Below are 60,948 nucleotides of genomic sequence, written 5' to 3'. Positions count from 1 at the left end.
GGATAATAACACAAATATATTGTGAAGTCTCATTAGTTTTCCAAGGAAACTAACAGTTCTCAGTAGAAGGAGCTTCTGATTGAAGTGTTCCTAATATCTGTCTTAAAGGCTCAGAAAAGGAAAGCTAAACTCAAACCTGTCGCCTCACTTTCCATATATAGGACAAATGGACAAGGAGCACAGCTCACTAGTCCTACAACTGGATGGTATACAGAACATGGGTTACACTGATTGAATCATGCTTAAAAGCCTCCAAGCTAAACGCTATATAGTTTTGAGGAGAGTGTGGGAAGCTGGGAAGCTACTGTGGTTTCCCCAGTGAGATAAGTGTTTTTTTCCATTTTTATTGGAACACTCAAAAGTGTTTGATCTCTGATGTATGTGTGTGTGATTCCAGTTGTAAGTGCTTAATGCATGCATAAATAATTTCTTTATCTCACCAGTGGAGAGCAAGAGGTGCCTTTAATGGCTCTGAGAGTTACCTTTTTGCCTGCCAGAGTGCAGGTATTTATACTCTGCCAGCTGGATTCCACCCACAGTTACTTGCCTAGCTTGCACTCTTGGGTGGATACTAATAAGGCTGAGCAGAAAAGTGCTACTAATCTGGAAAATATGTAACGAGCATCTTTGCACCTTGGAATTCCCTGGTGTATTTTTACCCGTAATGGTTGTACTGCAGTCATAAACCACACAAGCAGTACATACTGTATGCACCACTGATCTGCTCCCCAGAAAAGTGAGAATTTCCCTAGACTTTTCCTCATCTAGTATATGGTAGAGAAACAGAAGGACAATTTGCTTGAAGTTGGAGCTTACTAAACTTAATGGAAGCTGCATTCACCATCACTGTTATTTATTTATTTATTTTTAAGTAATATATAATCTAGACTTCTAAGTTTGGCTACTGGTGAGTTGCTTTACCGGATAAATGGAAGCACAGCAGAGAGGAAACAGTGTTAGGTGTGTGTGTATACATCAGTAATTTTCTGCTACCTGTCATACATAGCTACAGTTTACTTATATTTGATTTTGATATGTGATTTCTGCTCATAGCTGGAATGGGAGGCCAAACCTAACAGTGACAAAGGCTTCCAGGAGGTGTTACGAATACCAGACTTGCTCTCCAGCTAATTGCCTTTTCAGAGTGTGAACACCTTGGGACTCTGGGGGGCTCTTGTGATATTTATACAGTTACTTTTAAAGCCCTTTTTCTTGGTGGCAGTTTTCTTTCCATGGCACTTGCATATCCATTGCTCTTCTCACCGATATCCTGAGTGGTCTGGGACAAGCTGTTTGGAGCTGGATTTTTAAGGGATTAGCACAAGTTTACGCAGTTCTTATGGCAGATGCTGTAATGTGACTATCTGTTTCTTTGTGTTGTAGTCTTTCCATCTGTAAGCTTGTCTATCTCCATTTTTATCCCATCCCTTCCTTTCTTTGTCTTGTGCATTAAACAATCAGTTCATTGTGACCAGGCTGTGCTTGCTATGTATTTGTACAAAGCTTAGCAGAGGGATGCTATTCCAGCAAGTTCTACCAGGATAGAAATGAAAAGGAAACCCTGGTTTGGGTCCCAGAGAATATAAACATTAGTTTTGGGTTTCAAAATTGGATTTTTTTTAATTAAAAATTCAATAAAAATTATTAAACTTGGCATAATAACAGGTAGATGAAAGCTCTGGGCTTCATTCTGCATAGGAAGAATAAAGATAATTGTTTTGTTTCTTTGGGCTTGAAATCTGTGAATAAGTCATATTTAGTGATTCTTAAACAGTCTAGCAATTATAGGACCTGCCAGGTTTTGAGCTTCTATCCCTGTGGTGCTAAAATCTGACTGTCTTGAGCCCTGTTCCTCTTGGGACAGATAGATCTGGGAAGCTGAAAAACCAACGTGTTTCTTAGGAGGCAAATAACCTCTCTCCTAATACTGAGCAAGTGGAGTGAAAGCTCACCCTATTTCCCTCCAGACAAAAAGTTCACAAATGGATTATGGGTTAAGCCTTAGGTTTTTGTAACACTAATCTCCAAAGAACTTTAAAATGAAATTACATGTGTGGACGCTAGTGATTCAGCATCCTGAATGATGATGACAGACATCAACTTACTATTGTGAAATCTTGCTAAAATCAGCAATGTGTGATGAATTTGCAATGTAAAATAAAATTGTCTGAACTGACTTTCACAACAGAACAAACTGCTTGGCTACATTTGTCAAGACTGTCTGGGCATATGGTCATTTCTGCCGGGTGTGAAGTTGAGCGAAATCTGAAGTTGTGAAGATTAGAACTTGCACCAAATTAGACAAATATCTTTACATGGCCTTACTGATGATTTGCTAACTGATACATAGCTACGCAATAGCTAACAGAAAAACACTACATTATAGAAGTTTTTTAGATCAGGATTATTCAAGAGTTGCTGAGGTGAGTAGCTCGAGAGAAGACACCTTCAACACCGGAGTGGGGGGAGATCAGCGTCCAGGGGTCTCAAACTCAGACCCCAAAGAGCCACCGAGGGAGCCTCAAGCCCTCGCCAGGCCCTGCCCAGGAGCCGGCAGCTCAGTGACGAGAGCGAGCAGCTGACTCACACGGGGCGGAGCCAGGAGCAGCGGCACAGGCCTGACTGGGTAAAAACCTGCCCCAGGGAGCGCGGCGAACAGAGCGGGTTGAGGCGGTTGTTGCGGGCAGGTGAGCGGGATGGTGAGCACTCGTCGTATGACCAGGGCCCGGTCCGGGAGCTCTGCTCTGCTCTGGCTGCCCCGGTGGTGGCAGCGTAGGCACCCAGACAGAGGCGGGAGTGTTCGGACTGTGGAGAGTGCCTGCACTGGTCTTGTGAGGGAAGGGTGCACAACGGGCAGGGCTGCACTCGGTACTCCCTGGTGGAGGTCTTCCTGCAGCAGGGGTTGAGCTGCGGGATGCTGTTAATAGGCTGCGAGATGTCGGGGAAGCTGAGAGGAAGCAGGACTACGTGCTTCAGGCCGAAACTGTGCAGAGGCCTCGAGCGTCCCCTGTAGTTCATGGATGAAAGAAGGAGGCCGTTAAACCAGGAAGCTGGGAAATACAACAACAAAAAAAAAAACACCAAAAAACAAAACAAAACAAACAAAAAACAAACAAAAAAACCAAAAAAAAAAAAAAAAAAAAACAAAAAGGAGGAAGAGGACAATTAAAAGCATGAGGCTTCCTCCTAAATCTGTTGTCTCCACGCAGAACCGCTTTGCTGTCCTGCAGGGGGCTGATGAGGAGACACCATCACACCAGAAACAACCAGCTGGTGCACTGGTAAAGAAGATCTCTACTGGTGCTGCTAGGAAAAAGCGGTGGATTGTAGTAGTAGGGGACTCTACCTTGAAAGAAACAGAAGCACTCATTTGTTGGCTGGACACAGTCTCAAGGGAGGTGTGTTGCCTACCAGGGGCACGGATCAGGGATGTTGCAGAGAGGCTGTCTGCTCTAGTAAGCCCCACTGACTATTAACCACTTCTAGTGATCCATGTGGGGGCTAGTGATATAGATAGCAGTAGCCTGGAGAACATAAAGAAGGATGTTAGAGCCCTGGGAAAGGTGGTTAGGGGCTCTGGAAATCAGATTGTCTTTTTGTCAATTCTCCAGGATACAGGGAAAAACCCTAAAAAGGCTAGGAGGATTGGCCAGGTTAATAAATGGTTAGAACAGTGGTGCCATAGTCAGGGGTTTGGGTATCTAGAACATGGGACTCAATTTAGTAGGCCAGGTCTAGTGGGGGCTGGTGGTTTTGGTAGGCGGCTTGCCACACTGGTCAAGGAGGCTTTAAACTAGATGTGTTGGGGGAGGGGAGCATCATTCCATCCCAACACACCCAGTCAGTTGCCAGAACCTATAATAAATGCTTGGAGCAATGTAGAGGTATTCGAGCCGCTCCAGCCAATGAGCCACCTTCAGCTGGAGCTCTGCTCAGATGCCTCTATGCAAAAGCCCATATCATGGGGAACAAACAAGAAGAATTAGATTTGTGTGCATGTCTACGGGGCTATGATATAATAGGCATCACAGAAACATGGTGGGATGGCTCCTGTGACTGGAGTGTTGGAATGGAAGGTTACAGGCTCTTTAGAAAGGACAGGCCTGGCAGGCGGGGAGGGGAAGTTGCTATTTATGTTAGGGATAGGCTGGAGAGTATGGAACTCTGTCTGGGGACAGGTGAGCAGTCCACAGAGAGTTTGTGGGTTGTGGTTAAAGGGAGAACAGCTATGGGGGACATTATTGTGGGGATCTGTTACAGATCGCCTGACCAAGAGGAATCTATGGATGAAGCAGTCTACAGACAGATAGGAACAGCCTCAGACTTGCAGGCCCTTGTTCTCATGGGAGACTTCAACCACCCTGATACCTGTTGGAGCGAAGGTACAGCCCGGCACAAGCAATCCAGGAGGTTCTTCGATTGTGTGGAAGACAGTTTCCTTCTGCAAGTAATAGAGGAGCTGACAAGGAGAGATGCCATGCTTGACCTCGTGCTCACCAACAGGGAAGGGCTTGTTGGAAATGTGACACTCCAGGGCAGCCTTGGTTGCAGCAATCATGAGAAGGTCTGTCCTGGGTTCAGCAGTAGCAGTCATTTTTCTCCTCCTTGGTAGCTGGTGCAGTGCAGTGTTTTGACTTTCAGCTTGGGAACAGAGCTGATAGTGATGTTTAGGTTTGGCCAAGGACTTTGTGAGCCTCATGCTCTGCCAGGGAGGAGGGGAACCAGGAGGAAGTAGAGACAGGACACCTGACCCAAACTGACCAAAGAGGTATTCCATACCACAGCACGTCATGCCCAGGATGTAACTGGGAGTTAGCCGGAAGGGCTGGGAGACTGCAGGGTTGGAGGAGGTATCGGTCAGAGCTTGGTCGGGCTGGGGGGGCGAGTTATCGGTCGGCTGGTGGTGAGATGATGTATTCTCTTCCCTTGTTATTTCCTTTATCATTGTTATTACTGGTGGTAGCAGTAGTGATTTGTGTTATACCTTAGTTACTAAACTGTTCTTATCTCAACCCGTGGGAGTTGCATTCTTTTCGATTCTCCTCTCCGTCCCTCCGAGAGCAGGGGGAGGGCAAGAAAGGGGGGGGAAGTGAGCGAACGAGTTACCTGACTGGGTTTAAACCACGACAGTTCGTTTTTGGCGCCCAACGTGGGGCACGAAGGGTTGAGATAACGACAGATTTGATTGGATTAATAGTCACTCATCACAATGACGATTTATTGGCTCTCAGAGTTGTTTCTCTTGATCTCACAGCTTCAGAATGTTGTAACTTACGTAGAGCCGGTATTTGCTGTGATAGTGTTTATCAAGTATGGGGCCTGGGCTAAGGTTCTTGTCTCACTGTGCTTTATGGCAATGGCTTGTAATACGGGTGGGCTCCAGCAGCAGGGCGGGACGGATGTGGCCGTGGACTTGTACCTGGCCGTCCGGCTGCTCTTCACCGTCCTGGCCCTCACCCTACTCTCCATCTTCGTGAGGCTGCGGGGAGCTGAGGGGGAGCGGCCCCGGGAGCCGGCGGCTGCTGAAGCGGCCCGGGAGAGCGGCCCCGGGGACCAAGCGGCGGCGGGAGCGGGGCCGGAGGCCGCGAGGGGATGGCTGCCGGTGGAGGAGGTCGGGGCGGTCGAGGAGCAGGAGGAAGCGGCTGCCGAGCAGCGGGAGAAGGCGGCGGAGGAGCCGAGCCCCGCGGAGGAGCCGAGCCCCGCGGCCGAGCCGAGCCCCGCGACAGCCGAGAGCATTCCCCGGAAGCCGCCCGCCGAGCCCCAGGAGGATGCAGGAGACCACGCAGCATTTCCCAGCAAGGCAGAGGAGGAAGAGCTGGACTCAGGAAAAGAGAAGCTGGTGGTGGGAGAGCCGACAAGTACAGCAGCTACACCAGCCCCAGTGACAAGTACAGCAGCATCAACTGAGAGTTCTGAAGGTTTTGAATGGCCTTTGGGTATCCTTGGGACCTGCCTGCTGATTGTGATGGGGATCAGCATGTTGGCACACACACAGGCTGTGTTCTACCCACAACCATTTTGTCTGATCTCAAAAGTTAAGCAGAGTCAGGTTTGGGTCTTGTCTGGGGTTAGACAAGGATATAGGGGGACCAAGAGATTTTCTCCAAGGCTGGAGAGTCATGAGTGGCAGGGTGTGTGGGACAGTATGGGCAAGTATCTAGTCCACTGGGCCCCTCCAGTGCTTTGGAAGCATCGGAGATGGAAGGCAGCTGTATGGAGTCCCCAGCAACAAGCTGCAGAAACTGCTTAAGGGGACAGTGAATTATTTTGAGCCTGGTGGGCCCATGGCACTTCAGGCCATCAGAGCAGAGATGCAACACAGAGATGGACTCATGATCGAGGGGTGGACTTAGCAATGGACACTATTGCCCAGGTTATTCACGAGTGTGAACACTGCACACAGTCTCTCCTGCTCTGGAAGACTGTTACAAGAGATGGAGCCTGACATCATGGACCAGATGGACTCAGCAGCTTTATAGGGATATAGCTTTATAGTCCATGCACTTAGATAAGAGTGGAGTGATGGGTGTATTGAAAATGTGGGATCTGAGCATGACGTGAATGGTATGGAATAAGGGGTGGATAATGTCCTGGGTTCAGCAGTAGCAGTCATTTTTCTCCTCCTTGGTAGCTGGTGCAGTGCAGTGTTTTGACTTTCAGCTTGGGAACAGAGCTGATAGTGATGTTTAGGTTTGGCCAAGGACTTTGTGAGCCTCATGCTCTGCCAGGGAGGAGGGGAAGCCAGGAGGAAGTAGAGACAGGACACCTGACCCAAACTGACCAAAGAGGTATTCCATACCACAGCACGTCATGCCCAGGATGTAACTGGGAGTTAGCCGGAAGGGCTGGGAGACTGCAGGGTTGGAGGAGGTATCGGTCAGAGCTTGGTCGGGCTGGGGGGGCGAGTTATCGGTCGGCTGGTGGTGAGATGATGTATTCTCTTCCCTTGTTATTTCCTTTATCATTGTTATTACTGGTGGTAGCAGTAGTGATTTGTGTTATACCTTAGTTACTAAACTGTTCTTATCTCAACCCGTGGGAGTTGCATTCTTTTCGATTCTCCTCTCCGTCCCTCCGAGAGCAGGGGGAGGGCAAGAAAGGGGGGGAAGTGAGCGAACGAGTTACCTGACTGGGTTTAAACCACGACAAGGTCAAATTTGAGATCCTCAGGATCACTGCCCTGGATTTCAGGAGAGCAGACTTAGGCCTCTTCAGGAACCTGCTTAGTAAGGTTCTGTAGGATATAGCCTTAGAGAGCAGGGGGGCTCAACACTTGGATGGTATTCAAGGATCACCTACTGCAAGCTCAGGAGTGTTGTATCCCAACTAGAAAGAAATGCAGCAGGAGGGCTAGGAGACCTCCTTGGATGGATAAGGAGCTGCTGAGGAAAATTCAAAAGAAAAAGGAGGCTTATAAATGGTGGAAGCAAGGACAGGCAGCCTGGGAAGAATACAGGGATATTGCCTGGGAAGGTTGAGACCAGGTTAGGAAAGCTAAACTTGGCTAGGGATGTTAAGGATAACAGGAGGGGATTCTATAGGTACATAGCGAATAAAAGACAGACTAGGGGAAACGTGGGCCTCCTCCAGAAGCTATCAGGAGAACTGGCTACCCTGGATTTGGAGAAGTCTGTGGTTTTCAATGACTTCTTTGCCTTGTTCTTCACTGGCAAAGGCTCTGACCACACCACCCAAGTCTTGGAAGGCAGATGCAGGGACTGTGAGAATGAAGACTCTAGGTAGGAGAGGATCTGGTTTGAGACCATCTTAAGAACCTGAACGTACGCAAGTCCGTGGGACCTGATGAAATCCATCTGCGGGTCACAGTATCACAGTATCACAGTATGCTAGAGATTGGAAGGGACCTCGAAAGATCATCTAGTCCGATCCCCCTGCCAGAGCAGGAACACCTAGATAATGTTACACAGGAATGTGTCCAGGCGGGTTTTGAATGTCTCCAGGGAGGGAGACTCCACAACCTCCCTGGGCAGCCTGTTCCAGTGTTCCGTCACCCTCACTGAGAAGAAGTTTCTTCTCAAGTTTAAGTGGAACCTCTTGTGTTCCAGTTTGTACCCATTACCCCTTGTCCTGAAGGAGCCGGCGAATGAAGTTGCTAAGCCACTGTCCATCATATTTGAAAAATCATGGCAGTCAGGTGAAGTTCCCGATGACTGGAAAAAGGGAAATATAACCCCCATTTTCAAGAAGGGGAAAATGGATGACCCGGGGAATTATAGACTAGTCAGTCTCACCTCTGTGCCTGGCAAAATCTTGGAGTAGATTCTCCTGGAAGGCATGCTAAGGCACATGAAAAACAACAGGGTGCTTGGTGACAGCCAATGTGGCTTCACTAAGGGGAAATCCTGCCTGACCAATTTGGTGGCCTTCTACAATGGGGCTACAGAACTGATGGACAGAGGTAGAGCAGTTGATGTCATCTACCTGGACTTGTGCAAAGTGTTCAACAGTGTCCTGCACGACATCCTTGTCTCTAAATTGGAGAGACATCAATTTGATAGATGGACCACTCGTTGGATAAAGAACTGGCTGGATGGCCGCACACAAAGAGCTATAGTCAATGGCTCAAAGTTCGGCTGGAGACCAGTAACGAGTGGTGTCCCTCAGGGATGGGTGTTGGGCCCAGTCTTGTTCAACATCTTTGTCAGTGACATGGACAGTGGGATTGAGTGCACCCTCAGCAAGTTTGCTGATGTCACTAAGTTGTGTGGTTCAGTTGTTATGTTTTAGGGAAGGAATGCCATCCAGAGGGACCTTGAAATGCTTGTGAGGTGGGCTGATGCCAACCTTATGAAGTTTAACCATGCCAAGTGCAAGATCCTATGCTTGGGTCGGAGCAATCCCAGGCACAGCTACAGGCTGGGCAGGGAAGAGATTCAGAGCAACTCTGTAGAGAAGGACTTGGGGGTGTTGGTAGATGAGAAAATGAACATGAGCCGGCTTCAGTGTGTGCTCGCAGCCCAGAAAGCCAATCATATCCTGGCCTGCATCAAAAGGACCATGAGCAGCAGGTCAAAGGAGGTGATCCTGCCCCTCTACTCTGCTCTTGTGAGACCTCACTTGGAGTATTGTGTGCAGTTCTGGTGTCCTCAACATAAAAAGGACATGGAAGTGTTGGAACAAGTCCAGAGGGGGGCCACAAGGATGATCAGGGGACTGGAGCACCTCCCATATGAAGACAGGCTGAGGAAGTTGGGGCTGTTCAGCCTGGAGAAGAGAAGGCTGCATGGGGACCTTATAGCAGCCTTCCAGTATCTGAAGGGGGCCCACAAGGATGCTGGAGAGGGATTCTTCATTAGGGACTCTAGTCATAGGACAAGGGGTAATGGTTTAAAACTTAAACAGGGGAAGTTTAGATTGGATATAAGGAAGTTCTTTACTGTAAGGGTGCCCAGGGAGGTTGTGAATGCTCCATCCCTGGTGGTGTTCAAGGCCAGGTTGGACAGAGCCTTGGATGGCATGGTTTAGTGTGAGGCAGAACCTCTGACAGTGATGGCAAGGATATGTGTGTAATGGCAGGAGTGAGCTGCTTGATCTAAGCAGTCTTTCAGCTGCACTGTAAATGTGTATGTTGGTCTCTATAGAAAACCCATAAAATAACACATTTGGTTAGGAAAAAAACCCAAACAGTAGGATTTTGTGTGTATGATTCTGCAGTATTTCACATAACACAGCACACATTTTGAACTCTTATCCTGAGAATTAGGAGCTAGTTAAAGGTGCAAAAATCAAGATTTGCTGCCAAGGAGGTGAGATGGGTAGGATAATGCTTTGATCATCAGAGTCAGTGACCTTTTGGAGAAGCTGTGAATGCTTCTTCCCACATTTCAGGACAAATGGAGCAAGGACAGTAGAGTTATGAAGGTGAAACAAGAAAAAGTGTTTCTTTAGGGTTGGCATTTGGGAGGTGTTGCTGAATAGGCTGAATTCTCTGAGATAACACATGGCAGGTGCCTTCAGGTTCCTGATTAGGAAAGTCAAAGTACTTAAAAGCTGTTTTAAATGTGGACTGGAGTTCAGCTTATTTCACTTGTAACTTTGTTCCTGTTATCTTTCTGTCTGAAGCAAAGGTTACTCTACTATTATTTGTCAGACTGAAACTGGTCAGCTAGAGGAACTCCATCTTCAGAGGCCTTTCTCCCAAAAGAAATGGCCTGTTTTGGTACCTGTAGGAACTTTGCACCCTGGGCTGTTTAGTGATATTTGAAATGGTTGTCTGCTCCTTTCAATCTGCTGTAGCCAATATAGAATCATAGAATAGTTAGGGTTGGAAAGCACCTTAAGATCATCTACTTCTATATAGTATATATATAGATATATAGATATGTATACAGAACACTTAGCAGTTTCCTCCAGGAGAGAGAGGGATGAGCCTCCACTCCTGCAAGACCAGCTGTCAGAAAAGCCTCAACTCTAGGCAGTGCATGAAAACTTCCTTTCATAGTAACAGTTGGGAAATTGATGTGGTCTTGTATGATGTTTAAATATCCTAGTGGTCCCAAATAATTTTTCTGTAACTTACTTCTGTAGTCTGACAATAGCCTATGTGACATTTTCACCAGATGATTATTCTTTCTTGTGAATGGAGGATCATATGGCTGCAGATGTCTCAATCAATGAGCCTGTAAGGCAGCTAGATTTAAGAACTAAATTTAGACAAATGAGGGTACGCAATTTGTTGGGAACTTGTTGCCTCAAGTCTTGAACTTCACTGGTCCCTTAGAGTGATATCCAGTGTTATTGTAGACTGATGTCTGTTTTATTTAAGATAGAATTATCCCTATTTTTGTTATAAAACTAGCAGCGGTACTGGAAGCAGCTCTTCTTTGTTTTCATAAGCGGAATTTCCTTCTTCTTGAATACTTAGTCTTCTGTGATCAGAGATAGATTATTCAATGGGATCTGATATTGCATGGCAGTTTATCTCCCTCCAACTTCATTTGTGTTGCTGGATCATTACCATTTTAGAATCAACCTGACAATCATATTATTTCAGTAAAAGTATTCTGTTAATGATACTATTAATAAGAAGTAGTTAAGGGTACAATTCAGAGATTCAAATGTCCTTCATTAATAAACTATCCACTTAAACATTAATCCCATTTGGTAGAAATAGAGAAATTTTTGCTTGACAAGAGCATGTGTAATTTTTCTGTAAAGGGAGAGTCTGCAATATAATGAGAGGCTCTGGGTTTGGCTTTTAGAGAACAGAATACATTCTTATGAATTCACCTCCCTTCTTCCCTTCAAAATTACAGTGTCAAAAATACATTTAAAATATTTGCAGTTGCAGTTTAATGGATATCTCAGCCTATTATTAACAATGCAGGCATAAATATTTTGAATGCAATGATGTCTCAGTGCTGGAGGAAAGTTCAGACCAAACTTTGGGGCCTATAATTGCCACTAAAAAGCAACAAAGAAAAAGTGCACTTTCTGCAGTATACCTTGGAAACTGTCCCTGTGATTAAGACTCCCTCTCTGATTCTCTCTTCACTATATTCCTAAATTACCAAGGACTATTAAACAAGTTTTTCAGTCAAAACAGATCAATATACAAAAAATAGGTATCAGTCTTTCTTTGTAAATATTATCACAATTTATCAAACATACTATTTATGCTGTTACATATTCCCTGTGTCTGTTATGTGGTCAGTCAGGTAGAGCAAAATGTAATTTGTGGGTGCACTGGAGAATAATTATACTTACAGTTATTAACTCGTCAAACTAACCTCTAATGACAACCAGAGGAGTCCTTGCCAAATGGATTTACTTTCTTCTACCATACTTAATGGAATTCTTTCCCCAACACAGATAGCTCCCTGTTTCATTTTTCTCCATGTTGAGCTGCTTATGTGTCACCCTCTTCTCTCATTTTTACCCCCTCAGTATTGACCTCTCTATATTTCCTGGGATAAATGGAACAAGTGGCTGACTTCAGTCCCCTCTCCCTGCTGCCCCATTCATACCCTCCACAATTGGGATTTCTTCTTGGCTAGTACATACATCTTGAAAGAATGCATGACACAATTTAAACATTGATAGCAAACTCTGGATGTGGCTTGCCATGTTAACTTATTTTTTGGTGCTTGTGTGTTTATGGCTTTTTATTTTTTGTGTCCTTTCTCCCTCATCGCCAAATTAACCACCACCAAACCAAAGTGGTTCTATGTAAAAAGTCCACCTGACAGTGCAGGCTTTCTGATGTGTTTTTCCTTTCCACTGGAGCAGAAGTCTGTTGTGCTTGTGGATATAGCCCTTTCTCATCCCCTATCTCAACAAAAAAGCACAGCTCACTGCCATATCCACTGGTATCTTTGTCCAGGTGCTCACCCCAGTTTGCTGAAACCAGAACACTTGGAGAGTAAAGGCACCTTTTATACCTGGGTATCAGTTTCGATTGCCTCCAGGGTTCTGATTGCATGTTTTGCTAATGTATCTTCAATCTGCATCTGTCCAGAATAAAGCGTCAGTATCCAGGCAGCATGCTGACAGGCAATTTAGTTCCACAGTTGGGTGCTCAAGACTGGCTCTTGGCACAGTGCAGCTGCAATGTTTTATTATAGCATTTTTAGTCCGGAATAGCAGAAAAAGCATCCTGCATATTTGCAACCTATCCAGCTCAAACAGGCACTTAAGATCTCTTCTTAATGTTAATTACAATTACAGTTGTAAGAACTTTAAGAGCTGTAAGCAAGTAAAACACAGGCCCTTCTCTCCAGGAGGGTTATTTGGTGCATTCTGCTTTGCCCTGGTGCTGTAAAGAGAGCACAACTTTTGTACTCACATCACTGGACCAGATGAGATTTAAATGTTGACAAGTGAGAAGGAATTTTGGCTTGCCTGTGCTCAGCCTTTAAATTTAAAAGTAATTATTTCTATAAACATATGACTCCTAAATGCCTGATTGTCAGTTCCTAATGAAAAACTACTTCATTACTTGACCTGGGTTTGATTGTCTAGAAACTGGATGCTTTACTTGCTTTCTGGGCGGATAGTAGATACAGTATTTTCTATATGTAACTGGAAGAGTCAGATGTTGCCAAAATGAAGTCTTCGGGACAGAGAAAGCTTCTTTTGGGTTTTTTGGTCATGTCACTGTGACACTGAGGCATACAAAGGATTTCTGCCTCTTAAAAAAAAAGAATTTATTTTATTATCCTTGAATTTACCTCTGAGATTGTAAATCATTCAATACTGTTAAACCTACTTCTCCTTCTGTCCCATACCACTGTTTCCTGCCCTCAAAGGCCACAGTTCCTATCTGTCAGTCTGCAAAGCTGACTTTTGGCATTAACAGAGACACGAACCTTTCCTGGGGAAGAGCATAATAAAGGCTGTGCATAGTTGGGAGTAGGCTCTAAGCCAAGCTAGTGTGCAGACGTCTAAGGGCTTTATCTCCACTTGACACTAACAGCTAAACTGCTCAAAGACCCAGTGTAATTTCTGCATGCAGCTTGGTTGCAAGTAAAGTCTAATTAAATAAAGAAGAAGAAATCGGAGGCTTTTTCAAGGTAGTAAGGAGATGAGTTCATAGAAAAAAATAAGCTAATACACTTGCAGTTTTCTCTGTTCAGCAAAAAGAGGAAATATTACAATTTAACAGTATGAAGTTGGATCCTTTAATTCATATGATTTAGCATTAGGTATCCCTGCCCACGGCAGGGGGGTTGGAACTAGATGATCTTAAGGTCCTTTCCAACCCTAACGATTCTATGATTCTATGATTCTGTGATTTGTTAGTGATATCTTTACTTTCCATCTTCTGTTCTTTAAAAAGTTACTTACTAATGTAAGTAGAAGGCAACATATCTTTTTTTCTTGAGGCCAAAGAGGAAGCATGGAGTATTTCAGATTGGTAGCTGAAACCTCAAAGACATCAAGACTTAACTACACATTCTTGAGGATTCTGGAAAGCAATATTCCCAAATGTAAAGTTTGCAATTGGGGAAAAAATAAAGTTCTAGCTCTTATGCTTACAGCAAGCAGTTTTAGAAGCACAGATATTTGGAATGGAAGGAAGGATACTTGCTTTGCAGAGGGAGTGTTTATGATATAGTAATTTTTGCTTGCGTACAGGCTGTAAAACAGTCAGTTCTGGGCCACCCAGAACTGTAAAAACCTACTTGTGAACTTGTGGAAATCTACTGAGAGGATGACCCACTTCAAACCCTGTTTTTGTTGTGCTGAGACTACTAGCTCTACCTATGCTAGCTCAGATGCAGTATTACCAGAAGCAGTTCTGTCAGTAACAAGCAGCAGTGTTGGGTCTGCAGAAAGCTTACACCCTTCAGGTTCAGGAAGGAGTGTAATGGCTCTGCAGTTCCCACAGGGTGATAAATTTTCAGAACATTGAAAAAGTAGCTACCAAACTTGACAGCTATTTTAACAGCAGAGGAAACCAGCAGATGCATCAATTGAAATTATTTTCTATCATTATAGGCAAAGTTATAAGTAATAGGGACATACTAAAGCATCAAGGTTGCTGCCAAGCATTAGCAAGGTAAGGGTTGAGATCTCTCGAAGGTGAACATTAAAAGCCATTTCTGTTTCTGTTCAAAATGAGATACAGCTCCATTTCCTTGACTGCACCATGTGCACCAGGCTAAGAGAATAAGTCAAAGACTTTATCACTTTCAACTGAAGGTTTTGTTTGATATCCTGTACTGCTATTAGCTGCAGCGCCACAGTTCAGCCCTGTAACCATATTGGTAAAATCAGGTCCAAACTCTGAGCTGTATAAAGCTGTTCCAGGTCACAGGTACCAAAGGACTGTTAAAATATGACCTATTACTGTAATGTTACCTAGGAACATATTAATCTGCAGAGAAGAGGCAGTGTTTTAGATTTGATGGTGATGTGTACTGCCTTCTGAAACCGTCTCTCTTCTGTGTATTGTTTTTTCTTTAGAATTCCTTTTCTTCTGTCTATGTAATAGAATTTAAATAATTCAGTATATTCAGTATTTGGTCAGATCACCATATTTAACATTCTGGTGAGTATACCTTGTTCCTTTTTTCAGCAATAAACTTTTAAGTCTAACAACCCACACTATATAACTAGCAAGTTGTTTTTCCCTGTGACAGCTAAAAGCAAGCCTGAGGAATGAAGCATATCTGCAACACCTCCTTCTGTTGCTTGTCCTGCCTCTGTAAACACATAAGCTTCATCCTCTGGATATGAAGGCCATGAATCTTTGTGAATAATGGTATGGCTGAGTAGTACTGTTTGTGTAAGGTTCGTGTAAGAGACCATGGGAAGGCACTGCTATGGGAGAGCTCTGCTCTTAATACAACCTGCTTTTGAAGAAGGGTTAAGATTAAATCAAAGGAAAATTGCTAGTGTTTTGCTCTGGGATGCTGATATTTAAAAAACAGAGAGTAATGTGTTCTCTCTCATTTTTGAGGGCAGTGAGGGCAAAAGTGTTTGCTTTTGGGCTTTTTTTATCTTCTTCCTTACCCCTATTTTAAGCACAGCAGGACATATTTTCTTTGGTAAAGAGACTGGAAAGAAAAAAAGCAGTGCACTTGAATTTTAAAAGACCTGGAAGAGATTTCTGGAGGCATCATGCAGCACAAATTCCATTTGCAGAAATTCTGTCTCCTGACTTCTGTGAAACTGAACTTTCTACCTGAGACTTTCTTCTTCCTCTAATGCATTTTTCTTCCCCTGTAACAGTGCTGCAACATGCCTGCCAGCAGCACCCTGGGTCCTGAGTCCTGCTGTTTTATGGGTCAAGCGATGCACTCCAGCCTTGAACAGCAAAGTACACCTGGCACACTGTTTTTTGCCCTTACACATAAAACTGCCACATCTCTCAGCAGTCACTCAAGTTCACTCCCTGGTCACCTCCATAGCTGATCTCTTTCCAGTCTCTTCACTTCTCCATTCCCTGCTCACTTCACACTGTGAGCTGACATGCTGTCAGTCAAATCATCCTTTGCACCATTATGCACTTGTCAGTTTACATCTTTCTTACTCGGTAGCTATAGCAAATGAAAAGCTTAGCTCCAGATTCTTCCTATATGTAATTCTCAGATTTTTTCAGCAAAAGGGTTTCCCCTTTGCCACTGACGAGCGTGGTTTTATATCCCATATGCATTGATCTTTTTTCTATGCATGATAGTTCTTCTGGATTTGTACAGGTAGGTTCCTAATTAATAGTGTTATCCTATGAAAAATTTGAGATGCTATTTTATCACCGAATGTACTCATGGAAAAGGGGGAGCATTGGATTTTCTTGTTTTTCTAATCTCATACAAAGACACTAGGGATTTATACATTGCCAGCACTTACGCTGGAACACAGGAGAGACAGGATGTGGTGCCAGTTCATGTAAGGCACCATGTTCAGAAGGCACATTGCCTGGTAGCCGATGGTGTGTGTACAGGTTGTCCCCAGCATTTCCCACATCCCTTAACATGCTGACCAGACACAGTCATCTTTTGCCCAGAACTGATTATATCTCCCCCCCTTCTCTTGTCCTCTTCTTGGCTGGCCCGAAAATGTGCCTGAATCACAAAGGCTTCCTCATCACACTCACATACGCTTTTGGGGTGGGGAAGCATGACTTGTTTTTGAAAGCTGTTTTCCTTTCCAGTATCTGCCTCTTCTGTCCTTGTGCCAGGCTAGTGGTGAAGGTTTTAAGGAGTTCCCCGAGGGAACTTTTAGGAAATAGCTTATTCTATTTGCAGAAATTCTTAGTATTTATAAAACTTCCATATGTAATCTTGTTGTTATGTCTCTGGCAATATACTCACACTGTGTAAAGAGATTGCTTTTCTTTCCCTTTCCCTTCCCTTTGGGTTTCCTGTTTTAGCAACTGTGCATCTACTTGCACTCTTGTATACTTTCCTTATCCTTACTGCTTCCCACTTCATACAGCTACTGAAGCAATTGTGGGTCTTTTAACTGTTTAAAGAACTGTTCTTAGATTCTCATGTCAATTGATCAATAAGTTATCAGTCAGACGCTGCATCTCAAAATGTTGAAAAACTGAACACATCGTATAAACGTGCAAGATTTTTATTTTAGGCTCCTGCTTCAGGAATTGGGGAGGTTTAATTACACCTGTGTAAGGTATCTGTAGTCTAAAATCCCAATAAATGTGCAAAGAAAAATTCTACTTTTTAAAATTGCAGTGTATTTATTGCCAACACTAAAGCAAAATTTATTTCCTTTGGAGGAATTTGTACACATTATCAAAGATACTGTCTTTTATCAGAGACAGAAGGAACAGTGATATTTTTAAACAGGTATTGGATGTCAGATCTTGGAATTATGGTGTTGGGTTTAAAGAGTCATCGTCATTCCCAGTTTGGTTCAGGTGGGGGTATTAATAGCAGGAGCCTCAAAGTATTAGTCTTGGAAGCTATTTTTCACTACTGTCTGAAATCAGGAGTTCTAAAGCCAACATCTGACATTTCTGGTAACAGACGAACCTGAAAGTCCGTACAGCCTTGTGATAGCAGAGTGGCTGGGTAACAATTGGGCTGACCTCAGCCTTGCATCCTGCCTGAGTGCAAATCAGTACCTGGACGAATTGCCATTAGCTGAAGAGAGCTCTTGTGGGAAGAATAAAAAGTACCAATTTACATTTGCAGTGAAAAAAAAAGAAAAGTTGTCTTAAACCATTGTGTTTTGCAATGGAAACAGATAGCTGACTTACAGTTTCTATTCAGTAATGCTTTGATATAAGGTATGCTTCCTTTTTCCCATAACTCACCTACTAGAACTGTAACTGAAAATTCCTTTTCTTACAGTCACAGCAAGAGATCTGCTTAGGCTGCAGTTGTTACTGCAGAAGTAACCGGCTGCAATATTTCAGAGTCTTCCACAAAACTGGCTATTGTAGCCTGTGGATGGACCAAAAAAAAACATTCTGTCTTTTTTACCTTTTCTTTTTTTTTTTATTTTCCTTGTTTATTTGGGGGTTTTCTTTTCAACCACACATTTAATGTATTTATTGTGTATTAGCGTTTATACCTCACTATGTATAGGATCAATGACAGGATTCTGGGGCATTCACTAAATGGCCTCTTGGTTTATAGCACTAACTTGAGCATTCCTGCACAAAAGGATCTAGAATATTTTATTTCCCTTCTGTTTCCGGGACAGCTTCAGCATGTAGGACACTCAGTGCCCCTTTGAAGACCTGCAACTCGCTTTTCTGGGCAGCTGAAAATAGCATCAGGCAAAAGGTACCTTGCAAGGTTAACCCTCCTGTTGCCTGCCTTGGTGGGATTCCCCTTCTGCTCTGCCCTTGCAATAGTTTTGTTGTTGACTGTCTCTCAACTGCAGCATCTGTTTTACAGCTTTCATGTAGTTCAGTCCATGTGCAAACTGCATCAAAACCGAACAGAACTTCTTGTAGCCAGAACAAGGAAGAGGAGAGACCTGAATGTCCCCTCTTTGGGCTGTTGCTGTGCTGGTGTGGGCCCTAAGGAAGGGTACTTTACATCATTCATGTACAGACTAAAAAAGAATATCTGACCTGATGTTCTCTCAGGGAAGAGCAAAGGAAGAATCACAGAATCACAGAATCCTAAGGGTTGGAAGGGACCTCAAAAGATCATCTAGTCCAACCCTCCTGCAAGAGCAGGGTAACCTACAGTACATCACACAGGAGCTTGTCCAGGCAGGCCTTGAATATCTCCAACGTAGGAGACTCCACAACCCCCCTGGGCAACCTGTTCCAGTGCTCTGTCACTCTCACAGTAAAGAATTTTTTCCTGATGTTCACATGGAACCTCCTATGCTCCGGTTTACACCCATTGCCCCTTGTCCTATCACTGGATATCACTGAAAAAAACCTAGCTCCATCATCCTGACACTCACCCTTTACAAATTTGTAAACATTGATGAGGTCACCCCTCAGTCTCCTCCAAGCTAAAGAGTCCCAGCTCCCTCAGCCTCTCCTCATAAGGGAGATGCTCCATTCCCTTAATCATCTTTGTAGCTCTGCGCTGGACTCTTTCAAGCAATTCCCTGTCCTTCTTGAACTGTGGGGCCCAGAACTGGACACAATATTCCAGATGCGGCCTCACCAAGGCAGAGTAGAGGGGGAGGAGAACCTCTCTTGACCCACTAACCACACCCTTTCTAATGCACCCTAGGATGCCATTGGCCTTCTTGGCCACGAGGGCACATTGCTGGCTCATGGTCATCCTCATATCCACTAGGACCCCCAGGTCCCTTTCCCCTTCACTATTGTCCAGCAGGTCAGCCCCCAACCTGTACTGGTACATGGGGTTGTTCTTCCCCAGATGCAAGACTCTACACTTGCCCTTATTGAATTTCATCAAGTTCCTCTCCGCCCAGCTCTCCAGCCTGTCCAGGTCTCGCTGAATGGCAACACAGCCCTTTGGTATGTCAGCCACTCCTCCCAGTTTAGTATCATCAGCGAACTTGCTGAGGGTACATTCAGTTCACTCATCCAGGTCGTTGATGAAGATATTAAACAGCACTGGTCCCAGCACCGACCCCTGAGGGACTCCACTAGTCACAGACCTCCAGCTAGATTCTGCCCCATTAACCACAACTCTCTGCCTTCTTCCTTCCAACCAGTTCTTGATCCACCTCACTACCTGATCATCAAGCCCACACTTCCTTAGCTTATCTATGAGGATGCTGTAGGAGACAGTAGCAAATGCCTTACTGAAATCAAGAAAAACCACATCTACTGCTCTACCATCATCCATCCACCTAGATACTTGCTCATAGAAGGCTATAAGGTTGGTCAAACATGACTTCCCCTTGGTAAAGCCATGTTGGCTGCTCTTAATGACCCCCTCATCCTTGATTTGTCTAGAGATGGTGTCAATAAGTTGTTCCATCACCTTTCCAGGGATGGAGGTAAGGCTGACCGGTCTATAAGTACCTGGGTCCTCCTTCTTTCCCTTCTTATAGACTGGCGTGACATTTGCCATCCTCCAATCCTCAGGCACCTCTCCAGTTTCCCACGACTTACCAAAGATGATGGAGAGTGGCCCAGCAATGACCTCCGCCAGCTCCCTCAGCACCCGCGGGTGTATTCCATCTGGACCCATCAATTTATAGATGTCCAGATTACTTAACTGATCCCTAACCCAATCCTCCTCTACCAAAGCAAACTCCTCCTTTATCCTGACTTCTTCTGGGGCTATAGGAATCTGGGTCCCCTGGGGAGAGTCTGCAGGAGTAAAAACAGAGGCAAAGAGGGCATTCAGCACCTCTGCCTTCTTTATATCCTCTGTCTCCAGGGCACCCACCTCGTTCAGCAGTAGGCCTGTATTGCCTCTTGTGTTAGTTTTATCTACTATGTATTTGGAGAAGACCTTTCTATTGTCCTTAACCTGACTTGCAAGATTAAGTTCCAAGAAGGCCTTAGCTGTCCTAACTGCCTCCCTACATTCTCTGACAACTGTCCTATATTCCTCCCAAGTGGCCAGCCCCTCCTTCCATAATCCATAGATTCTCTTTTTCCGTGTGTTTGCCCAGCAGTTCCTTGTTTAACTATGCTGGTCTCCTGGCTCCCCTACTTGACTTCCTACTCATTGGGACACTCTGATCCTGAGCTTTGAAGAAGTGGTCCTTGAATGCTGACCAACTATCTTGAGCCCCTTTACCACCTAGTACCCTTTCCCATGAGACTTCCCTTAGCAATTGATTGAAGAGGCCAAAGTTGGCCCTTCGGAAATCCAGAAATGTGGCCTTGCTAGGTATTCTATTCCTCCCACATAGAATCCTAAACTCCACCATCTCATGGTCACTGCAGCCCAGGCTGCCATTGACCGTCATTACTTCAACCAGACCCTCCTTGTTGGTGAGTACCAGATCCAGCAGCGCTCCTTTCCTAGTTGGTTTGTCCACCATTTGCATTAAGAAGTTATCATCAATGCACTGGAGGAACCTCCTAGACTGTGAATGACTGGCTGTGTAAGTCTTCCAGCAAATATTGGGGTAGTTAAAATCCCCCATAAGGACCAAGGCATGTAGTCGTGAGGCTGCTTTCAATTGAAGCAGGAATAATTGGATGTCCTTTATATTAATTGGCAAAGGAAGGGACAGAGCTGTCTCTGCACCTGTCATGATTCTAGTCAAACTTATCTGAAAACAGATATTAGGATGTTTCTTTTTTAAAAAAGACCCGAACAGAAGTTAATGTACAATTGGCTCAGTTCCAATTGCAAAATGTTGAATTATGTGGGCTATTGACCTTCGCTATGGACTGGTGTACCATATTGTGCAACAGCTGTAACATCTGGCATTTTTGCTGCAAATGAGATAGTAAGACTCAGGATTGTGGTGCTCTTGGGCAGACTATAACTTCACTTTTTTTTCCATTTGTGTCACATCACAGCAGCAAAACTCAATTATTCTTCAACAGTTTCCCCTTTTTCAAATGCAAACTTGCTGATGGTTTATATGTTTAACTGTTTCCTAGGAGGTAAACACTTCCAGTAGTGGAACAGATTCCCTAACCAGCGGAGAGATTCCAAGGAGCAGGTCAGAGGGGACTTTGATTGATGTGGATGACTGGACACCTTCAGGCAGCTACAGTAAGTTTCTTCTGCTACTTTCTGTACTAAGGCTCTTGGCCTAAAGTCTTTTATTTCTGAAAAACTCTAAATAATGTCAGGAGCTTTAGGTACTCTGTAAACCACTGTACACTTCTTATTTTTTATTGCTTGTGTCTTGCACTACTCAGGCCATTGTAGATGTCGCTGAAGTCAGAACACTGGGGATTTTCACAAGGTCCCCTAGAAGAAACTTGCTGTCATATAAGAGAAGTCCTCTGTCCTCTGCCATAGCAAACATGGGTCAGACAGGTTGGCAGGAAGAGCTGGAGTCCTTAACCTTGCGCAAATAAATGTCAGGACATGGAAGAGAAGAGGGAGTTCTTAGCCAAACTACATTAATTTTGGGATTTAAGAACCAGGAAGGCAAGGTAATTTTGGAGTTAGGCCAGTTTAAAAACCAGAGTCTCATTATTCTCATTGCTGTTTTAACCCAAAAGTTAAGAAAACATTTGCCTCCACAAGGCAGGAATTCTCCTAGCTTTTTTGTCCAGCAGCAGATAGGAGTAACAGTGAACCTGGCACTTGCTGTGTGAGCTGGGGAGAAGGAATTGCTTCCTCTCTAACCTCTTGCACCCAGTAATCTGTGCTGTTACCTTGGTGTGAGAAAGTGTCTGGCCTAATGACTCAGGCTCTGCCAGAGTTTTCTGCTCAGAATATTTCTGTAGAAACATACCCTTTAGGTGTGGGAAAAAGCCGGGCTAAACCCCTCGCATTTCTTTTGGGACTAGTTAATTTAATTTTTAATAGCTGATAATGATTTGACTATAATAGCATCACAGTACTAGGAAAGCTTTTGGCCTGTGAAACAAAAGGACTTTTCAGCTGGTGCTGAGCAGCCCAGCTCTATCTGGTGGTTCTGACCATGGCTGGTGTCCTGGGCTTGCTATCCCCTGCAGCTCACCTGGAAGGCTCTTCTCAAAACAGTGCCTTGCTGATGGGCAACTGGGGAGCAGGTAAATTCCGCTTTTGTTCTTTCAAATTGGGATTATTCTAGAACTGTGGAAAAAAATTATGGTTTTGGCTTTTTGTCACAATTTATGACAGATGACATGAAAAAACATACTAACTTTTTTTTTTTTTTTTTGTGGATGAATGTGCTGTCCTTGCAATTGAGCAATAATTAGTAACCTTGCAGATAGAAGGTACTATGGAAAGTGTAATAATGAAGGATATAGATATGCTGAAAGAATAGAAATGTTGAATTAAAATTCTTTACAAGGATGTACAAAAAACACATGGATTAACCTTTATATATGTAGCAAAATAATGGAAAACTGAAGTAATAGAAACCCTTAGCACAAAAAGCTGCAGATACTCTATTAGTTGCCAGAAGTGTGAGTCTTAATCCAACCTATAAACCAACTTCTGTGAACAGTTACTAATATAAAATATAATCACACCTTGCCTTCATAAGAAACAGGCATTAATTAATAATAGGTATTTTTGTTAAAATTATATTTAAATATTGCACCCCCCCACTTGTCTATTAAAGTACAGTCTCAGAAAAGTTAGTAGCCACAAAAACGTTTCTCTCCAAACTTCAAATGGTAGAAGACCTCATAAATTATAACAATTTTTTTTAATGGAAAGCCAGTATAACAAATTCCACACACACCAAGATAAATTCTAAGAGTGCTGTTATCAATTAAATGCATGTGCACTAACACGAAAAGGAATCCTGAATAATACATTTGTCTGTACTGTGTACAGTGTTTGAAAAATGAAACAGTAGTTATTTAATCTTTGCAGAGAGACAGAAAAGAGAGACATCCATAGCATTTTGTAAGAGGCCAAAGATTACTGGAATAAAAGTATTTAAACCTCATGGGACCTTATCATACTTGATGCCAATTAATAGTCATAGTTGATAACAATCAGCACCTTGCAAAAGATGCTTTACATCCTTCACCTCTAATTTGTTAGCCATCTTTATATTAGCAAAGATTCTTAATGCTATTTAGAAACCAATATTAATACCCTTTAAAAACTTGAAGGAGAAATATATAAATTATCTATATGCATTATAGGAGGATAAATTTAGTCACTTGTTAGCTTAACAGACTATCAGTTGGAAATTAATGGAATGTCTCAAGTCTCTGTGCTTTAGAAAATGCTTCTGTTTTTTCTTTGAAACAGATGTCAGTGAAAGCAAATCAGATTTGGATATTGACTGGTCTGATGTATTCAGACAGACCAATGTTGTTTCCAAGACTAATCCCTTCTGGAATGAACTGTCAGCCTCCAATCCTTTTGTACATGACATAGCTGCTTCAAATAGAAATGAAAATAATAAATACCTTTCGATCTTAAAAGCAAAACCCTATTTATTCTCCAAAGTTTCTAACAACATGGATTCTCTGGCTTCCTCAGGCGATGAGCTAGATATTGACTGTCTTCTAAGAAAGACTTCAGCAAGAAGATCTGGACGATCCAAGAGTGTCTCTGACTTCCTGGATATTGTTGATAACAGAAGATTTAATCCTCGCAAGACAACACTTCAAAACCCTATAGCTTTGGACATGGCATGGCTTCAAAATGACCGTGAAGCCTACAAGATGGCTTGGTTGAGTCACCGACAACTCACACGGTCTTGTCTAGATTTAGAAGCCATGAGTCATAGTCCTGGATGGGCACAAACACAAGCTACAGACATCCATGTAGTTTGTAAACTGAATCATGAAGGGGGTTCAGTACAGCTACCTGACTCAGATATCAACGTTCATGTCCCTGTGGGTCATGTATTACCTGGGGAATTCCAAGAAGTCGGTTTAAAGGCTATCCTTAACCCTCCATCGTCATTTAACAATGAGATGTCTAGCACTGTAAGTCCTCTGATAGAACTTAGGCTGAGCAACCTGAACACAAGGGAAGCCATTTTCCTAGAGGTGAAAGTCGCAGCTAAAGTGAAGAATGATCCCCTCAGCCAAGTTATGAGTGACATTGTGTGCTTTCTTAGTCTCAACAAAGAGGGGCCTTTTAAGAAGCTAGACAATTGCTACACTTATCAAGATACCATACAAGTGAAGCTAACGGACCTAAGTCATGTGATGTATGCAGTGATTGCTGTACAAGCAAACAAAATCCAGCCTCCAGCAACTAATGTCTGGGACTATGTCCATAGAACAGTCTCAGTTGGAATTTATGGTCCCAAACACATTCATCCATCTTTTACAGCAGTTTTTACAGTCTTTGGTCATAACTACATTCCAGGAAAACTCACGATTTGTGATATAAAAAAGGGCGGGAAAAACATGCCTCCTGTTGTGTTTCAGCTGTGGGGAAAACATACATTTCTGCTTGAAAAGCCACAAGATCTAAACATTTCTTTGGTGTCCTGTGATCCAGATTTTGAAGTGAAGGTGGAAGAACAAAGCAAAAAAATTAAAGAGGAAGAGCTGAAAACTGGTGAAATGGTCCGCCAGCAATTCCTGTTTTCCATGCTTGGATGTAAGGAGATACATTTCTTTGTTTTCCTCGTTCAGATTAAAGTCTCAAAAAGTAGCCATATAACACAGTTCCATGTTACAACTCCTGATCCAGCTCCAAAATTAAGTGCAATTATCAATAGGCCAAAGCGCTTACAAAACTGCAAAGAAATCAAGTCTGAGCCATGGCTTTTAATACCAACAGTTAAATACCCAAAGTTCCAAGATAAAGCCTTGAGTGTTAATACTTATGGAGTCGCTTTGAAAACTGTGTTACGTCAAAATAAGATTGACTATTTGCTAGAATATTTTAAAGGGGACACAATAGCACTTCTTGGTGAAGATAAAATAAAAGCTGTGGGACAAACTAAAGTAAAAGAGTGGTATGTAGGAGTTCTCAGGAAAAAGATTGGTCTTGTACATTGCAAAAACATAAAAGTGATTTCCGAAGAACAAGCTATGGACACTGCAGATAGTGAGCTTACAACCAGGAATCTTGTTGAACAAATTGCATTGCCATTCAAAAAACTGACTTACATCTACTCAGTAGTTCTGTCTACAGTATCAGAGAGTGTTTATGACTGGAGACCTTTGGCTGAGGTGCTAGGGTATTCACATATGTCTTTGGATGACTTTAATGAGGCACATGCTGATAAAGAATCAGAGAGAGTTGCACATGTTATCAAGAGGATGAAGGAAGACTGCCATGCTAACAAAAAAAAAAGACTATTTCTTTATGAGCTCGTTGTTGTAAGTATTGCATGAATTAGTGGTTACTGGGAATGCATTGAGAAGAAACTACTCAATAGTAAGTGCGAACAAGAAAACATGGTCCTGCACCCTTGTGGGAATCTTTACAGACCTGAACATATTACTAGAAGTTGTAGACACCTATAGATGGAAAATACATCCAGACTGTCATGAAGAATAAATAATACTTTGATGAATTAATTCTAAACAGTGCTCTGTAAATGTTCCAGGAACCTTGCTCATTTAGTAGGTTGACTGAGTTGACTTTAGTGTTTTTTTTTAAATAGCCATGATTGAAATAGGTTTGTTATGGAAGTCATTATGGTAAATTCCTTTCCTGAGCAATTCTTATTCCCATTGAGAAGTTTTCAGTAACCTTATAGTGTGGAAATGCCACTATCTATATACATTTTTGTAGCCTAAGTTGCATGTCTAAGTTATCTTCTTATATTTAAAGCAAGGAAATCTTGACCCATGTGTTAAAGACAAGATTTTCTATTGACACACGATAATTCTATAGTCAATGTTGCACGTATTTCAGTATATATTTTCATGGGCCTCATTTGTAAGCCAATGAGCAACTTCTGTGTGATTCAGAACAGTTACATGTGAATCAAAAGTGGTTTTATTCTAAATGCTGCCAGGTAATAGGTTGCATTGTTCACCATCTTAATTTACTTATGGATCTGTATGCAAATTAATCTGGAATTAATGGCTACTCAACACTGTCCTTGGCTCTGACTGAAAAGTCTACCAGCCTATATAGGGACAGAAGAGAATTAAATTTCTGATATAAAACTAAAGTATTATAAAAGTGTGTGTTTAAAATTCACACTATAGCCTTTCATCTAGAGGCTTTTGACTAGCCTGAATTGTAAACCTTAACAGGACTTACTTCTCAAAACTAGACTATCCCCTTCGAAGTGCTGAAATCACTTTCAGCAGGAATCAGAATATTTTGGTAGCAGTGGCCACTTAGAACTCTTCAGACTGCATTAGACTGTGTGTAATAAAATTGAGCAAGTATGAGGTGCAGTTTAATCCACCATAACTCTGTATGAAAAGGGGAGGTTGGAGTTAAGGGTGAAAATGATCCAGACTTTTAATTGAATACAGTGAAATAGAGTTTATTATAGAATAGGCAAAAGTGGGGAATAAACAGATTAATAATATGTCCTGTTTTGTTGAAATATGTATGATTTTGAAGTGCCAATGCAGGTCCCTATCTTTATAAAGCTAGGCTTAAAACTAGATACCATCCGTGTCACTTTTGGGTAGAATTTACTGGTCATTTCTTTCAATTAATGTCGTATTATTACATTTTATAGGGTTCTTGATTATTAAGGCAAAGGCCAACTGAACAACTTTGTGTCCATTTTGCCAAAGTATAGGGGGACTTGGCACTGTACACTATAGTCTGCTTCTTGCCTACTCTGCATACCAAAATTCTATTGCTTGCAATGAGGACTTTTATGGAGAAATGTTTTACAATTAAATCACACAAATGTCTGATTTCTTCAGAAATGCTTGATGTTTTACTAAAAATCAGTATCTAAATAACAAGGAAAACTTCTGAACTTTGTTCTTGATCCTTCACTGAAAAAGTTAATATTTTGCTGTTAATTTGAAGAGAAGAAAAAAAAACCCACCACCTATTTTTCTCCTTATCCCTTATTCAAACTGATAAAGAAAGGAGAATGCAACATACTTCCATTTCAGGGTTTCACTCCTGGAATGGTTTTAATTTGTTTGTTATTAATTTCTCATTTGACATGGAGGAGGGAAGAGTTTGACGCTTTCAGTTCTGCTTAATGGTCTGCAAATTATCAGTTCTATGGAAGATGTAAATCAAAAGGTGCTGGCCAATGTAATCAGTCATTTTCCATAAAAGCAGCAGACAAAGGACCACACCTTAATGTAATGGGGTTCTAACTTAATTTTTAAGTTTATGCCATGCTTTCAAAAGCTAAATTTGATGTCCATATATTTTTGTTGGAGAAGCATATTTTTCCTCCAAGCCTGGCAGGATCCATTTGACACTGGAATGCTGAAGCAGTTGAATGCCAGCTTAATTTTTTCTTTACCTTGTGGGCAGTTTTCCTCTGAAACTGTTGGCAACACCTTTTGTAGGAAAAATAGTTACATATTTGTAAGAACACAGACAAAAAGCCCTCCTGTCTGCTTAGAAATGCAGAACAGTGTTGTTAAATTATGATGTTCTTTTTGTAATTACTGGTGAAGAAAAATTAAAGAAAATTATTGTTGCAGGCACTTTTGAAAATAGATTGCCAGGGATTAGTGGCACGTCTTACCCAGGACACAATCATTTTGACTTCAGCTGTCAAGCTTGGCAAATACTGGCGTGAGCTTGCGGAGAAGTTAGCCCAACTCACAAAGCATCAAATTGACGCTTATGAAGTACCCCACCAAGGGAAAAATGGGGCAGTAGCTCTGGAGGTAAGGCTCAGATGTAATGGTGTGTGCACACTTTCTCCTCTGAACAAACACAGCCAGAGATCTTTCTTCTTTGCTTTGTGCACTTCTTTCTTTTTGCAGTTTGGCCTCTGGATTTAATTCAATTTTAAATTTAATTTTGCAGTTTGGCCTTCTCATTTAATTTTTTTGACTTTCTCATTTAAGTCCTTCAATATGAGGAATTCTCTCCAACTTTTGCTTGCAATTGTCTAGATATTCCTTTGCAGCAGTTGTTCAGTGTTATTGTGCCAAATAAATTGGCTGTGGAGATCCTTGTCTCTTTCTTGAGCTTCAGCTTTTTATTCCCACACCAAGGGCCACATTCAGTCCCTTCTTACTGTCCTGTTCACTTGTTAATCTTACTTCACTGTTGTCATTTCAGACTCAATAAGGAAGTCCATCCAGTCCTTTCAGCAGCTGCTTCAAATCACCCTTAGTACAGTTTTTGCTCTTTCCAATGAAAGGAAGCTTATCTCCACCATTAACACTTTTCTGTCCCTGTGTCATATTTATCATCATTTAGCTTGAGTAGTATGACAAAAGGTTGGAATCTCTGACACTAATTCCACTTCTGTCCTATTATATAAACAGGGCAAATCCATGTTTTAATTTCATAGTTTGTCAGGCAGGTCATGCTATTTACTCTTCTTTGTAAAGCACCCTGCTTATACAAAAGTATGAGTTCTAAATAAAAGTCAGGTTGTCCTCGTAGATCTCTAGTGCCATTTGAGGTGCCCAGAGGTACCCATGGCATCCACGCAATGTTGGGTATGTCACAAGGCAGGGTGAGCCCTTGTCCATGCCTCTGAGCTGAGGCCCAGCCTGTGCTCCTGACACAGGTTCCCTGGGCAACCAAGTTTCTTCCTGCATTTCTCTAACACCAAAACATCCAATAGATCCACTGTTTCCCATGGAGTTATATGCCAATGACTTCTAGGTCCCAGACTGGGCATTATCCTAATATCCTCTTATATACGAGTTGCTGAATGATGCTCAGGCCGACCTGCCTCTAGTGCTTACATTCAGGCTCCACTCTCCCTCTGCCTGTACCACCTTTCTCCTGATCATTGCAGGTAATACACATGATCCAGCCTGAATTCCTTCTCTCTCACCTCTGCATTCCAAAGAAATCACTATTTCCCATTCACATTTTCACAATACTCAAGATGACTTTGTACCTCTTCCTCTGATCTTTTCTTTCAGCTATTTTGTCTATTTATTTATTTTACTTATTCTGGGTATATTGCTTGTGCCTGGATGCACCTTCCTCCTTACATTTTTTTTTTTTCTTTTTTTCCCTCAGAAAACTTCAGGTCTACCGAAGTTTGCTACTTTTACTGAAAAAAAAATCACCATGTTTTTGCACTCAAATCCAACATAATGTGAATGCTTCTCATTTCCATTACTTGTTCTGTTGTTTTTTTATTTTTTACTGTCATACAGTGCCTTGTCTAACTTACTAGGATTTTGTTGTACTTACTAAACTTTCTGTGCTTGTCTGACAAAACCAGCTTTCTAGAGAAGGAATTACAGACCTGAACGATATGTGGCTCTACTGGTCTCCATGGTATTTGGAAATGTTTTCTCCTTTGCTAACAGACAGTGCAACTGAAACAATCTTAAAACTCTTTTTCCAGTCCCATACCTTTTTATTTTTTTTACATATATATGACTGTATATATACATATATATAAAAATATATTAAAAAAATATATATTTACTTTGTTTTAGAGGGGTGTCTATTTCTGTGAAGCCCATCTCCTGGCTCATGCACCCTATTAATTTATTTTTAGGAGCATTTTGTATTATTTTAATGATAAAACACCTACAAAATTCTCTGGCTTTCAATAACAGTGTCTGCAGCCAGAATACAGAATAGTTGAATTTATCATAAAACCCCCAGTAATACAGTTTGTTCCATTTTTTAAGAGAACATTCAACAAGCAATGAAAGATCAGAATTTTGCTTTATTACATCATTTCTCAAGGCTTAGGGTGTGCTCATGGGGTATTTATTGGTTTTGTGTGAGCTTTGTAATAGCGTTTGCCCACATAGGTGTGAGTTCCAATCCCATCAGGTTTCTGACACTGGTATCTCATGTGAATACTCAGCATCCTCACTATTCTTTGAATCTAACCTTAAATTTCAGTACTTTATACTGAGTTTCAGTGCTTTCTTCAGACCTCTGAACTTCTCAGTGCTCTGGTTAATTGTACTTCTACATACAGAAAGCAATATTTTATTTACAAAGCTTTGTGTATATTATTCAGCAGGGATTCAAAACGAATGTAGCTAATGCACTGTAAATTTCTATCTTTGTGGAGATGCCCCCAGCATTATTACAAAGTTAGCATTAGTCTCACTAATCTCAAGATGATTGCTGATCATCACTTTTACTTAACAGGTGCAAAAGAACCCTGGCTAAAATAATCTTTTGCCAGCCTGGAATTTTCTAATGGAAAGACTTTACCATTAATAGTAGTAGTTGGTGTGAAAACAGGAAACCCAGCAAAGATTGAGGTGTAATAAGTTTTTTTCATTAATTATTGTGGATTATCTGAAAGCACTAATTAATTACCCATCAAGGACTGTTTACTATGAAGAGGATTGATTGGTTGAAAAATGTTTCTGCTTTTAATTATTTTTACAGTGGGAGAAATCTTCCCCTAGGTGATCATAGAGGCAACTTGAGGTGCATACTGTTGGTGCCTAGATTTTGAAGTGCTTTTCATCAGTAAATTCCAAATCACTTTATAGAGGATGTAGGTATCATTATTACCTTGTCTCTAAATTGGAGAGACATCAATTTGATAGATGGACCACTCAGTGGATAAAGAACTGGCTGGATGGCTGCACACAAAGAGTTGTGGTCAATGGCTCAATGTCTGGCTGGAGACCAGTAACGAGTGGTGTCCCTCAGGGATCGGTGTTGGGACCGGTCTTGTTCAACATCTTTGTCGCTGACATGGACAGTGGGATTGAGTGCGCCCTCAGCAAGTTTGCCAATGACACCAAGCTGTGTGGTTCGGTTGATACCCTGGAGGGAAGGAATGTCATCCAGAGGGACCTTGACACGTTTATGAGGTGGGCTGATGCCAGTCTTATGAAGTTTAACCATGCCAAGTGCAAGGTCCTACACCTGGGTCAGAGCAATCCCAGGCACAGCTACAGGTTGGACAGAGAAGAGATTCAGAGCAGTCCTGAGGAGAAGGACTTGGGGGTGTTGGTTGATGAGGAAATGAACATGAGCCGGCTTCAGTGTGTGCTCGCAGCCCAGAAAGCCAACCATATCCTGGGCTGCTTCAAAAGGAGCGTGACCAGCAGGTCAAAGGAGGTGATCCTGCCCCTCTACTCTGCTCTTGTGAGACCTCACTTAGAGTATTGTGTGCAGTTCTGGTGTCCTCAACATAAAAAGGACATGGAAGTGTTGGAACAAGTCCAGAGAAGGGCCACGAGGGTGATCAGTGGACTGGAGCACCTTCCATATGAAGACAGGCTGAGGAAGTTGGGGCTGTTCAACCTGGAGAAGAGAAGGCTGCATGGAGACCTCATAGCAGCCTTCCAGTATCTGAAGGGGGCCCACAAGGATGCTGGGGAAGGACTCTTCATTAGGGACTGTAGTGATAAGTCAAGGGGTAATGGGTTAAAACTGAAACAGGAGAAGTTTAGATTGGATATTAGGAGGAAATGCTTTACTGTGAGGGCAGTGAGGCACTAGGATGGGTTGCCCAGGGAGGTTGTGAATGCTCCATCCCTGGTGGTGTTCAAGGCCAGGTTGGACAGAGCCTTGGATGACATGGTTTAGTGTGAGGTGTTCCTACCCATGGCAGGGGGGTTGGAACTAGATGATCTTAAGGTGCTTTCCAACCCTAAATATTCTATGATTCTATGATTCTACCTACTCATCAGAGGCAGTGGGAGCAGAGAGAAAACTCACGTACACACCTGAGATGAGACATGCCCAGGATGCTGTAGTGATTTAATGTTTTGCCTGTAAATCTTTGATATAATTCAGGAAGGTCACTGCAATTCAGTTCACCCAATGCATGTGAATATGTGGATGTGAAGAAGGACCTTAGAAACCTTGTTTGTATTGTTAGCTCAGTGTGGTGAATGTGTAGATTATTGCTGAGATAATCATGCTTCACTAATGACCAGTTTATACATTTTTTGTTCCTCCTTTTTTATAATTAATTTTTTTAATAAAAGAAAAAAAATCAGTTGTGACAGAGTAGAAGAAACCTGCATTTGTATTTTACATGTTTTGGCCAATTTTCCAACTGCAGTGTCAGACTGACCTTTAGCACAAGGCAAAGCAACAGCATGTTTTCATAGTCGCTGTCTTTCACATTCTAGTGAAGACAGAACACTGTACTCCAGTTCTTCAAATGTCTTGGCCTAGCAGGAATATAAGGAATGCAAGCAGGGGACAGAGAAAAGGCGCAGCAAGCAGCAGAATATGAGGAAATCCCAGCTTCTCTTGTTGGCTGCCTTGGTTATCAAACTAAACATAATACCCCAGAAACTTTCTAGTCTCAGCATAAATGCATGCAGAGTGAGCTGTTTTAGTTCATTAGAGTATGGTGTAATGTACAGTATTTACAGTAGTACATAAAAAACATTTTTCAAAATAGACTTTAATAAAAGGAAAGAATTCATCACTCTCCTTCTTCCCACCTATCACTTTTCTTTCCTCCTTTTGTAACCTTCTGGTTACGACTTAATCTAGATTTGCTTAAAATGAGAGCTAGACACCATTCATTTTTGGTCAATGATAATACCCTTTCCTCCTGTAGACCTAAATGAGAAACTTCACTGAAAGCACTTTTTTATGGCTTAAACTGAAGGAAGAAACCAGACGAATCAGGCTGTGAGACGTGCTAATGGGGATATGAGTTCTATGGGTTTTTCCATTTGGGGATAAGAGACAAAGGCAGCAGAAGCTGAGGGAGATGTTTACAGAAACTATTGCAGAATTAATCTTAGGGTATGTTGCAAGTTCTTAGCCCAAATGTGGAGAAAATCTCAGAACTATGAGTAAAGAAATCTTCCTGCTACTCAGTTCCACAAAGATTGAAGTAAGTAAAGCTTATATGAAGGAAGTAGAGATTTATGTTTTTTTTATTTGTAAGCTAATAGAATAATATTGAGGAAATAACCGATTTCCTCCTGAGTTATCCTTCAGAACCATGAAAACTGATTTTCCATTAAAAAAGAATAAGATGTTAAAAAAAATGGACTTCCTGATCACTTCTGTGTGTATATATACAAATTTGCACACCTCAGTACATATGCTTTTATTACAATGCATAATAAATGTGTTTGTGTTAAAAAAGCAGATGCCAGAGCCTTCTAGGACAGTTTTTGTGGCTTTTGTATGTATCATCCCTACAATTCCTAACTTGATTACTGTTTGCAAAACCTTTATTGCCAGTGGGGAGTGGGAAACTAGAAAGTGGATAGCCAAAGTTAAATTTGGAAAAGCAGCATCTGGGAAAACAATCTTTTTGTTTGTAAACTGAGCAGACCATGAACACCAGCACTTTGAAAGACGTAAGTCCTGTTTGGTATTTGAATCATGCTGTCATAACTTAATTAATGTCACTAGATCAATGACAAATTACACTTGCTAAGGATCTCCTCCATATTTGTTTAGCATAAAATATACTGTAGTTTGCAATAAGGAGTACTGGTAGCCTACCTTTTAATTTCCTTTGTTACTTGCAGGACTCTTTCTAAATAGCATGTCCTGATTTTAAAAGATTAATTATAAAAGCTTTTGACTCTCCTGCTTCTACCTGCCACGTGATGGCATTCCCTGACACTGAAGTCAGATTGAAAGGCCTTTAGTTTTCTGGATCCTCCTTTTGACCATTCTTGTAGATGAGTGTCACATTTGCTAACCTCCAGTCAACTGGGACCTCCCAGTTAGCCAGGGCTGCTGGCAAATGATGGGAAGTGGCTCAGTGAGTCCTTGTGCAGCTGCTTCAGTACCCTTAGGTAGATCCTACCTGGCCCCATAGACCGGTGTGTGTCCAAGTGCTGTAGCAGGTCACTAATCATTTCCTCTTAGATTATGGGGGCTTCATTCAGCTCCCCATCCCTGTCTTCCATCTCAGGGAGCTGGGTATCCCAAGAACAATTGGTCTTACTGCTAAAGACTGAGGCAAAGATAAGTACCTCATCCTTTGTCACTGTGTTACTTCCAACATCCAATAAAGTATGGAGGTTCTCCTTAGCTCTACATTTGTTGCCAGTGTATTTCTAAAACATTTTTTTATTGTCTTTTATGTTAGTAGCCAGGTAAAGGTCTAGTTGGACTTTGGCCCAACTTCCAGCTGCTGTTACCGGAAAACCTTTTTGTAAAGGCAAGAAGCAAGTTTAAAAGTTCCAGGTTAAGCAGAGGGACAGTAGGATGCTGATTAGTGAGACAAAAGGAGGCATTAACCACGAAAAGCACAGCCAGACTCCAAAAGGGAAACTGCTGTTGGGTATGCATTGCAAAAATGACCTAGGGGTTTTCTTTATATTCCTTGTTCTTTGAGTTATACTTTCAGACAGGGATATATTTTGGATTGGTGATAATCATCTGAATGAAGAATTTCTCTTTCTTTACCCCTCTAAGGATTTGAGAATTTCATATAAATGAAGTACATAAGGTTACTGGAGTTTATATATCACCATGCCTTTTATGATAAAGCATTTCAGTGTGGCTAGGAATCAAACACCTGTTTTCTTTTTTCTTGTCTGTGATTTTTCTACCATTGGAAAAATTTAGCTTTTTTTTTTTTTTTTTCTTAAGAATTCAATTTCTGGAACTAAACCTTTTCACTTTTTTCCCTTTTATTTTCAGATGATGTGGAAACCTGCATATGACTTCCTCTACACGTGGGCTGCCCATTATGGAGGCAGTTACAGGGATGTCTTACAAGACCTGCAATCAGCCTTGGATAAAATGAAAAACCCAGTAACAAAACATTGGCGGGAGTTAACTGGAACATTGATTCTTGTGAACTGCATGGAGGTGTTAAGGGCAAGTGCTTTCTCCAAAAAGGAGGAAGAAGAATAGACTACCAAGATATGTTTTGGGAAATTCTTTTGAGAAACTGTACTGCTGATACTTGTGTTTCAGTGATGCTTGCAGAGCACAACAGAATGCAGTTTGCTTTACCTGAGCTGATGTTGGGTCAAGCCCCACAGTTCTTGGATATAGTTCACCAAATCTTGCTACTGAGTAAATAAGAAAAGAGGAGGGGATTAAACTAGTGAGGTCAACAAAAATGGCATGAATTCTACAGGGTAGTTTCTACAAGGAGCTATTTCTGATTGCACTGACTTCTATGTGGAGATCACTTTCAAACACAGAACTATGCGTGGATGACTTCAGCCTGTGGGGCCTAGGTTTACATTGTTTTCAGTGAAGTATTAAAATCTAAACATTTAATACATTGTTTTAGTTAGTGCCCAAACCCCTCAACTCTATGTCAAGGGGTGCAGGTTAGCCTGGAAAAAACTTTAGGATTCTTTTTCAACTGGGAGAGAATTAACCTCATCTCTTACAAAACAGGGATTCAACAGTTATTTGCACCTGGAAATATTTGTGCAGTCGTCCCTAAACAGCTTTTTTTGAAGACTGGAAAAGAGGCAATTTGGTGGTCGAAGGTGACTTGATTTGTTTGGTTTGTTGATGTAACTCAAGAGGGTTTGTGTCTTTTTATTTATTGATTTATTTTAATTCCAGCAAACCTGTCTTGATTTGGCTGAATAGAAATTCCGGAAGCCGCCTTGGTGTACGCTGCCCATCCCTCTCATCATTTGCTTAATCCTACTCTTGTTATTAAATAGGTAAATAGAGAAGAGCTGTTTTGTATGTGTACGGGCTGTAGACAGTTCATACCCATTTCTGTTTACCATTTTCTTCTACCTTACTGTATGAATAATATGGGTGATGGTTATTATTTTCTCAAAACTAGTTAACAGTGTTTTTTTTTTGATTAATTTATTTATGCAGCGATTAATTATCATTAGTCATATATTCAAAAAAGAACACTGCTTAGATGCTATCAATAAAAATCTTTCAATGACTGAATATAGCTTATTATAAATACAGAAAGTACAGGCTGAATAATAGCTTCAGGCTAACCAACTTTATTTTTTTTTTTTAACATGTTAAATATATTTTTAGTTAAGTGGTAGATCTAGGAAGTTAAAGCTATTTTGAGCACCTTTGATCAACACTGGTTGAGAAACATCAGCAAATACTCATGACAACCAGCATTCTGACATCCCTTACAGTTGACAAAACAAAGACAAATTTTTTCAGGAGTACCACAGAATAGTAGCATTTCAGTCCAGAACATGTGCTTCCACTGTTATCTCAGTTGATCTCTACTAAGATGGGAGGTTTTGTGATTCTAAAACAAAACAGTAAACTTCAACATTTCTCTTCCCCTCCCCTTTCCTCAAACCTGCTTTCTTTACTGCTTTCACTAAGCTTTCCCAAAGCATGCATAACTCAGGAAGGAGGCTGAGGAATGAACTTTGCTCCAGTAACAGAGGGTCACTCATCAGAAGACCCTTTAGCATCAGGGAATGACTCTATTAGTTTGTGTACAAATTACCCCGTGGACTTGCTCCTGATTTGCAACATAATATTTGTTTTTGCTGATCAAGGAAAGGTAGGAAAAAAGGAGTCAGATTATCAAAGCCCCGTGTTGTTTCAGCTGCTATCACCTATTTTATGTCTTGCCCCATGCAGGTTTAAAAAGATCTGCAGACAAAATATAACTTTCTCTTGTTATCTGTACTTCAAGTGCAGAGACCAGCTGTTTCTTCCTTCTTGCAGGTAGTGAAGCCCCCAAAAGGGGAGAAAGTGTATGTTGTCTTTCTCTTTTGTGCTGCTGGGTGAGGCAAAGGTGCATATCAGTTCCTTTTAGAAGGTACCTTCTTTAAAGGTAAAATGATAAATTCAAACGTTAAAATTCTAAGTGTTAAAAATAGGCATTAAATTAAATTAAAACAAATTCTTTAAAATTATACTTACAATGTATTACTGCCTACTCACAGGGTATTTTTTGTAGGTTCCCCAGACTGCTCCTCCCTTCACCTTATACCCTGTTTATAGCAGATACTGTGAAACCTGAACAGGATTTTGCAGTGGCACAACAGGTCTCACACCATATCCCTTTTTAAAACTGCTCCCTAACAACTGAAATACTAGAGGAGATCACTGAGCAAGTCTTTCAGCTTCACCATGTTCTCTTACCAGCTTATCTTCATGCATCCCATCAGACTATGCTCCCTTACTTAAAGCCCTGTTCAGCCTTTACCTTTTCCCTATTCTCTTTTGTAAACCTGGCTGCAACAGCTAAGCAACTCAGCTTACTTCTGCTTCTGAAGGCAGGATTTAACTTCCATCCTTTTTTTTCACATCTTAATTTCTTACCTTTAGTAAACATATATTACAGGCCCTACTAAAAAAAAAGTAAGTAATGAATTAGTACAGTCCTGTATTTTCCTGTTGTTACTACTAGCTAAAAGTGGGAAAAAAGCTACCTGAAGCACCTGGTTGTGTGATTCTACCAAATCGAGCGGCAAGGACAAGCTGCTCAAAGCCTTCAAGGCTGAAAGAAAATGCATCATGAGAAGGTGGTCAGTGAGCAGGAACTCGGCAGCATAAGTGCTCAAGGAGCAGAAGCTGCTGCCTGTTAGTCTCATGGCCAGGAACTTTCACTGTAAAACAACAGCAAAGTTGTTTCTGTGTTGAAGGAGAGCTGAATTTGGTCCAGTAGATATAGCAAATATTGACTTAGTGAGTCAGTATTTGTCTCAGCTTGCAGAATTATGCAACTGGTCCTCCAAGAGTATTTCTTTAAAAGGGCATTTATGTCTGTCTGTAGTTGTGCTGTATTCCAGGGTCTTTGACTGTGGGCGTTCGTTGCTAATTGCACTCTCCATTTTTGCTTTAAGTTTCTGCTCATATGAATGAAATGTGCACTCATGCAATATTCTGTTTACTTTAGCAGCCCACACTGTATATATATATATTAAAAAAAGGTATTAAGCCCTCATATTTTATTTAGTGTTCTAGTATTCAAAACCACAAATGCCAGCTGAGAGTGGAAGCAGCTGCACTCAGTAGCAGCACACAGCTAGGAGCACATGGACTGTGTAAACATGCTCTGTTCTTGACCTTTTCTCCTTTCCTCCCACCCTGTCAAGAGAGATCAGCTTTCTCATGAGCCTGTACACATACCTTCTTGGGTTTCTTCAAAGCGGGATGAGGTTAACAGCTCCTCCGGAGACAGCAAGCTAAAATACCTGCTCCTGGGCCTTGCCTTAAATGACCCCCTGTTTCCAGGTTTTCCAATTTCTTTGTGTAGCCTGGGGAAAAGAGCTGTGTCAGCGAGTTCCATTTCCCTTTGTATGTGTAGGCAGAAAAAAAACCCTTTGACCATTCTGCTAACCCCTGAATAAGTATGCTTCTTGAGTGAACGAGCAAATGAAAAGCTTGCTTGATTTTTCATTGTTTTACAATTCCACCTTCCCATGAAAACTGGAAAAGTGGCTCCCTGGGTCTGATTGCACCTGAATGGGGCAGGGGCTTTCCACAGTGGGCAGTGACCAGGAAAATCTAGTTGTCATTTATGCTAGAAATGCTGTTTTATCAATGCGGTTGGAAGCTGTTCTGTTGTTACAGTGCAGAGGCATCTCAGCTCCATGCCATTTAATGGCACAGTGTGGTGAAGTATTCCTGAATTAATAATAGCCAAGACAGGGGAGAAAAGGCAAATTATTCCCCTACATAAATTCCAGTCCTCCAGTCCTCCAGCTGGGTGTGGGGAAGGATTCAGTTCCTTAGGTTTCACTGGACTTTTTTCTGGAAAGCAAATGTTTAGGGAAAGAAAATGAAGGGTTTTTTTTAAAAACAGCCAAGCCAGTCTCCAGGCAGCAGGTTGGATGCCAAGAGCAAGCTGCAGGTTGAGGGGTGTTCTTCATGGAATCATCCAGGGATGAAAAGAGGAGGAGGCATCAGCCATCCTTTTTCCTACTGAGGCCAGAGAAATGGGCAAGTGTCTCTTAAGAATTTTTTTTTTTTAAATGACTGATTATCAGGAATTCTTCTTGTAAACCTAAACTGTACAAAAATCAAATACTAAGCCATTCCAAAGGAGCAGCATTATTTTGATGTGTTGAGTTGACTCCAAAGACTTATTCCTAAAGTACTTCTCAGTGAGTTACCCAGTTGACAATGGCTTACTAAATAATAAAGGCTATTGCTTAGAACTGTAGATGGCAATACCATGTTCCCAGCTAAACCCAGTGATCCTGGTTTTTCATCAGCTAATAGCTTGCTTAGCTATGGAAAACTGAGCCAAATAGGAATATAAAGATTTGCTGTTTTGTTCTGTTTGTGTCACAGCTATGAAAATTATCTGTGAAAAGACAATAAAATGGAGACTAAGGGGTTTGGATTTCAACCCCCACCCCCAGGAAAAGAATGTAGCAATAGTATTTTGCACATTAGAGTGAGACATCAACAAGTCTATTAAATTCTCTGGAAACGACCTAGAACAATTGTCAATATTTAAAGAAAATGTTAGTGCAGTGTAGGTGATAACCATTGTGTTTGATAGTACTGCTGCCAATAAATCTCTATAGACAGTATGGGATATAGCTATTCAAATAACCTGTGATAATTCTTACTACAGAAAGTGCCCTTTTATATTTGTTTCCAATGTGTATATATTATCTTTTTTTAACTTACAGTATATATTTTTAAACTAAATAAAAGGAAAATGGTATTGTCCACTGGAATCTTGTATGGATTTTATCTTGCTTTTGTAAGACAAAGAAGAGAAGAAGATGGCCATGGTGGGAAAGATCATGGTACAGGGAAATGAGCAATGCCTTTATGTGCATTTTTTTAATTTAAAAATTCTGTCTGTTAAAAAGAGGAATGTACACTCATTTTAGCATGTTCATAAGCAAAAGTAATTTGCTTATATTGTTTCTAGTAACAGAATGAACTCACTGTTGAGAAGACAGCTGTCTGTGGAGCTTCCTGGGGAAGCCAGGCTTCCTCACAAGAATATGCTCTGTAATTTTCTCCTTTTTTCTTGGAGAGTCATGAAAGTAAGTTTGAACAGGTAAGCCTTTGTTTGAAAAGGTCAGTCAAAACTAGCACAACTGTACCTTCAGTAGAAAGAAGTAATACTGCTGATGAGTTTTAACTGAGCATTCATTTCAGTTTTCTCAACTCAAATTGTTACTTTTGATCCTTCCAGTAAAAACTGACCAGGAATAGAGCCTACAGCCTACACCTTAAATACTAAATTTATGATTAGGATTTTAATTTAAAACTAAACAGCAGGAGTTACTGATACCTGGGAATAAAGGGTTAACCTTGTGCCTGCTTGCTTAAGCAGTCATCAGTGCATTGGGAGCAGAACCACAGGAGTCAAATTGCTAGAATTGTGAAGCAAAATTGTAGGAGTTACAGCTGCTAGGCAGAATTGTAGTAGATAAGATTCATAATTTGTGTGATGAACATTTAAGACATTCTTGTTTAAATAGTATCCATAGAAAGAAAAGGAACAAAAGATAACCAGAGTAAAAAAATTTGCAAACTTGACAAGTTTCCGCTTTAAGATACATAAAACCGGCTTGTACCAAACCTGAGGTCTGGATAGGAGCTGAAACCCTATTGAGCCTGCATGAAAGCAAAAGGTTACTCATGCTAATGAAGAGGAGCTACAGGCCTTCATCCTCATGACCCCCTAACGACCACCACCAGGAGGCACTGCGCAAGCGCATCAATGGAACGAATGCCACAAAACTAATTATAATACTAGACAGGAATAGGTTTTGCATACGTATTAGGCATGAAGCAATCTCATGTTTATGTAATCATTATACGTAATATAAACAGAGTGGCAAAGGAAAGGTGCGCATGCTTTTGGAGGAGCGATCCCCCATGCGCCTCAGTGCTGAATAAAAGCATACCCACTTTACAACTTTAACGAGTTGTAGAGTCTATCTGCGTATCCTTACTATACAGACTGGAAGGTCAATTTACATATCCATTCTAAATCCCAGGCTTTAAAACGTAAATGAACTGGCCTGCCAGGATAGGGGGGCAGCACAATAGTCCCAGGAGAGCAGAGAAAGACAAGTGCATGCAGCTCCATTCCACAACTTCAGAGCTTTAAACATTACATTTGTGGTAAATTCAGAACAAGATCTAAAATACAGCGTTGTCAAACACAATACCCTGAGAACAAAGGGAATCAGGAGTGACAGGGAGGAAGTGAATAAGCAATGACTACTCTGTATGTCTCATGACAATGAAGTTATCAGGCAGTAGTTTAAAAATAAGCAAAAGCTCCTTTTTACACGAGGAGGCACTGGGGAATGTATTGTTACAGGATATTGTTGAATACAAAGGCATAAATTGGTGCAAAAGGCAATTAGTCAAATTTGTGGGAAAAAATGCCTTGTGGATGTAGTGGTTTCTGTACAGCCACCAGCTTCACGTAACACAGAGCTGGATACTGACAATCCAGAAGGGAGAAATATTATCCTGTGCTCATCACTCTGTTTCTCACACTGTCCCCTGGAGATTGCAGGGCTGGAATGGGCAGGCATGCACTCTCACCCTGACTCTTGTAAACACAACACTCGTGCAGCCCTCACACATCCCCGTAGGCTCCTTTCTAGGACCCTACCTCCCTTCTGCCCCAGCCAAGGTGATAGCTCGTCAAGTCGTTCAGCAACAGCCTGGCCTGTCTCCTGTTCCCTGGCCTCAAGTGCCAAGAGCAGCTGTTTGGGCTGACCTGTGATCCTCTGACCAGCTGCCTCTGGCAATGGGCTTGCTGATGGGGTAGCATATCCTAAACTTTCAGCAGGGATCCTAGCCAGCCTCCTCAGGGCTGGCCCTGCCCCATGATCCTCCTTCTCTCTCAGGATCCAGCATAGTCCAATTTCATGCATCTGAGGGAAAAACACGAAGAGAGGAAAAGATGATGGGGGAAAAGGCCTGAGAGATTTTAAATGAAATCTCACATGAGATTTCTTAATTTCAGGCACAAGTAGGAAATGTTATTATTAGTCTGAAACCATTTCATAAAATGCCACTGCCTATTCTTCATACAAAAGCCTCTACTGCTATTAATAAAGGAGTTAGTGGGAAAAAAAAAAGCTAATGGATGGTTTAATAATGCTTCTTATAAAACTAATTGTGTGTAACTGAATAGCTCTCCCTGGGATCCCATTTGCAGGAGAGTTAAATAGGATTATCACATCTTAAAAATAAATATCCCAAAGCCCTGAAGTCCCAGCAAGAAGATGTCACAAAGCAAGAAGGAGTTGGGACATTTTGCTGAATATATTACAGACCTTAGTCGTTAGAGCCAGGGGATTATCCCATAGAAGCGTAAATCTGAACTGGCTCTATATACCTGCTAGCACTGTTACTGGTTTTAAGTCAGAAGCCCCACTTTTGTACATACAAACAAGTCTCTTTACCTGGAGGCCTCCAGACAGCAAGATGAATTCAGTGGTGGTCCATACACCCTGCATGTCAGGATATCAAACTACTGTAGAATCACTAAATAAATGGACCTTGCCCTTTTCTCATTTTTACTTGCCTGTAAAAGGTGCATTTTGGTTCATACAGTAAAAATCATGGTGCAGCTGAGATGGGGAGAATGAGAGTGAGTGGTGCACACTCATGCGGTATCTGTCTTGTGCCCATTTCCCATTGCAGGTGCTGGGTATCACAGTATCACAGTATCACAGTATGCTGGAGATTGGAAGGGACCTCAAAAGATCATCTAGTCCAATCCCCCTGCCAGAGCAGGAACAGCTAGATAACGTTACACAGGAATGTGTCCAGGCGGGCTTTGAATGTCTCCAGGGAAGGAGACTCCACAACCTCCCTGGGCAGCCTGTTCCAGTGTTCCGTCACCCTCACTGAGAAGAAGTTCCTTCTCAAGTTTAAGTGGAACCTCTTGTGTTCCAGTTTGCACCCATTACCCCTTGTCCTATCATTGTTTGCCACTGAGTAGAGCCTGGCTCCATCCTCGTGACACTCCCCCTTTATATATTTATAGACACTTATAAGGTCACCCCTCAGTCTCCTCTTCTCTAAACTATAAAGACCCTGCTCCCTCAGTCTTTCCTCATAAGGGAGATGCTCCACTCCCTTAATCATCTTGGTTGCCCTGCGCTGGACTCTCTCCAGCAGCTCCCTGTCCTTCTTGAACTGAGGGGCCCAGAACTGGACACAATATTCCAGATGCGGTCTCACCAGGGCAGAGTAGAGGGGAAGGAGGACCTCTCTCGACCTACTAACCACCGCCCTTCTAATACATCCCAGGATGCCATTGGCCTTCTTAGCCACAAGGGCACAGTGTTGGCTCATGGTCATCCTGTCGTCCACTAGGACCCCCAGGTCCCTCTCCCCTACACTGCTCTCTAGCAGGTCGTTCCCCAACCTATACTGGAACCTGGGGTTGTTCCTGCCCAGATGCAGGACTCTACACTTTCCCTTGTTATATTTCATCCCGTTATTCCCTGCCCAACTCTCCAGCCTGTCCAGGTCTCGCTGGATGGCAGCACAGCCTTCTGGCGTGTCAGCCACTCCTCCCAGCTTAGTGTCATCAGCAAACTTGCTGATAGTACACTCAATTCCCTCATCTAAATCATTGATGAATATATTAAATAATATTGGTCCCAGTACTGACCCTTGAGGCACTCCACTAGTTACAGGCCTCCAACTAGACTCAGCCCCATAGACTACAACTCTCTGGCTTCTCTCCTTCAGCCAGTTCGCAGTCCACCTCACTACCTGGTCATCCAGTCCACACTTCCTCAATTTAGCTGTGAGGATGCTGTGGGAGACTGTGTCAAAGGCTTTGCTGAAGTCAAGGTAGACCACATCCACCGCTCTGCCATCATCCATCCACCGTGTTATTTCCTCATAAAAGGCTAAGAGATTGGTCAAACATGATTTCCCCCTGGTGAAGCCATGTTGACTGCCCCTCATAACCCTCTTATCCTTGATATGCTTTAAGATGGCACCAAGGACAAGGTGTTCCATCACTTTCCCAGGGATGGAGGTGAGGCTGACCGGTCTATAGTTACCCAGGTCCTCCTTCTTGCCCTTTTTGAAGACCGGAGTGACATTTGCTTTCCTCCAGTCCTCAGGCACCTCTCCCGTTTCCCAGGACTTGGTAAAGATGATGGAGAGTGGTCTAGCAATGACTTCCGCCAGTTCCCTCAGCACCCGCGGGTGCATCCCATCTGGACCCATGGATTTATGGACGTCCAGATCGCTCAACTGATCTCTAACCCATTCCTCATCGACTAAGGCAAGTCGCTCCGTCGACCTGACTTCATCTAAGGTCTCAGGGGTATAGGGATCTTCAGGACTGCCTGCAGCAGAGTAGACAGAGACAAAGAAGGCATTCAGTAACTCTGCCATCTCTGCATCTTCTGTCACCAGGGCACCCATCCCGTTCATCAGTGGGCCTACATTGCCTCTGGTGTTAGTTTTGTCTGCCATGTATTTGAAAAAGCTCTTTTTGCTGTCCTGGACCCTTCTTGCCAGGTTTAATTCTAAGGAAGCCTTAGTCCTCCTAGCTGCCTTCCTACATCCGCTAGCAGCAGCCTTATATTCCTCCCAAGTGGCCAGCCCCTCCTTCCATGACCTGTAAACTCTCCTCTTCCACTTGAGCATACCCAGCAATTCCCTATTTAGCCACACAGGTCTCTTGGCCCTCTTCCTTGACTTCCTACGTGTCGGGATGCTCCGATCTTGAGCACGGAAAAAGCAGTCCTTGAATGTCACCCAACTATCTTGGGCCCCTTTTCCTTCAAGCAGCCTTGCCCATGGAATTTCCCCTAGCAATTGCTTGAAAAGGCCAAAGTTTGCCCTGCTAAAGTCCAGGGTTGCAATTCTACTTGGTATTCTACTAGTCCTACCACACAAGATCCTGAACTTCACCATCTCGTGGTCGCTGCAACCAAGGCAGCCCTCTACCCTTACTGCTTCAACCAGACCCTCCTTGTTAGTGAGGATGAGATCCAGCAGCGCTCCTCTCCTGGTCAGCTCATCCACCATTTGCAGGAGGAAGTTATCATCCACACACTGGAGGAACCTCCTGGACTGCGGCTGGGTTGCCGAGTGGTCCTTCCAGCAAACATCAGGGAATTTAAAATCCCCCATGACGACCACGGCCTGTGACTGTGAGGCCGCTCTCAGCTGCCTGCAGAAGGCCTCGTCAACTTCCTCACCCTGATCCGGTGGTCTGTAACAGACACCTACAACAGTATCCCCCCTGCCAGCCTGCCCCTTAATTCTCACCCACAGACTCTCAACTCGCTCATCATCTGTCCCCGGATAGAACTCGGTGCATTGTAGTTGCTCCCGCACATAAAGAGCAACCCCACCACCCCTCCTGGCTGGCCTGTCTTTCCTAAAAAGGACATAGCCCTCCATGACTATATTCCAGTCATGTGAGTTGTCCCACCAAGTCTCTGTAATTGCCACCAGATCATAGTCTCCTGACTTAACACAGGTTTCCAACTCCTCCTGTTTATTTCCCATGCTGCGCGCATTGGTGTACAGACATTTCAGGGAGCGAGCTGAGCACACCGATTTCACCCTAGGATTATAGGAGGCCTCCCAGTCTTCATTAATTCTGGAGCGCTGCCCCACTGGGGCAAGCCCAGCAACAACCCCATCCCCCTTCGAATCTAGTTTAAAGCTCTCCAAATGAGCCCTGCTAATTCGTGCCCCAGCATCCTTTTGCCTCTGTGAGACAAACCTTTCTCACTTGACATTGTCCAGACTGGTGCCCTATAAAACCAGCCATTATCAAAGAATCCAAAGCCCTGCCTGTAGCACCAGTCTCGTAGCCAATTGTTCATTAACTGAATCTTCCCATTCCTTCCCACATCATCAGTGGAAGATGGAAGGAGTAGGAGAGTTCCCATCAGTGCCATGGTTGCACAGACCTCTTTGCAACCCATGCTGTCAGCCTGCCTTCCCAGGCTTGCTCATCCCTTCAAAAACCTCTTGCCCCTCTCCCCAGAGGTGTCCTCTCCTCAGCCTGGCTTGCAGACATTCAGCATGGACTCCAAACCACCTCACATCTGAGCTGCCCTCCATCACCCAATCATGAGCCACATCCAATGCTCTCCCATTAGTGCCACAGCAGCTGAGCCGAGCCCTTCATTTGGCTCTTTGCTCAGGGATAGATTTCAGGATCTGGCCCTGCCCTGATGAGGTTGAAGGGAAACTGGACATAGGCTGTTGCAGCCAAAAAATCTGCCCACACATAACTTTGAAGGCAGGAGAGAATATATCCAGACAAAAATAAAAATGATAGTCCTACCTGCTAACAGACAGAAGCCAAAGGTGAAGGATGCTTTTTTGACCCTAGACAAAAGACTCTTTCTCTCTTTTTTTTTTTATATAACTTTTTTAACAATTAAGCCAAGAAATTTAGTAGCAGCACACAGTTAAAACCAGTCTCCTGTTTTAAACAGTGCCTTTAACTTCACATGGCTTTTGTCCTTTTGAAAGACTTTTTACAAGTAGGATTTTACTTTGGAGATTGAGTTGCATAAAGGTAGGCACTTCTGATACAGAAACTTGGTGGAACAATGCTAATGAAGCTTATGTGAGGCATTCATGTCATATTACTTCACCAGAGAAGAAAAATACAACAAAATACAGGATGTAGAAGGCACAGTAATTAAAACCACTACAAGATATTAACAGTCAATCAACAAATTTCAAGCCCTTTTCACAGTTTATTTTAGTCTACCCTGAAGTACATCTGGAGAGAAGGGGAAGGTAAAAGATGAAAGGGGAAGGAGGTTATTATTACTTGGATGTTTATGATTTATTTGTACTACATCAGTGGCTTGCTTGACACTGAAGATCTATTGTGTGGTGATCTCCAATAATGGAAAGTTAGAAAAGGCGTAAGAAGCAAAGTGGAGCTAGAAGATAATTTTTTCAAGGTCACTCAAAGTATATTTTCAGTTTTTTTTTCCACACTCTAGGCCTTATCCATTAGGCATTGCTGCCTTTACAGTTATCTGGCTTATATATATACATATATATGTATACATACACACTTCTGTTAAGAAGTACTTGTCTTTTGGCTGCAGCAAGTTCACAGGTTCTTCACAGGGCACATGTGTAGAAAGTATATAGTGAATATTCTGTCATGTAAACAGACACGTATCCATCCCCTAACCAAACTGTGGGCATCCTCTGCACATGGGATCTATGCATCTCACTGCACACGGAGAAAGGACACTCCACCTGACCATTACTGCACTCATGTGAGGGGCTTGTGATACCCTTATGACACATGCAGATGTGGGATGTAGCCTCAGGAGAGAGGAGCTAACCTGGATTGCAACTGTAGGTCATAAATTGTGATGAGCTGCAAGAATAACTGTGTAAGAGATGGTTTTATTCACTTACCAGAGACAGGATGTTTTTGTAGAAATCCTGACTGCTGTAATTCTTTTATTTCAATCTTGAAAATGTACATACAGCCAATAAAAATAAAAGCTGGGAAATATTTTTAGGAGACAAAGACATTGATAAAGGAGTCTCTCTGTCTGTGTACCACTAAATCAGCAAATTTATCTCAAGAAAAGACAATATTTAAATAATCCAAGAGTCTGTCCCAGGTAATGTCAGATACATCTCCAAAATGGACAGAAATGAGAATTTTGACTACTTTTTATTGATTGAAATATTATTTAATTTTTCATTATATAATTGGATCATTCCCAAAGTGAACAGCTTGCTTGTAACTGTAATTTCAGATAAGGTCTCTCTAGCAGACTGGTTATTTCAAAATGGATGTAACTGAACATAGGAAAATAGCATTCCAGGCTAGTTAATCTAAATGAGAAATCTTGAACATGGGCTCACCTACAAACCTCTAAATAAGGTACTGGCTTTGCATATTTTTTTTTTCCCTCAAGCCCAATTATTTTTTTCCTCAGGGATACCAATTAAATCAGAATAGTGCTGTTAGCTCTCTCTCTCATTAAGGCATAAGGGACTCATTAATAAGATGTGTATAAGCTAAGGATGCTCTGGCCGTTCATTATGTGCAGTAATAACAGTTTTTACTGTACCTACTAAAATATCTTAGTTATATGGCTGTATTTGCCTGTATTCTACTGGTTTTATGTCACCAAGTGTTACACTTTTAGGACTGTACTCTTGCAAATCATAGAACCATAGAATAGTTAGGGTTGGAAAGGACCTTAAGATCACCTAGTTCCAACCCCCCTGCCATGGGCAGGGACACCTCACACTAAACCATGTCACCCAAGGCTCTGTCCAACCTGGCCTTGAACACTGCCAGGGATGGAATATTGAGGAAATATGCCCCCATTCCCCCCCCTCCCCCCCCACAAAGCTACACTGTTTCCCTATACTTCCATATACTGAATGGCCTATACCACAAATTTGATTTTTTTTCTTTTTTTTTTTTTTTTTTAAGAAAAGGAACTTAAAATTCCACGTTTCCTCTCTTCCCATTTTCCCTCCTTTTCTGTGCGCCAGAAGGATGCAGCACTTGGTATACAGTACAAAGGAACATTTTTGTGGGAGGTACCTATTGAAATCCTGGCAGCACATGACTAAGATTATAATGAGCACAAAAGCGCTTACACAAATCCTAAGAGGAAGCCAGCATAGTATAGGGTAACAGGCAGAGAAATGAGTTCCTGTATGATGTTATTAGTTATGGCCCACTAAAGTTTTGTAAAATAACTGACTTAAAAAGAAATAAACACTAACATCAGCCATTGTCTCAAGTCACAGACTAATAAAAACCAGAGTGACTCTTCATAATTCTGGAGTTATTTCTTTTTTCTGTGTTTCATTTAGTGGAAGATGCCTCACAGTTTCCATGCACGAACGCAGCAAGAAAAAAAAAACACATGGATTTCTTTTTCTAGCCTTGTTTGGTTCATATACAGTTCTGGAAAATATCCCTCTGTGACTAGTATTCTCCTCAAGAAAATCAAACTTTTCTGATGATACAGTAATCACAGTCTAGCTCACACAATCTTGCCTCTGTTCCTGTTTGTAATTTGCTTAATTAATGGAGAGGATCACAGGGAATTCAAGTGATGGCATCCAAAAACCTCAGTGTTTAAAATTATTTTTTTTTTTCTATTACAATAGTAGTTGTTTTTTGATTGTTTGCTTGTTTAAGACTGGTTTACTGTTTCCCTCCTCACTGTCATATTGACATCAAGACTCATTAAGAATACTTTAAAGCCAACATATAATACTATAACCCTGTCTTTGCCTTTCATTTCTCTTATTACATCTGCACCTCCTTCTTCCTCTTTGCAAATCTTGGATATTGATGCAGTGAAAAATCCATACTGTTAAGATCTGTATTCTGATGCTGATAGGATGCAGGTGAAGGTCAGGAGATAATTTAGACCAATATATTTAAAGGGATTTATTACTGTGCTATTTGTAGTAACTGATCCAGAAACAGGCAGCATCAATACTGTTATGTTAGGCTTGCATAGAGTCAGAGCAAAAAGCACTTGTCAAGATCTTGAAGCAACTACAGAATTCAGCTGTAAAGGGCACAGAGATGCTTTCATCTATGCAGAAAGGTCACAAATGTCCACTAATTTACGACTGTCATAGTCCCTGTCATCATGACTGTTATTTTAATACCATTAGCCATCTGATTCTGCAATAGCAGCTCAAGTACCATGGACTTTGTTCTCCCTCAAACAAGGACTGTATACACATGAATATTCATAATCCACAGGAAAAGTCAAAGTGATTGGCATGAAGTAAGGAACAGAAATTCATGTGTTATAGCCTTAGTCACTGTCCCAGCCATCTCTTATACTGCCTCCTCCTGTGGTGGTGAACACACAACAGTCCATATTTTCCTGAGCTGAGGATTCATACTGACCCAACTACCCTATTTTACAATCATAGAACCATAGAACAGTTAGGGTTGGAAAGGACGCTAAGATAATCTAGTTCCAACCCCCCTGCCATGGGCAGGGACACCTCACACTAAAGCATGTCATCCAAGGCTCTGTCCAACCTGGCCTTGAACGCCGCCAGGGATGGAGCATTCACAACTTCCCTGGGCACCCATTCCAGTGCCTCACCACCCTTACAGTAAAGAAGTTCCTCCTTATATCCAAACTTTCCCTGTTTAAGTTTTAACCCATTACCCCTTGTCCTACCACTAGAGTCCCTAGTGAAGAGTCCCTCTCCAGCATCCCTATAGGCCCCCTTCAGATACTGGAAGGCTGCTATGAGGTCTCTACGCAGCCTTCTCTTCTCCAGGCTGAACAGCCCCAACTTCCTCAGCCTGTCTTCATACGGGAGGTGCGCTAGTCCCTTGATCATCCTCGTGGCCCTCCTCTGGACTTCTTCCAACAGTTCCGTGTCTTTTTTATGTTGAGAACACCAGAACTGCACACAATACTCCAAGTGAGGTCTCACGAGAGCAGAGTAGAGGGCCAGGATCACCTCCTTCGACCTGCTGGTCACGTCCTTTTGATGCAGCCCAGGATATGGTTGGCTTTCTGGGCTGCAAGCACACACTGAAGCTGGCTCATGTTTAGCAACCAGCACCCCCAGGTCCTTCTCCGCAGGGCTCTGAATCTCTTCCCTGCCCAACCTGTAGCTGTGCCTGGGATTGCTCCAACTCAGGTGTAGGACCTTGCACTTGGCATGGTTAAACTTCATAAAGCTGGCATCAGCCCACCTCACAAGTGTGTCAAGGTCCCTCTGGATGGCATTCCTTCCCTCCAGCGTTATCGACCGAACCACACAGCTTGGTGCCATCGGCAAACTTGCTGAGGGTGCACTCAATCCCACTGTCCATGTCACCAACAAAGATGTTGAACAAGACTGGGCCCAACACCGATCCCTGAGGGACGCCACTCGTTACTGGTCTCCACCTGGACATTGAGCCATTGACCACAACCCTTTGCGTATGGCCATCCAGCCAGTTCTTTATCCAGCGAGTGGTCAACCTATCAAATTGATGTCTCTCCAATTTAGAGAGAAGGATGTCACGAGTGACAGTGTCTAATGCTTTGCACAAGGCCAGCTAGATGATGTCAGCTGCTCTGCCCCTGTCCCTCAGTTCCATAGCCCCATCATAGAAGGCCACCAAATTGGTCAGGCAGGATTTCCCCTTAGTGAAGCCATGCTGGCTGTCACCAACCATCTCATTGTTTTTCACATGCCTTAGCATTCATTTCAGAAGTCTGCTCCAAGATTTTGCCAGGCACAGAGGTGAGACTGACTGCTCTGTAGTTCCCTGTATCATCCATTTTCCCCTTCTTGAAAATGGGGGTTATATTTCCCTTTCTGCAGTCGTTGGGAACTTCACCTGACTGCCATGATTTTTCACATATAATGGCCAGTGGCTTAGCAACTTCCTTTGCCAGTTCCTTCAGGACCCACGGATCGATTTCCTCAGGTCCCATGGACTTGTGTACTTTCAGGTTCTTAAGATGGTCTCGAGTCAGATCCTCTCCTACAGTGGGCCCAAGGTCTCCATTCTCACAGTCCCTGCGTCTGCCTTCCAAGACTTGGGTGGTGTGGTCAGAGCATTTGCCAGTGAAGAATGAAGCAAAGAAGTCCTTAAAAACTTCAGCATTCTCCAAATCCAGGTAGCCAGTTCTGACAGCTTCCAGAGAGGGCCCACGTTGTCCTTAGTCTGTCTTTTTTTTACAGTGTACGTATAGAATCCCTTCCTGTTACCTATCACATCCCTAGCCAAGTTTAATTCTAACTGGGCCTTAGCTTTCCTAACCTGGTCCCTAGGTTACCAGACAACATCCCTATATTCTTCCCAGCCCAACCTGAGCAGCTCTCTGGCCCTTCTGGGTAACTGCCTCCAGTTTATATAGTGTGCATAATGTGCTGTGGTGTGGAATACCACTTTGGCTAGTTTGGGTCAGGTGTCCTGTCTCTGCTTCCTCCTGACTTCCCCTCCTCCTTGGCAGAGCATGAGACTCAGAAAGTCCCTGGTCAGAGTAAACATTACTGAGCAACAACTAAAAACATCAGTGTTATCAGCGTTGTTCCCAGTCTGAAAGTCAAAAACACAGCACTGCACCAGCTACTAAGAAGGAGAAAAATGACTGCTACTGCTGAACCCAGGACAATATCATATCCCCGCAGATGTGTGCACATCTCTAATTCCTCTTGTTTGTTCCCCACAGGGGTATTTGTATAGAGGCATCTGAGCCAAGCTCCAAATGAAGCCGGCTCATTGGCTGGAGCAGCTGGAATATCTCTACGTTGTAAGTGCACTAAGCCACGGATGTTTTAAGGGACCTCTCAAAAAAGAGACATTGGGGAATATCTTTTATCTATTCATGTTGAAATGAAAGCATACACTTCTAGCATCATCAAAGACAAAAAGCCCAGTCGTGCTGCTCAGTGTGTCCATTTTGTGCTGCTCGCCTCATCAGGTTCTTATTTCAGAAGAAATAAATTAGAAATTAATAAATTCAGCTTCTGCAATGAGTTAGACATTTAACACTGTATATCTTATGTACACTTCTACATGATCAGATTTACTTCAGAATCTTTTGTTTTTGAGAAGAAAAATCTTTAATTTCAAATAAGACTGCTTCAAAGGAAACACCTTGGAAAGCTTTATATGTATCTGTTTCAATACAGCTTGCAGCATTCTTTATGATTGAGAAGTCTGGATGCTGAATGTGAATTTTAGAGGACTAATCAATGACTCATATTCAATGTACATATATATGTGTATTTGTGCATATAAAAGTTAAATGTTATTGCATAAATCAAAACCAGGTATTGAAAAAGTGCCTATAGCTTGAGTCAGATCATCAGGACCACCACCAGAAAAACAGTTTATATGCTTCTGCAACAACAACCTGCTTCTTAAGGCATGGAGAAGTACTTTCTATAACAAAGGCAAATGAAAGATATTCTCAGTGTGTAAGACACAAGTGGCCTAAGCTCTTAACAAAAGACAGATTTGAAGGATGTTATAATGCAGCTACAAACTATGGATCAAACCTTCTGATTTACAGGAAGCTATGTTGACTCTCAAGAAGTGAGGAGTAAATCTCATAGGATTCTTCTCTTCTTTCCTTCTTTAAGAAGCTGCTAAGCTTTTTCAGTAATTCCCAAAAAAGAATCTATGGCTTCGGAGTATCCTTGCCCCCAGGCTACTATGGAAATGCAAGACCTAAGGTCTTGCTTTATTTTACACTGCCAGCAGTATCAGACTAATAGGGGCTCTTGAACACACTAACCAGTGTGAGGAGTTTTGCCGTCTCCTCCATCAGCAGCGTTTCTGTTTCTGAAGAGAGACACTGAAGAGAGACATGCAATTACTGGAGTGTATCAGTTCAAGCAGCAGAAGTGAATGTGTAAGCAGAGAGGAAACATTTTAATAAACTAATCATTATAATAACAGGCACCTTTAATAAAATTAAACACACAAGGGAGGATGTGCAAATGAAATGCAGATTTAGCTTTTTTTTTTTTAAAGTTACTGGTTTTATCTAGGACAAAAAAAAAAAAAAGTGTTTTGAGTCTACCTGATGATTCTATTTGATCAGTCACTGAACCACAATAAATGAACCACAGAATTATTTGTACAACTTTGCTTCTGGGATTCCAGAGCCAGAAGGCAGTCTAGTGCATTCTGCATCAAGTATGTTGGTCTGGTCCTACTTTTGGGCTTTTACACTTGCCAGAAGTGAGAGTTTTGCGAGTGCAACACTATAATACAGTTTACACAGTTAATGCAAGATCTCTCTCTCACCCAATGCATTTGGAAGGAAAGGATAAGATTTTTCTCTAATGCCTGTAACATCCTCCCTTTCCAAAAGCCAACCCCAAGGTAACCACTGCACCTCATTTCTATTTTTAAATCCTTTTCTGTAAAGGAAGAATTTACACAATGCACTACAGAATCAGTAAGCAGGGGTGATCAGGGTGCTGTCGCAGCTCGAGAGTCTGTATTACAGTATTGATTTAACTGTGCAAGGTTAACACTGAGCCAGCCCTTCTCTTCTGTACTCATTTTTCAGATCTTTAACTGTACCAGAATTTCCATCTAAGCTGAAACCTATCCTTATGACTTATGCTGTAGAAATTGCTTATATTAACTGTCATGGGCCATACTTGTGAAGGAGAGTTTATGAAAAGCTCTTGGAATGCAATGGATTCATCAAAATATGGCAATCCATTCTAAAGTGAAGACCAAGATTTTAAAGATGGGCTAATGACTTGAACTAGCTGGGTTTGGATCACCAATTTGAAACAAATCTAAAAGACTGTTTCAGTTTTCAATTTGGGCAATTTAAATATTTAGTCTGCTTAAAAGCTTGATCTGGGTCAGTGTTTTGGGCCATTCTGTTAACACTGTATTGGTGACATAAAGTCATTTACTGTTCTTCAGTGGCTTAAGCTACAATGAAAATCTAACTACTGATCTTTCAAGTTTTAAAATATTCCTGCTCTTAAACATCTAACCAATAAAGATTTTCAAGAATGTTTTCAGGTAAGTTAAATTATCAACCAGTATTAAGTTTCTAGAAGGCATCATACTGGCCATCTTTTTGAAACCTTTCAGATCACTGGTATCCTCATTCTTCAGCATCTAATATATAATTTCTTTTCACAATACCTCAAGGATAAATCTAACTCCCCATTCCTTATTTTACAACTGGAAAATTACTGATTTACTGAGGCCAAATAGGAAGCTTGGAGCAGAGAAATGCACTAAACTTGTCTCTCCCATTTCCCTGTCAGCCTAAAGCCTCTGTTTTCCTGTTCTGCTCTTTTAGTACTGGAAACAGAAAGGTACTGTCTGTTCCATTAGTTTGGCAGTTACCAGGCATTCAGAGTGGATACCTAGTGTTTGACAGGATGTAGTGGATTTTTATAGCACAGTAATGGTAAAAAGACGTAGGAGAAAAACTATTTACTTTTACTCTTAGCAAACTCCATCAGTGAAGTTAAATGGTAGGTTTATTTTCCTCGCTGCAAAATAGGTATTAATGAAATTACAAGTGTAGTAAGATTCAGAGTACAATTAAACTTAACTTCCACTGAAATCAAAGATTTAAGCTCATCCTTAAAATGCTTTGATAAATTGAACCTTTACCATCATATTTATAGTATTCACTACAGTGGTGAAGTATTTATATAGTACTGCATATCAAAATGTCACATTTCTAAATAGAAATTATTAATATATATATAAACATTTAAATACTTTAGTTAATATAAAATTAGGTTGTAACACCAAAATGAACATGTAAATAATTGATTCTTGCTGATGCATTTATATTTGGTTTAGAAAAAAAAACACAAATAAAATATTTGGGCATTATATAAAAAACATTTTGCATGATAAAAATCACTAGTTGTCAAACTATTGTGTTCCATTAAGCTTTTCAATCCTCACTCTACACAAAATTTTGTAGAGTGGTTGTCAAAAAGTGTATTAGATAGATTCTGTCTAGCTTGATTTCATGTGACTCCAACTGGACAAGTAGATATCGAAGCTACTGTTTATAGGGAAGATATGACTATTGGCAACAACAATTATTTTAGAAAACTTTACTTCTGCTTGATTACTTCAAAAGAATGCAATTAGAGTACTGCAATTATCCTAAGCATCACTGTAGCAGCAGAAACCATTAAGTTCTACATTTTTTTCCCCGATCTATTTTTCAGTTCACCTCAATTAAAAAAAAAATGTTAATTTAAAGGAAACTCACTTTCTACTTACATCAGTATTCCTACCAGCAAAATACTCAACTGTGTTAAAAGAGAACATAATTCAAAAGTTGATGTGTGTCCTACTGATAATTGCTTAGTTTTATTATAATACAGTGTGTTGGTATATATTACTGCAGCAGAAGCAGTTAGAACACCTGGGTGAACTTGACCTGCAGGAAAACATGTATGGGACTGTTACCAGGAGCAACCTACCAGTAAGTGTGAACACACTGTTGAGGAGGATGTGCAATCTCCACTTCTAAAATGCCACGAACTTGGCTGGTCCCACCAGAGGAATTGTGTAGATGGCCTTTTCACATCTCTTCCGATCCATTTTTTTAAACATAATCCTATAATTTCTTGATATACGAATCTGTAAAATATATTGACTGGCAAGGAAGACTAGTTCTTCAGTTATGCAGCTGATAACTAAGTGAAGCTTAAACATTTTAAACAAGTTTCCTAATCTTTGCCTAATTTTCATCTTTAGTATCTTGGATCATTATTACACATCTTTCTTCATCTTACTGTAGATCAGATAATCTTTATGCAGTGTAACTCCCTTAGTAGTGCTAGCATGGCATGGCATGATACAGTTGTGGGACGATGGACTGTGACTAGAAATGGTGTGGACAGACAAGTAAAAAGAACTTTAAAAGCTCTGTAGCATTCTTTACTGACATTTTGCTTTCATGTAAGTTTTCTTATATAACCTCCTACCATTTCTGATCAATTAGTTGACTTCTTGAACTGGAAGATGGTGAGCTAGTCTCAATTATACATGCGTAAGTTAGTTATTGTCAGTCCCACACAGACCAGTTGATGGCCTTTGGCATACCACATAACAACAACATTCTGCATTTTTGTGCAAAATGCCAAATTCATCTTGTTCTTCAGGATTGCTGTCTATTTTTTATTTCCACTTAGATTAGCAAAGACACTGCTTAAAGCAATACATTATTTCCACGGATACTGTAGCATATTAATGGCAGCTCTTCAATTGTGTACAGAGGTTATTCTCTGCCCATGCTCTACTTTGTTAAATTTGTCATTTTACAACTGCAGTAAACCACAGAAGCATACTTCAAATTATTTTCTTTCTTTCAGGTGCTTGACGTACAATTTACCATGTTAATATGAGTAAGTTGCTGCCAGTGTAGTGTTCCTGCTATGCTGAAATTAAAGCCTGTATTGTTTTTAGCATGTAGCTTGGTTTCTGTGAGTACTAGTGATAAATGCAGATTCTAGATGAAAGACTTCAGTAGTTCAAAGTCATGTTTCAGTGTTGCATCTCATGCTCAGAAATATGCTGAATGCTTTGAAGCCAACATTTTGACCCTGAAATCATGGCTTATCTCAAAGTTTCATGGCTTCCTAGTCATTAGGGCAAAAAAGAAAATTAATACAGAAAAAGTAATTCCCCGTTTTCCCTCTACATTCAAATGTTAGAACATAAGCCTATAATCATAGGTCAGTTAGCAGCCAGAATCAATACAGTGCTAACTAAGCAAAATTTGAACACCTAAACTCTGAATAACAAATCAGAACAAACTACAGTTTTCCCAAGCAGCCTAAAATCATTGACTCCATGGGAAAACAGGAACCTCTTCGTGCTTAAAAATCAATTGTGTGATACTATAGCTTGAACAATAGCATAGAACCATCTGGAAAGAAATATCAGTAATATGAAAAGAAAGTTATTAACTATTTCTACCATTCAGGTGAAACAACCCTAGCAGTTCCTGTGGTGGAGGATGCAGCAATATATATTGCCACAATAAAAGACAGCAGACTGATCTCAAATGGCTGTTAAGTGTGCAAGGTGAAGAAACAGGTAATTTTATTTCCTCATTTTGCTTCCTTCACGTTTTCATAAAAGCTGGAAAAATCTCTCTCTTCAGGAATGATGAAAAACCAGATGAACAACGAGGTTACCCTGCATGAACGTTCCATTCATCCACTTAGTGCTACAATAGAAGACATCCTTTAAGAGGATTGGAGTCTTTTTGTCAATACTCAGGACCTGACTCAAAGCGTAACAAACACTTCTCAGAAGTTTAAACATACATAAGGCTATATTGCACTCTTAGAGAAAGAAATTACTGCATAATGAAGTGGATAATTTTGGCACTGATTTAAAGAAAAAAAACCCACCCACATTAATAACAGTTCTCCCAAGAGTGGAAACTTTTCTTTAGGGAATGATGTTCCTTACAAACCCTAAACTTCTTTCTACATTTTTGTGTTTTGAATCCCCTGACTGATAAAGTAGCAGCAGCAAAAATAAACTTTACTAAAGAAATATAGATGAAAAAACCTCACCCACCCATTCAACTCTTTTAGGAAGAGTGTAGGGAAACTTGTAAATGAAGCCTTACGATAAGAATTTGACAAAGTTGGGGCTCTTATAATATAGCTATTAGTGATAGTCTCTAAAACCAAGTCTAAAAACTTAAATGCAATTGAGTTGATGTTAATGATTTTTCCTATGGCCAGTGAACAGTACGGTAACTGTGTTTAGTTTATCCATAAGCTGGATCCGCTAAATGTGTTTCATTGACCCCAACATAGAACAGCATATCTTGCACTGCATCTCAAAAAGTCACCATTGTAGATGAAAATAAACTTTATAATTTTATAATTTCTATTAGAAATTGTTTTAAAGGGAAAGCTCATTTGTACGTGCAGTTCTGTCTAAACCTATCCACACAACTCTGCTCATTAGTGCATCATGAACTGAAAGCAAGTTGCCCTTTATTAATGTGGAATCTAAACAACATTGAAGCTCCATTTTCTGTTGCTGCTCTTTGATTTGCCTCTCTTTTATTACTATTTCCTCATTTTATCATGGCAATGAAACATAATAAAATGTGTCCAAAGCACTCCTTATGACTTGTTTTCATTACCACCAGCTTGTTAACTGCATGTGAAGAAACTAAGTTTTCTCCTCCTCGATGTGACTCCAAATACTATAATGAAACCCCAAAATTATTAAGAGCAATTGTATCACTGTTCTGAAAATATCAGTTAAAGACCGTTCATACAAGTCCTTGAGATTTAAAGAAGGAATGATGCTCAGAGCTTGGTTTTCCCCCATCAAATGTATGGCTGAAAATAGCTAGGCATTTTGCAACTGGTAAAACAATTCTTAGATTAATTGCTATTTATTTTGAGCATTGTATTTCTTGCTGTGTGTTCTGAGAGTCAGCCAGTTAACTGAATATCCCATTTCCCTATTTGCAAAATAAATCTGATATAACCTACTTAATGGGGTCTCCCAAGGTTACTACAGCGATCACAGGTTACAAGGCATTGTAGAAGAACTAGAGGTCTGTGCTCTGCAGGAGACCAAAATCGTGATTTCTCCTGGCTTAAAAGCAATTCCATCAAAGTGCTTTGCACAATCCTGAAATGAAAAATGCTACATAAAAAAGTTACTATTATGAGTTTCACATCAAAGCTATTAAAAGCTTCTATTTCTTTTGGCTAGAGGTGGTTATACGATTTTAGGCATAACGCAAAAGAAAGTGCCTTGCACTCTGTTGAACTGTTGATTGGAATTGGCACAGCTTCTTCATAAACCACAATTACCTCAGAAAAATGATTTTGTCACTGAAAAGTTTGAAAGATATATGCAGCTGGGGTCCAAGCACCTATGGAGCTGGGGCAGGGAGCTCTTGCTTTGACATTGCACCTGCCTGTGGGTCACGGGGCTTGAGGTCCATATTGTTAGCCCTCTTCTGTCAATGTTAACATAAACCCTCTTTAAAAAAAAAAGAAAATGCAAGCATGCAATGGTACACATTTTAATTCTATTAGCTAAGTGCAAGCTTGACCATTCTACAGAGGGATTTCACTACAAGGAGGAGGTAAGTTTTGGAAAACAAGCTGTATATTCTTATTGCAACTGTCCTGCTCCAAATCTTGTGCTACATTGCACAAGACCCGTTCTTACAAACACTGATCGCAAATATCAGTTCAATGATAGTCTGCATGCTATGTTTTTACTTAGCATAGGATACTAAGGGAAAGGCTCCGTAAGTCAGGAGATGCAGAAGATGCTGCCCTATCCCTCAGGCACAATATTACTGTTAAATGAACAACCAGAGTGCTCCAGCACTAACCCATGGAGAAAAAAAAGTCTGTAAGGAGAAGGAGGAACCTGGAAGTCCTGCAGAAGAAGGACTTAGTGTATTTCTTGTGAGCTGTCAAAAAATAAGCAAATATATCACTTGCTGATATCATCCTAGGCTAAGAGAAACCTGTAACAGGTCTCCTGTACAAATACCACAGGACTTGGCAATGACCCCTCATTCCTCCAACAATTACTTCTGACTTAGAAGCAGAGCTTTTACAGAGCATTCAGAGTGCCAGACAGCATCAGTTACAAAGAAATGCCACTAATTAAAAACCTGCCCTAGAGTGCTAATTCAAATGGAAATGTTCCTTTCTGAGAGGAGCTCCATGCTGGGCGATGTGGTGCTGGTGCAGCCCATCCTGGAGTAGCCCTGGACAGAAGCAGGATGTGGGCACTGGGAAGGACCAGCCACTGTCACACTGAGAGGTGGTGAACAATCTGAAAGCCATTGTTGGCCAGAGACCCTCTATGCCAAACCATCTTCCAAAGTTATTGTTTCTGCAGCAGCATAGTTAGATAATCTAAAACTGAAGGGATTAAAATTATGTGCTTAAAACTCATAATAAAACAGTCACTGTAACTAGAAGACTTTTGAAACATTTCTGTGCAAGGTATCTATTTTATTCATGCTAAGTTAGAGCACTATAAACTATAGGCTATAAACTTCCCCATCCTTCCCATGTCACTACCTCTGCCATAAGCTAGGCTTTTTGAGGACTCAGTTTAAATGCAAGATAAGGTAGCAGCTGAGAT

At 41.6% G+C, this 60,948-nt stretch overlaps 1 protein-coding gene across 1 annotated transcript; it reads left to right on the top strand.

Annotated features, from left to right (window-relative positions):
• Positions 1 to 16,133: 16,133 nt before the first annotated feature.
• Positions 16,134 to 35,398, top strand: MACC1 (MET transcriptional regulator MACC1). The gene is made up of 5 exons (XM_062616921.1): positions 16,134 to 16,163; positions 21,443 to 21,557; positions 23,715 to 25,753; positions 28,022 to 28,210; positions 35,082 to 35,398. The coding sequence occupies exons 1-5, from the start codon at positions 16,134 to 16,136 to the stop codon at positions 35,295 to 35,297; spliced, it is 2,589 nt and encodes an 862-aa protein (XP_062472905.1). The 3' UTR covers positions 35,298 to 35,398.
• Positions 35,399 to 60,948: the final 25,550 nt, after the last annotated feature.

This window comes from Pezoporus occidentalis, unplaced genomic scaffold (assembly GCF_034315485.1).
Source record: "Pezoporus occidentalis ecotype Australia unplaced genomic scaffold, CSIRO_AGI_Poc_V1 ctg103, whole genome shotgun sequence".
Classification (NCBI taxonomy): domain Eukaryota; kingdom Metazoa; phylum Chordata; class Aves; order Psittaciformes; family Psittacidae; genus Pezoporus; species Pezoporus occidentalis.
Note: the sequence above shows the minus strand (reverse complement) of the source record. Positions and strands in the feature narration are given on the sequence as shown.

What these genes read in the sequence shown, in the direction of transcription:
- MACC1 (XM_062616921.1), top strand. Translation starts at nt 16,134, where the DNA reads ATGCATGATAGTTCTTCTGGATTTGTACAG. An exon ending in GTTCTTCTGGATTTGTACAG is followed by an intron (nt 16,164 to 21,442) that starts GTAGGTTCCTAA and finishes ACTGTTTCCTAG; the next exon opens with GAGGTAAACACTTCCAGTAG. An exon ending in GACACCTTCAGGCAGCTACA is followed by an intron (nt 21,558 to 23,714) that starts GTAAGTTTCTTC and finishes TCTTTGAAACAG; the next exon opens with ATGTCAGTGAAAGCAAATCA.